Source organism: Cyphomyrmex costatus, unplaced genomic scaffold (assembly GCF_001594065.2).
Source record: "Cyphomyrmex costatus isolate MS0001 unplaced genomic scaffold, Ccosl1.0 scaffold189, whole genome shotgun sequence".
Taxonomy (NCBI): Eukaryota; Metazoa; Arthropoda; class Insecta; order Hymenoptera; family Formicidae; genus Cyphomyrmex; species Cyphomyrmex costatus.
In genome coordinates this window covers 405,296-477,384 of record NW_017275921.1, presented here as the reverse complement: position 1 = coordinate 477,384, position 72,089 = coordinate 405,296, and the positions used below count along the sequence as shown (strand labels likewise).

General features: G+C 29.3%; 3 protein-coding genes across 3 annotated transcripts; all 3 read left to right on the top strand.

The window, feature by feature from the left end:
• The first annotated feature begins 22,827 nt into the window (after window positions 1–22,827).
• On the top strand, window positions 22,828–24,642 carry LOC108772402 (ester hydrolase C11orf54 homolog). The gene is made up of 6 exons (XM_018537923.1): window positions 22,828–22,930; window positions 23,003–23,101; window positions 23,174–23,343; window positions 23,655–23,934; window positions 24,010–24,212; window positions 24,499–24,642. Exons 1-6 carry the CDS (start codon window positions 22,828–22,830, stop codon window positions 24,640–24,642), a joined length of 999 nt encoding a protein of 332 aa, XP_018393425.1.
• Window positions 24,643–29,747: 5,105 nt separating this feature from the next.
• Window positions 29,748–31,546, top strand: LOC108772401 (ester hydrolase C11orf54 homolog). The gene is made up of 6 exons (XM_018537922.1): window positions 29,748–29,850; window positions 29,910–30,008; window positions 30,080–30,252; window positions 30,559–30,838; window positions 30,914–31,119; window positions 31,409–31,546. The coding sequence occupies exons 1-6, from the start codon at window positions 29,748–29,750 to the stop codon at window positions 31,544–31,546; spliced, it is 999 nt and encodes a 332-aa protein (XP_018393424.1).
• A 3,685-nt stretch (window positions 31,547–35,231) lies between these two features.
• LOC108772400 (ester hydrolase C11orf54 homolog) lies at window positions 35,232–37,033 on the top strand. The gene is made up of 6 exons (XM_018537921.1): window positions 35,232–35,328; window positions 35,403–35,501; window positions 35,577–35,743; window positions 36,041–36,320; window positions 36,402–36,604; window positions 36,896–37,033. Exons 1-6 carry the CDS (start codon window positions 35,232–35,234, stop codon window positions 37,031–37,033), a joined length of 984 nt encoding a protein of 327 aa, XP_018393423.1.
• The last annotated feature ends 35,056 nt before the right edge of the window (window positions 37,034–72,089 follow it).

The following is a 72,089-nucleotide window of genomic DNA, read 5'->3' as shown; positions in this document are numbered from 1 at the left end:
GTGTGACAACCCGTTTCGCTTAAATCATGCTCGACGGAAACTTGACGTCGGATGTTCGTAGACCATCCAACAAAAAAAAAAAAAGAGGAGCAGCGAGAGAGAAAGAAAAAGAGGAAGGAAATGAAAGTCTAGTTATAGAAATCACAGCATGCGTAAGCAACCGAATCAAATATCTCTTTATTAAATCAAGTAAGGTCGTACCGAGCACTCGACATTTAATTCCTCTTCTCGGCCAGAATCTCTCTTGATAACATTGATTTTCCTACCGCAGAGAGACGAGAGCCACGTCGTTCTTCGATTACGTGTTCTTTTCAGCGAAAGAAATGCCCATTGCGAGAAGCTGTACGTTCGCATCTTACCCTAAGCGACGTGAAACCTCGAAACAGCTTCAGCAAAGACAAATGATTCCGTGAGAGTAACTGCTTCATGGCTTTACTTTTGTGGCAAAAGTGATGTCTTTTATGCATGGCACGTTATTAACAAGCAAGTAAGAAGAAAATAATCAAGGACATTAATTAAATAACATTATATTAAATGAATTTATATTTTGACTCTTACATCGCCCTTGTTATTTATTATTTATTATTAACAAGCAAATAATACTTTAATAATGTAGTAACTTAATTTTTACATCGGTTCCTCGTAATTAATAAAAAAACTTAATAAATTTAATAATTATATTATTATATATTAGAAGCAATTTATTATAGGACTCAGCAATAACATCATTTATTGCTTCTCTCTCTCTCTCTCTCTCTAGCTCTCTGTAGTAATTATCGTTCGCAATTATCTCAACAATTATCACGAAAACATAATAAATTAAATGTTCATTTGAGAGAGATGTTAAGCCGATTATTACTTCCTAATGTGAAAGTAATAATAAAGAAAACTCAATCTAAGTAATGTAGTATTTATTTTAAAAATGGAAAAATAAATCAATCCTGAGTATTTTATGATTTTTGCACAAAACATTGTTTCTCAAAAAAAGTTATATGTGTTAATACATTAAAAGAGACATTTGTAGTGTCAATAGCAAATAAATTTAGTAAAAGCATGTACATATATTTTTTTTAAAGTATATTTATGAGACACGTAAATTACTTTTTTAAAAAATGAAAAATGAAAAATTTGCTATGAAAAGAAGTTTCACCTTAAAGTGGTAATATTCCAACCTCCGTATCATTATTTTCCTACATCTTGTCAAATGGTCTTTCGTCCTTCGCGATCGATACTTTTTTCATGGTGTGAAAAAAAAATCAATGAATTCCAATGTGTCATCCTTTCGACAAAAAGTCGGGTACGTTACAAGCGTAATTGCGTTTTCCTTGCAACGATATATGTATATATAATATACGTACAAAGGAGATCACACCTTATTGAGCGAGATTAAACATTTCATTATAGCTTTTTCGAAAAAAAATACATTTTAAATAAATGATACACAAGCAAATATATTATTCTTCAATTAAAAAAATATGTTTTTATAGTTGAACTAGTACACATTTTTGAAATTTAAAATAAAATATGTATAGGTTTGATATTTGGTTAAAATGAGAAAAAATGTTCCACAGTGCAATGTAATGTAGGAATAAAAAAAGAGAGCCAATGATTTTCCTCGACATTTTGTTTCTAATAAATCTCATAAAGTGTATCTATATAAGTATAATCTATATCTGTGTAATTCATATACGAGTATGTCCTGCGAATTATTTTATATTGCCGTGTTACCGAATAATACGTTATTGATGTTTACTCCAATAAAATTATATTAATAGCTGCATTTGATCAAGTTAAAATACTGTAATATATGATAATTTCAAATATTCTAATACTTTAAATTGCTGTATATTAATATTATAACAGATGAGATATGAAAAGTAAAACGATAGTAACAGTGAAACATATTATAGGAATAAAATAATATAAATCGAAATACAATAATCATAGTAGTTTGTAGAAGTTCCACTTTAGGACCAAATTTTATGACTTTGGCTTTTGTTACATGGACGACCGCGTTCAATCTTCAATCTTCCAATCTTGCCCATCTTTATCCAAAACGATCGACACTTTTTCGTAAACCGTTATAAGAAAAGTATATGAGAAAGATAGCGAAAATCCATCCCTACAAAATTATTGTGGTTTTACATAGTTACATAAAGGATTATACTACATTACAGCAAAAATAAATATTTGAAATGAATATTAAAATCATTAAAACTATTAAATATTATAAAGTAATTAAATATAAGTAATTAAAGTTATATTATAATTTATCAAGATAATTTTTTCCTTTTTTATAAAAAATTATTTTTTATTCTATATCCAGGAATTCACTTTCTAAATAATTACCACAGCAAGCTTATTTATCAATTATTAATAGATGTCAAAATGACTACAAATAATGTCATCTTCATTCAGAGAAAAATTTCTTCAATTCAAAGAAACGTTTCTTTGTTATACGGTTAAAGAAAAATTTTTTTTTATTTGAATGTAATTTCTTTGATTTAAATATCATTTTTTTAAATCAAATAAATCTTTTATTTGATTTCAAAAAATGTTCAAGTCAAAGAAGTTTTTTCTTCAACATATAGCAAAGAAATATTTCTTTGAATCGAAGAAACTTTTCCCTGGATGTTGCTACTTTATAAGGATGTTCCTTTTCTAACTAAATAAATAAAATAATTAATAAATGTATAAAGTATTTACTATGTTACATATTTTTACGCGATTTTTAATTTGATATTTAATAAAGTTGCAATATTTATAAAACTTTAATAGCAAACGTCATGCAGTAATTTTCTCTATATTCCACTTTACGAGATAAAGGTATCTCATTTCTTGGAAAGGAATATTCAATTAGCGCTTTTGCATTTAATGAAGACGAATACTCAAGCAACGTCGAGAACCGCAAACGTTATCTAGTTACTTGCAAAATCGAATCTACCTGCAGCTGATACGCATAGGAAATTTCCTTTCATTCAAAGATATTTGGTTAAGCTGCATACATCCTAAACGATGTAATTTACTAGTAATTTATGAAAGTTTATCATAAATTCTTATTTATTTATTATCGAAGATACATTTTTGTGAATTGCAATTTGCTATATGTTGAGTTTATAATTGAAAGTAAATCCTCCCATTTCATATAACTATGTTAGAAGAACTTTCCGAAAAAGATGAAAGATGAGTGCAAGACGCGGATAATATCTATTTCATGCTCCTTATATTTTCATTTCGCGCAATATATTACCACGAAAATATGGTAAATTACATTTTCATTTGAGAGTCACGATGTTAAACGGATTATTTTTGTTTAATATAGAAGTAATAATGAAAAAAAGTCAGTCAAAATAATAAAGTAAACATGATCGATAGTGGATAAAAAATATTATAAAGCACACACACAAATTAAGAATTATGTAATATAAAAAATATTCTATAGAATAAGTCGCGACAACCGTAAGAACAGTATAAAATCATCTCCACACAATTTATCCAAAATCTTTTTAAACTAATTTTTAAAGATTCAATGAAAACGTAATAAAATAAGTACATATTTTCCAAAATTTTAAAATTTGTTTAACATATACTTTAATTATATAATAAGTGGTAAAAATAAAATACAAAATAATATAAAACCCACGCATAATATACCAACATGCACATACAATATTTTTCATAGTACTTTTACCTACACATGTGTTATACTTGAATCAATTGATGAATTATTCAGCTTCAATCACTCATCATGCTTTTATAAAAGAGAGAGAGAGAGAGAGAGAGAGAGAGAGAGAGAGAGAGAAAGAGAGAGAAGATGAACCTGATCTCTTATTCGTATCTTTGATCATTTAAGCGCCACTAATTTTAAAATTATAACAATATTAAATAAGTAAAATATATGTACGATACAAATCAATAAATGTGTATAGATGTATAAAATTGTATGGGGAATATATAAGATTATATAGAAAATTCTATTTGTAACAGAGAGAAATGGATAAAAAATAGTAATAATGACCAAACAATGTAATGTAATAATTAATATAAGAATAAAAAATTTCATCTATTGATTAAGTAATATATCTACTATTATATATTATAAAATTTAAGAAATTAAAAAAAAATTATTTTATTCGGAGCATATGATTGATATATTTTCTATCTAATATATTTGAAAAATTAATAAATGTTTGAATACAAATATTTAAAAAAAGTTAATGTGCAAAATATATAACATTACTCATTTTTAGCGAAACAAATTGAACAAATTATAGTGAAAAACTATAATAAAAGATTTTGGAGACATCTGTTTTACATATTTATAATATATTTCAATTACATATTATATTTTCCTTTTTTCTAATTCGTAATGTATGTATAATAAAAACCTACATGTAAATATACATATAAACAATGCTTGTATACTAAATAATCATTATTAAGTTAGAATAAGCTGTATTATATGATACACAAAATCTTTTTTAAATAGTTACCAACTAATACATATTGTACCTATTTTTCAATAAATTTTATCGAAAACTCGAGAGAGATAATTGTGTCTTGTTTTATTAAAAACCAATGCTAATTTTAATCGAGAATAAAGTAATCTAATCATTTATTTCTATGCAATATTAATTTGTTTCTTCCAAAACTCACCTTACACCGTAGACGATTACAGTCCTCGATCTCTTCTTGATTTTTTCAGGGCAACCTGCATCCGTCGCGTCCTACGAAATCTATGACTCTGGCATTGTCAACGCGAAAAATTCTCTGCCTCGTGCAATGTAAATTTATCATTTTAAATATTTTCATTACAGGCATGACATTGAGGTTTTAATTTCATCTCCGTTATGTACGACAGAGAATTAATAAACTAAATCGTCGAGTCGGAAAGTCACGTATTCAATATGCGAAATGAAAGATTACGTTGTTGTCGGTTCATTTCTTTCTCGATATCAGAAATTTCTGTTTCGCTGAGCCTCGTGGCATTCACCCGGTTGTGTTCTCGCTTATCCTCGTGGATATTGTGCTTTGCTTGACAGGGAATTCATTCGCTTCACGTCACAACGATGACACCAACAAATACTGTACAAACGCAAATCGTTCGCTCCGTCTTCTCTTTACGTGGCATCTCTGATAATTGTTATGATATTACAGATTAACAGTTATGAACATTTCATCGAACATTTATCTTCGAGATCTTCGACAGTGCGATAGTCTTCTCTATCCTCGAGTTATAACAGGTACGAATACTCCCAGCTGGATGTACTTACAAATTACTCCGTCCAAGACGCGTCAGAGGAATCTTCGCCCGGGAGAAACTCGCTCGTTGTTGGTTCCTCGAGTTATAACAGGTACGAATACTCCCAGCTGGATGTACTTACAAATTACTCCGTCCAAGCGCGTCAGAGGAATCTTCGCCCGGGAGAAACTCGCTCGTTGTTGACACGCGGTGCTAGATGTGAAGAATAGGGGATTACTTCTAGAGCACACGTGGAGCGAACGTGCGTACTACGTGCGTGGGTGGTAGAGTACTACTGAATTTCACGTTCGCGAAAAGCCAATCCCGACCCACCCCCACCGCATCGTATCCTAGGCACCCTTCCAGGTCCTCTAGCACCCCTTCGCCTCCCCATTTTACCACCCAGGACTCGCGCACGGGCACGGCTCTCTCTCTCTCTCTCTCTCTCTCTCTTTCTCTCTCTCCTTCTTTCTCCCTCTCTCTCTTTCTCTCTCGTTTTTCCTTCTTTTCCTTTCTCGGTCGAAAGCGAGTTTGCGCCTCTATTCGCTTCATCGCAACTACTACACGCCCTGCCGTTTCGCTTCTCTCCGCCAACAATAACGTTCGCGACAATTTCTTTCACTCATTGGGTTTACCTCGCTCGCAGACGGTTTCGCTCGACTGTCCTTTTAGAGAGAGGTAAAATGCCTGCCGGAGTAACGGCGGCTTGTCGTACACAGGGTGTCTCAGATCCACTGTGCTACTTTCCATTTATCTTTTGAAGTCAATTCTAAATTTTAGATTTCTCTTTATAACAAGAACATCGTGAAACTAAAAGTCTTGCAAACAACCCTTTCAAGAACTAATTTCACTAAATTCTTACAGAAATGAAATAGAATAAAATAAAATTAACCGATGAAAAAATTAATAGATAAGAAATCTGTAAATTTACAAAAAGTACTGTGCATTTACATACCTACTTCAAACATTTTTTAAATGTAGAATAATAGCAATTTCTTATATTTTTAGCAATTTCATCCATATAAGAAAAAGAGAGAAAATTTGAAAAAAATGTTTTGTAAGATATATACACTTGAATATAAAGATTGTAAGATGCACTCTCTGCAGAAATTATTTTATGAAGAAAGGATTTACTCTTGAAACGTTCTATATTTTTATAAAACATACAATCATTTTGATTTATTTTATTAACGTCATGTAAAATATATTAAAAAGAAATTTGTTTTTAAAATTTTATTCTAATCTTCAATGTTTGTAAATTGATTGCATCAGCATATTTTTTCAAATTCTTTTCATAAGCCACTTTAAAATATTTATGTTTGATTCCTCTGTTCAATCGTACTTATAATAGAAACGAATGATTGCTTCACGATCAACATCGTCTTATTGGAAAGAATAAAGGGCGTTTAAAAAATAAGTTCTCCTTTGTAATCTTTCTCCTAAGAAGCTTCTCTTTTATAGATAATATCGTAAATATTTAACTTTTTTCCTCGACAGTTGCATTGTTTCTATGTTTCTATCATTTGATGTTACATTTCTCTCGTACAAATGCAGTAAGATGTTCTGCTTTTCAACCTTTATAATGAGTCATCATCGGGAGAAAAGAGCAAAGAATAACTTGAGAAATCTCAAGGACACAGAATAAATGACTTAATTAAAAGCGTCGCTGTAAGTTAAATTTGAATTAGGCGTAATAGACGGAATGTCGTCATGCTACAAAAGCATGAAAGCCGGTATAATTATTTATAAATGTCGAAAGAAAAGAAAGACATTACTTTTTATGCGCAACATTGAAATATATTAAACTTATAGAAATTATATTAAGCAAGCAGCGAGCGTCATTTCTGTTACTAAAAGTGTTTCATTCTCTGTTACATTCTCTGAACATAATTGAGTAACGTTCATGTATTCTTAATGAGACTTAACAATGCACCAAGGGTAATCCTTCGCACTCTCGATTTAATTAACCGAGATAATATCAGCTGTAGTAGATAATATCATTAGAATAAGTCTATCAAGAAGATATCACGATATTTTCTTCCAAAAATTTCGAGGATCTCCAGCACTTCATTTATCTTTTTGTTACGCTCGAAATTCAATTGTCGCAAAATATATCTATGTGAACAATCGTTACTGATTCTTTATTGAAGGTCTCTGACGAGATAGGTCACTTACAAATGGCCGATGATAAGGGTCTATTAGGACTGAGAGTTTTTTACTTTCCTCGACAAGGTCGAGAGTCAACTGAAAACTCTGATAGTTATATGGAGCCTAATTTACAAATGCGAAGTAACTTAAGAGGTAACAACACTGTTTAATGATCACATAAATATAATCTTCTATTTTTTCATTCTAAGTCTTTCTCTCTCTCTCTAAAATGGCTCTGTCAAATATCACACGTTTTCTTGTGCAATGCTCTTTACTTTAACAGGTTTATTTTAACAGGCTACATATGTTCTAATATTATCACTCGTGTTAATGAAATAAATGTGTTCAAATTATAGAATTTCAATCGTAAACTTCAGACGTATCAACCGATTAATATCAGAGATGAACGTATCAATAGAATTCTACGAAGCTATTGGAATATAACGGAATCCTCGTATTTCGCGTGCACGATTTCCTAAGTTACGTAAACATTCGAAATTTCCTAACAATCCCGAATATTGGCTGCCAAACAAAGTGAATAACCATGCACAGCCTCCGTCGATTTGAGATGAAAAATATTAATATTGTTGTAGCGTGGTATGGAATATTGTAGAAACAAATCTAGGTCATTTCTGTACGACTAAAATTTCGCGTTCTATTAAGCTGTAGTCTATTACGTCCATATGGCTCTTGTAAATCACGAAGGCAACAGAACTTCTTGGAGTGTTTCTTTATTTTTCCGACCGACATTCGACTCGATCTTGGACACGCGGTGTATAAATGCGTTCTTTTCTCGACCAACTCTCCAGATGTAGCGAACTGATATATGTCATCGACAAGGTTGCCAGATATATATTGTATATCTGCAACACAAGTTAAAAATTAAAAATGTTACACTCTGCTCTCAAGAACTTGAATAGATATAATATTAGTAACAACGAAGTTGAGAAATTTCATGAAATTGAGATACATAAATTGTTATGTATACAGATATAATTACAAGTATAAAATATAAAAAATGATAGTGTATAAAATATAAAAATGTTAAATAACACATTTTGTGTAAAAATAGAAAATACACTTTCAACTTTTGACACATGAAAGAGACAGCCTATTACATCTTTGAAAATTGGCGTAACGCTCGAGATCGCTACTTCTATGTGAAAAATTAGCTTTCTCATAATTGGACACGGCTCGTGCCTAAAAGACAATCTCAGCATAGATGATTGATCGAGAGCGATAAATCTCGTTGTAGGACCGAGGGTTTCTTGGCTAAGAGAGTTGTCGAAAAGACGTCGGGATAAATAGATAAGGAGAGACGGTGGGATAAAATGAAGAGCGAGAGATCGGTGCAGAAAGCACCGTAGAAAGGATCGAAGACGGACGGCTCGCTCTTGAGTAAGATTTACAAAGCTGAGAGGGAGAAATAAATGTTCGTCGCGCGACAAATAGACCCGAAGCGGGGATATTGTCGCCGGGAGCTTCGGCGCATTTTAAAAGGCACATTATACAGACAACCTAGATTATGTATTACAACGTCGTTTTAATAATACCGGAGAAATTTCAAAGCGGAATTTTGAGGATCTTGTTAAATCTCTTCTTTTATTAAATACCTTACATACAAATACAAGCACGTATTTACAGATGACATGTTTTCAGATATAACACTTTTCCAACACTAATGTTAATAGACAAGCGTCTAATTGAGACGTGTTTAAAATTTTTTTTTTTTTTTCAGAAAAAGAAAGATTCTATCTATCAATGATAACAAGTTGAGACACATTAATTTGCTTTAAATTCATATAATAATAATCAAATGTTATTATTAACTAAAAAGAATTGTTGAAAATCATGTAAATCTTGAATATTTCTTCTTTTATAAAACATTTGATGTTTTAATCTATTATCCCTTCATACAAAATCGCGAATATCAGTTTTACTTTCAAGAATTTTATTTCAGATAGAAATATTTAAAAAATAAATATTAAAAAAATTAATTTTTTTTTTTTTTAAATATGTGTACATTTTTTCTTTATATAAAGACATAATTTTATTTTTAAGAATCTGAAATGCTTCAGATACTCAACTATTTTTGAGAAAAGATTTTCTAGACATTTCGAGTGCTTTAAGAGTTTCAAGAGACATTTAAAATTTTTTAAAATTGTTCACATTTTCTAGAACTTTCAGAGTTTCCTATAATATCCGTAATAATTCGAAGCTTCGCACAATTGTATTGTTTAACTTTCAAAAGAGAGATTCAAGCGCCCATTACTATATATACTTACTGGCGCTTTTTATAACTTTTATCTGACATCTTTTTGATCTCTTTCTCTCTCGCCAGTGCTTTTGCTTCTACAGTTTTCCAGCTTACTCATCGGTGTTGCGTGTGACTATTGTCGAGAGTGGACTGCAAATGCTGAAAGTACTCGATACAGAGGGCAAAATGTCGACATTGTAATAACATCGTCAGCAACCCCTGAGTAGTCTATCAGGTAAGCATCCGCTTACAATTCGGCAGGGGTTAGACGACTTCCAACTTTCATTTGACTAGACTAGCCGGCGCCCTGGCTCCGATAGTCTGGCTGTTACCGCAAAAGGGGGACAACGCAGACGAAGTGACGAAGCGGAGCAGGGATTGGGATTATCGGCGCACCGAGGCGGCTGGATGCGAGAGGGAGAGTAACGACCAGAGTGCCAGAGGGAGAGAGTCGAGTCGTAGAGATATCGATTCATCCAAATCCACGGTGCCGGCACAAATGGGTGCATGGACCGGCGGCCTCGCATCCATCGCGCGATACCAGATTACATAGCGTTATGTTGGGAGGGGGAGAAGTGGTTTCATTCCCCCGCTCGCACACCCTCCCTTCCTCCCCCGGATATAACCGATGTAAATTCCGTTATTGGCCGATTGATTCCGCCGCGTTAAACGCGGCAACGCGCGTATATCGGTTACTCAGTGCATTTATACGATCATCCAAACGATGCTATGAGTCTGTCGAATGTGGCTTGATCGTTTCTCTAACGGAACGGAACGGGATATTCTAAGCGTTGTATCGTGGAGAAAACCGTGAAACCATCGAGCAAAATTCGAAATTTCATTTTGTTCGAGTCCTTTTTCATGGGCGTATTCGCGCGTAAAAAAAAAAAAAAAGAGAAAAAGAGAGAATATTTAGTTTTGTGCATCTGAAAAAAGAATACACGAAGAGAGGGAGATACGCTCAGGAAATCGCTCGTTCTTCCATATCGCGGTCGTTTAAACGTTCCAGCCATAATTCAATAAAATTTGGAGAGCGTACTCTTTCCAATAAAAAATAAAAGTGGTGCACTATAAATGCAACTAGATAATTTAATATTTTTATACTCGTGTGTGTAGTGCATATGAAAAATTACTCTTACTACGTATATCGTTAGATATTAATATTGTCAGATATACCTACTTTTTTTTTCATGCATATTATTAAAGGATTAAATTTTCAAATTCTCTCAGCTCTTCATGTAAAAATGAATTAATTAAATCGAGTAATGAGAGATTAATTTTGAAATTTATTGAGATCTATGTAAAAATGAATAAAAATTAAAATTACTGTTAAGAAAACGATAGTAAGAGTTTTCATTTATATGACTACAATTAATAAGATTATATTATGAAATTTATTTATTATTGATTATTATGGAATTTTTTAAAGAGAAAAGAATGTTGCTTTATTTTAGTTATTCATTGATATCGCAATTGAACTATTACGATTATCTATAATTAGAGATGAAAAAAACATGTTTTTTTGACTTTGAAATAAAAACCCCAGTAAAAAACTGACTTTTTACAGTAGAAAACTATTTTTTATCAAAATCCCGGAAAAAAGATATAGAATTCATTTTGTCGTATTTATCGTTAAAACGTTTAATATCTACGTTATTTCGATATTTATTTTATATCTTTCGTCCTTTAAATCGTAACTTTAAATATCGAGACATAAAAATCTTTGCGTTGTAGTGTCTAATGCGTTGATAACATTAATTCAAAATCAGATTTAAATAGATCTAGTTTTTAAATAGATAGATATCCACAGTCATTGTTTCTTACAAGTTATTGTATTATATTTTGATTGTATTTTGATTGTTTTCAGCTATCTTTATACAGAAAATTTTTTGATAAACGCAAATACTGTATTCTAGAATAATAATATAGCATTAAATGTCCAAAGAAAATATATATTTAAAAAAACTTTCAGGACCGGAGTAGAAAACTGATTTTTATATCGAGCCTTTTATTTAAAGTTTTCAATTTTTTCGGTAATTTTTACCTCTATTTGCAACACGGTAACTCGCATATCGGCATCGAGAGAGCTTCCTTAATTCAATAAATTCGTTAGTTTTCGAATTTCCGGTCGTCGATTTGTTCTGCGCTGAAATATTATCCGCCTTTCTCGATTTTCCGATAACTTTAAAGCTTACACAGACAAAAAGAATAATTGAATTCCTCTCGAAGAAATAATCGTACTGTCAGCAAGCTGGTGCGGAATGAATTCTCATAGAGAATCGGTAAAATATTTGGGATGACCTCTCACTCACTCTCCATTTCTGTCTCTCATTTTCTCTCTTCGAGGACAGATTAAAACTCGAAGGGACCGAGGTCGGATGACGATTTTTCTCTCTAGATTGCATCAAGCTGCACTTTTTTTCATCTATAGGTATACTCGAGTACGTGCGTATATATCAGGAAGACTCGTCAACTCCGCGCTTCCGGCGCAGAGAGATATAATTCGCCTTCGCTTTTGTGTTCTGAATGGCTATAAATTCAGCTAAAACCTATCAGAAGAGCGAATTCTGCTTCCTCGTTTTGTTCATCGATCGTGCTCAAAGATATGACTACGAAAAGATCAATCTGTTCAATTTTCGTTATACATTTCCTACGCTTTATTAATGAACTCGAAGAAAATTGATGAGAAAATGTTGTAACTTCGATAACTTTACTTTCTCTTCATAAGGATGTTTTCATTGTTAATTAATGATGCAAATCTTATATTATGAATTTTAATTATAAAGTCATTGTAGTCGAAATAATAGCTTTATTCCGTACTTATAAATTATTTTATTTAAAAAAGGTAATATATATATATATACACTTATATATATAAAAATAAAAACAATTAATTAATTAACCCAAATATTTCTTAACAGAGAATACATATTTAATTATTAAATAATACTTTATCAATTTGTCTTTATTACGTATCATAACAAAACATAAAACTACACACACATACGTGCATATATATATATATACAGAAAGAGAGAGAGAGAGAAAGGCACCTGTTTTTCTTGTTAAAATTATATTAAACTCATTTCACATTCTTTCGTATATTTAAAAACTATATCACGTCAGTAACAATATATGTACATTAATTCTGCGGAAGTAAACTGTAGATGAATTCTTTCAACGTATTTTGTTATTATTAGCATAGAGACATGAAATTGCCATCGTAGCTTGAATAATATACTGGAATATCATATAAATTAAAAATTTAAATTAAAGAGTTTAAAAGAGTCACTTTTTTATTTAAAAACTCATGAATTTTGAAGAATTACAATTTAATGTTAGAATATATTAACACACACTTATACTTTCTCTCATTCTGTTCATTATATATTCTATCATTTTCTTTAAAAAAGCATGATTATTGTATACAAGATTGTTTAAAGTTAAGAATGATCATTAAAAAATATTTGTTACGTGATAAATGAGTTCTTATTAAATAATTAATTTAATTATCATTTTAGTGTTTTAAACATGAAAATTCATATTAATATTAGAATATCATTTTTCTTGTAATAATACCATCATCTTAATAATAATATGTAATTTTTTAATTGAACATTTTATGTGAAATAAAAAGAAAAAATTAACATATAAAAATTACTTCTACACATACTGGATATAATAATAAGTTATTATTTTTATATATATTTTTTTTTTATTTATATTATTTATATGTATGTATCTATATATATAGTAAGACAATGAAAATGTAGTAAACATTATTAAGATGTAGATTAAAAGTCTGTTACATTGAATTAACAACTGATGAAGTTGTTTTGTTAAATTGTGTCTAGAAAATTAAGTATGCCACAAATGAAGATTATTCGATCTAAGATAAGAGAGTACATGGAAGTAGTAGTAGTTTGCGTATACAATACAGATATATTTTCATGCAACAGGTGGCCATATCTATGAGGATTCAAATTAAACATCCAAATTTAATGTATTTTGCTGCGTATGTAACAACCTTGTTTTATTGATATTTTATTGCAGCGTTGTCAACAAATATATATTATCACAATTTTAATGTATTTTTGTGTCTACCGTTTTCTTTTGCTTAAAATAAAAAATAATTTAATATAATAAAATAATATATAGAGAACGTAACATTTTTATTCGTAAATTTATTATTAAAAAATGCGTAATGATCCTTTTCTTTTATTCTTCGATGCTATCAACTTTTATTGTATATCATTATCAATTAAATTCAATATAATCAACAAAATTAAAATAAATGTTGTATTATTTCTTATTAGTATAAGAAAGTTGTAGAAGGTCAGTACTAGTATAAATATATCTCGTCGACATTTAATATTAATATATTTAATATAAGCAATATTCAGTAATAAAAATATAAAATAAATAGAAAATGAGTAATATAGACAGAAATTATTGATAACAAGTCTTGATAAATATTAGTAGCATTTTAAAAAGATTAGGTACATCTGATATTAATTTTTAATCAATTTTCTTTATGTAGCTAATAATAATATGATCAACAATGTTAATATTTCTATAAAAAAAATTATTTATAAAATATTTTACATTCATTGCACATACATATGTGTATAATTATTATAAAAATTAAATTAATACTTTTATAAAATCTATCAAGTTTCTTAAATCGTACAACTACAAAATAAGATCGGTAATTAACAACGATAAAACTAATAATTTGTACAGATCTCATTTACAAAAATAAATTCAAGCCGGTTTTACTTCGATGTCTTTGTCTTTTTATTATTGTTATTTTTTGTTAAATCATTAAAATTAGATATTCGTTAATTATTATTATTAATGATTTTTCTTTTACGAATCTTATATTTTTAATTAATTTTATTCATAAATTCGATACTTCCAAAGAAAATATGATTTAAAACACCTATAAATACGATTTAAGCATCCAATTTTGCAGTATTTTACGAGACGACTTATAACAGATTAATTTATTACTAATAAAAATAAACATGTAATAATAAATATCCAAAATATCATTCATTTGTAAAGAAACCAGTACCAAATGGAAAATGTACCAAATAAAAAAATAGCTTAAGTGCATTCGATATTTTTTCCCTAATTCTTCGTATTAATATATCCAATGAGTAAAAATTCCATATTTATGCAAAATCTAAATTAACGAGATCATTACCTTTTTCCTTTTATTTATAATAAATCTTGATAAAAAATTATTTTTAATAAATCTTTTTGTCAAGCATTAGAGTATTTTATCAAATAATTTATCCCTTACAAATTTTCGCGCTTTTAATGCAATTAAATTATCTTCTACATAGATAAAATTGTAAAAATATATGATACATATGTTTTATTATGTTTAATGTATTTCTTTTGACACAATCTTTACTTGTAATAGTTGACATATGCATAGCTTGTATGATTATTTAATTCTAATTAATAGAAAAGTCTAATTCTTATAAAGTACATTATATTATTTGTACGTAGTTATATTTTTGGTCATTAAGGACATTCCTATTTATAAAATACATCGTTAAGAGTAACTGCATAAGATATGATCTTACTAATGACTCTTGCATTTAAGAATTTAGCATAATGACTTAAATTCTATCTTACCACGAAACACATATATTAAAATAATTCGTAAGAGCGTAATGTGAAATTCGAGAATTTTATTTCTTTACTTCTCAAAGGAAGAGAGAAAGAGGAAGAAAAAAGTAATTATTTAAATAAAGCTTTTTTAAGGTTTTGTCTATATCTGGTAAAAACTGTAGAAAAAAATTACTTTATCAAATTGATATGTATATATATTATCTTCCTGATAAATGTATGAACATGCAATTGCATAACTGTTATTTCTTGTAAACAGTTCTTTAAAATTTACAAAAAATTACATCACTTTTCATCCATCAAAAAAAGTATGTAATACCACAGTTCTTGAAAAATTGTTATAAAACATTACGTATATGAGTCCTTCTAGCAAAGTAATTTCGAGAATTGTTGAAAGGATGATACATTAAGAATCTAGGACGAATTCCAAAGATATATCGCGGATCATTGAATTTCAATTAAGAACAAGAACAAGATTTCAATTGATCGGTTTTCAATTAATTTGATCGATAATGTATATTCTACATAATTATTGTTTGCGCAGGCAGCGAAGTATAAAACGCAGAAATTATATATGTATTCGTTCGTTGCAAAATAAATCTGTCTGTTTTAATTAATGCGCGTCGCTTTGTGTCTGTTCCGCGGCAAATTGCACGATTCTCGTCCCCTAGCGCGCGAGTCGTGCCACGAATTCGTGAGTGGGATCGGTACGCAAGGTGACTATCGAGCGGTTTATTTCATCGAGCTGGCTGGCGGAAGGAAGAAGGGAACGGGGCAAGAGACTTGCGTCCCAAAATGCAAATTCAGTACGACTATACAGTACCGTTTACGAGATCAACGCACTACTTGGATTAGGGTAAGAGCTCAAGTCTGCAGAACGTGCAAAAGTGCGAACGTTGGAAATATTCGTCCTCCCCTATCGGCTATATTTTATCTTATATATGCAAACCTGAGATAGTAGAAATAAGAAAGAAACGTAACGTAGCGATATGATATAACAATTCAACTGTTCAATTCTTTTGTATACAGTAACATGTATAATACTAATAATGTTACATAAGATTGCATGCAAAGTGACAATGTGTAACTTTATTATCTAATAACGTGAATCTATATTATTTAATAACAATATAAGTAAGCGATAAAAAAGTAATAAAAATGTTACAGAATTCAATTATAGAAACATGCATTTTTCTATCGGTAAGTACCTTATAAAATTTAATGTAATAACAATGTCCTTCCAAATATTAATTATTCTACATTATCGTCTCGGCGTAATAAAGCTAGATGGAAATTTAAAGAGGCAAGAGGGGAACGGTAATGTATCCGCATGTGAAACAATGGACGCACGTGATTTTTCCAGTTCAACCGCAGGCAACTAGTAACTCGATATTCGTGTTAGCCATTGAGATATCGAAAAACAATCGGGGACTTGCTCGCATTGGCCTTCCTACGCACAATTTCATGCTGCGCCCTTAAAGGACAGACAAGACAGCGAACACGGAAGAGAGCAGCCCCGTGTGACCTCGAGTTAATTCTCACCGTATATTCTCCCCTTCGATATTTCCGGGATCTCTTTATCCACATATATCTCTCTCTTTCTCTCTCTCTCGTCCCCGCTTCTTATCTTCGCGCTCCACCTTCCCAACGCGTCTCCCATTCCAACCATTCGCCTTGCTGATCCGTACACGATGAGGAGGAAAGGCGTAAGAGTCAGGTGCCAGTTACCGACCAGACATAAAATATTGCTCCCCGTCCGTGAAGCAAGGTAAGGCGCGACCCCCCGGCCGGTCTCCCTTTCCTCGCAGATATCGAAATAACGTGTCTCGTTAACGCGTCGTCGTATATCTCCGGGATTTCTGATCTCTTCTGCCTCATCGTAACCCAAGCTCTATCGCATGAAATAACATTCAGCGCTTTCGTATCAAGGTGTTAAAATTTAAACCGACTGTGACCACGGTATAAGATAACATGACCAAAATATTCTGACCGATACTTCGGAACGAATAAGGAATGCACGATTCGCGTTTAGAAAGCGAGGCGAGACCACGAAAAGCAAGAAAACGCGAAATGGAATCTCAATTCGCCATTCAATTTAAAATGGACCGAGCAAACTAACGGAATCTCTTATTCGAGGCTTACCAACTTTTAGTTGACTTACTGAGATTTATTGATTTTAATTTCAGATTTAGTTTTACCAAGTGCTGAAATAAAGAAAGTTGTGACGGATGATGATACCGCGTGACGATTCCACTGAAGAAGAATACTGCAGATCTCAATGCCATCCATTTTCTGTCAATTTCGTGACAGCAGCAAAATCACCTCAGCTTACCTCGTGATTTATCAAGTACAGAAAGTATTAGAAATCGCACAGAGTTTCTAAGAAACTCCATCTTGAGACTGTGTCCAAGAAGAATTAATTGGAAGGATAATTGGATGGGAGATATCCTCGATATATAACCGAATGAGGAACACTTTTCCCTTAAATCCCTCTGATCGGCCACTACGTTCACTCTGCCGTTGGTGGTATTAAAGTAGAGTAAACACAGCATCTCATCCTGTCGGTTGAGCGAAAATGACCGTAGCAAGATATATAGGATGCCTGAAATTAAGAGGATTTCATGGAAATTTGCTTCACTAAATAATTTTCGAGATAAAAATTGACTTATATTTTGTTCCATTTCTTCTTACTTTTTAGATTTGTTACGAATTTTACAAGAAGCCATTCAGAATTAGTGAAATGCGAATTATTTATGCTATTTAATCAAACCTATTAATATTATTAATACACACACATTTACACACATCTGGAAATATATTTTGAATCTAATTCTTGATCTCTCGAAGCATCTCTGTGCATTTAATTCGATAAAGAAAACTTTTTCCAAAAAATTAAAAAAGTACTTTTTTGAGTTCTACAAACAATTTTGTTTAAAGTAGTTCTCAAGGAATTGTTAAGGAAATTAAAAACAATCAGGAACAAATCAAGGAATATTACAAAATTTTTTTAACAATTCACAATTAAAACATTGTCAATATCATTAATAATAATTTACGTAGCTATACTAAATTAATCTTTTAACAAAATATGTATTTAATGATTTCTAAATCAAGACGAAAATACAAATATTTCAAAATATTATTAAAAATCAAAGAAAATCGTGAAATTTTATCTGAAAGTCAGGGATAAGTTGTGGAATTTTATAACAAGGAATTTGTGACGACCCTGTTAAATAATTAAAGCTATATGTTACTGTTCGCATAACAGTTTTGGACGTTTATTAATGCATTGCTTCGAAACAAAGTTGTTTAAATGATTAAAGCTATATGTTACTTTTTACGCAAAAGATATTATCGTCTTCATCAATGCAAACGATAATGTTCGGGGAAATGTTATTTATTGAAACTGCAAGTTCGAAGAGAGAGAGAGAGAGAGAGAGAGAGAGAGAGAGAGAGAGAAAAAGAGAAAAAGGAAGAAGAAAGATACGATCCGATTAAAACTCTGGAGCCGAAGGTGCTTGCCATCGTGTCCGCGCGTGAGTTTTAATTTCCATCCCAATATCTCCAGATTCCTCCAATTTCCGGTTCATCGATGGAGGTGGAGGCGCGCGGAAAAGACCACACGGCTGCGAAAGCGCACCTTGTTCACTGCGCCGCGACGAGATAATAATTCATAAGGCCGGAAAAAAAAAAAATAGGAACATCTCTCTTCGCGACACGTCAACCGTAAAGTCCATACCCGCTCGGCCAAAATTTCGAGGTGGATTTTCTCTCCCTTTTACCGCCGCGCACATGGACTCCTGCATGTAATGGTAGTCACAGTCGCCGCTGACCTACTATTTCGCGCACCCCTTCTCATCCTCACCCCGCTACCTTGACGTTTCGCGATATTTCATAACTCGCGGGCACGGGGCGCTCGTGACGTGCAATGCGTCGCGCGCAGACGAATTATAATAATGCAAAAACCGTCCGAGCATTTCTTTTATTTTATTTTTTTTTTTTAACGCAATAAGCAGTCCCGCTTCTCACGGGTACCTACTTTATGACATCGCGTACGTTTAGAATTCGGCGCAGAACAGCGTGAATGATGGCACAGGAATGGTCCGAAATTTTTAAAAAATATGAACACGCGACGTACTTTATAGGAATTACTTTTAGCGAATTACTTACGCTGGACTTACGCGAATACGTACGGCATGTTTCCGTAGTTTACAATAACAAATATCTAAAGTCACGTATATATTTTTCTCTGAGTAGAACATTTCAGAAATTATAAATGATGTTTGCGATGTACATTTCTTGTGATCTACAATTGTAGTTAGATATATAAAGAAACTGAACGATTTCAAAGAAGTCAGACAATTTTAATTATTTTATTATAGAGGCCATCGAATCTTTCTTCACATGTGTACGTATGAAAAAAAAACAACGAAGTTGTTTGTTAATCCTGACCGACGCTAAATGAGAGATAAGACGGGAGATCTCTTCACTCTGTGGGAAGAGTAAATTGAGGTATCAATTTATAAAATTACAGGGAACAGATGTGCGCAAAAGAGGTAACAGCGTCGATTAATACCGTTCGCGATAAAACGCAAGCAAAAGATATTGTAAGGAAATCTTAAAGCGTGCACGATCAAAGAAAACGGAAGATTGATTTGTGATTTTATTTTTTTCTCTTATTTGATAATAAAAAAAAAGACGAATGCACAAGGGAAACGTGTCCCTCTCGATACAATAAATATTCCGCTACCTCCGCCTGCATTGCTACTCGTTAGCTACTAGATGAAATGCAATTCAGCACGACTTACATTCGTTATAGAGTATTTACCTGCATTATTACATTTTTCCGTAACCGTCACATTTTTTGTAAAGAAAAATGATTCTCTCATCTGATCTCTCTTCAAAATCACCGCAGATTTTTTCGACAAATTACGTATGATAAGACAATGGTTCCTCAGAAAGTGTTTCCTCGAAAAAAAAATTTTTTTTTCGAAAAGCCTAATAAAAAGTACACCAAACATTATGGTGAGAAAAAATAAAGGTTTAGGATCGTATATTAATCCAAATACTCATCAACGCACATTGATAGTAAAAATTTCGGTTATTTAATGAAACAGACTTTTAGAGAAGTCTATAACGCTATTCACGCGCGAAGACGTCTACTCGGTCAGTTAATTATTTAAGTGTACATTTTCATATTGATGAAAAGATAGGGTACGAATTCTATTAGCATGTAGCTCTATTAGTTAAACGCTAACTTTTGCCTTGAATTTTTCGATTTAATATTATAATGATACTCTCTCAAAGAGTTGACGTTATCATAAAATGAGTTTGCTTTACGACTGTAATATCATTTTGTAATGATCTTTCGAGAAGAAGTAAACATGAACTACATGGTATATTAAATGCTCGGAACTTTTTAATATATATTATCAGAATATACGTATTATACGTAAGAGATAACCAAGCAATGGTTGGCGCACTTTAATACCTAATTTAAAACGGGTCTAATGTATTTACAGTATATAAATAAAATGATTATACTCAAAATTAAGATAGTTTCAGGGAGATGTTTTAATTAAATATCGCAGTTCACATTCTCTTGCAGTTAGGATTTAGCATTGATTTAATCGTTAAAAGCAATTGTGCGATGACAAGCATTATATTGATATTAAATATCAAATACTTTTAGAAAAAATGTTTCATCGAGTTGCAAAATGATGAATATACTTAATTTTGAAAAGTTGTTAACGATATCTCCAAATTATGTTTATCTATTACTGACTCTCATGACCGTGAGAATACTAAAGTATCTTAAATTGTTATGTTACATTTGCGAAGACGAAGCGCAAAAGTACGCCATACCATTATATACACGTATGACAGGAAAGACTTATCTATAACGATGAATTAATTAAGAAATTAAACAGTCTGCAATCATACAATACTTTTGCAACGTAATTAGTAAGTACACAACACATATTCTTGACATGCAAGCACATACAATATCAAAAGCATACATACGACATACTTGTATTATTCCAATTTAAATAACCGAGAAAGTAGCAAACTTAAGTAAGTATAACATTTAACGATTTAATAAAATAGTGACTACAATATAACAATGCATTAAAAATTTAAGCTCACAGGGATTTTAGCAACTCATAATTTAAAAAATTGAAAGAAAAGAATGTTATAAATTACAATTTTTAAGAAGGCTCTAAATAAAAAACAATTTAACTAGACAATTAAGGGCTAAAAGAACCAATTGAAACTAATGTGGTGATATATGACAAAATATCTTTTTCAAATTTTCCAAATGTTTTAATCATCGTACAATAATCTTCTATAGAGATGAACATAACTTTACATTTTGAATAAATATCATTAACAATTACTATTTCATTTTATCATTTTATATAACAACGTCAAATAATTCCTCGTCAAAAGCCCTGACTTTACGTGATCTTCTTATTAGCGTAATGGTTGATTAGGAACTTTTTCAGTGATTTATACTAATAAGAGCACATAACATTTATAACTTTAAGGAGGAATTACCTGACATCGTTATACAAAGTGATATAATAAAAATCTAATAATTGTGTAACTGCCATTTACTTAAATCGTTTAAGTATGCATAACACTAGAAGTACAACATAGTAAAGTGATCGAAGTTTACGGAATTTAAAAAGCAAGATTTGTTGAATATTATTATAATATCTAGAGATTATTATAAGTTAGTACTTTTATATGTTTAAGAATGAATTGATAAAGATTCTGTGATCCGAAATATTATGCGTAGTATTTTATCATATTTATTATTTTATTAGATTGTTAAATAATTTGGTTATTTACAAATTTCATTTGCTTCTCGTTAGTTTAAATTAGAATATATTTCTTATTTTGCAAACTTCCGAGGGATAACTGACTTTCTATTTATTTGTATGTAATATTTACTTAAAAATATTCGAAATAACTGCATGATTTGCGTTTTCTTCATAACGCTACTTTTATAGCATTGAAATCATTTTCAGATGTAAAAATTGAATGATGTATTGTTCCGATATTGGAACACGCACAATGCGACATACAGAGTATGTTTGAGTTACATTATTACATAGAAATTTACGAAAATCATAAATCGATTTTTGATTTAGAAATGTCAACTACAATAACAGAAATTACATTTCACTATTTAATCATTATCATATATAAGAAAAAAAAGTGTTATTTTGCTTTAAAAACATTAATGGAATAACCTATAATTAAAATATATAAATCTTAGTACATTTACAGCGTTAATTTCCAAATTTAGAGATATTCCACTATTATGAGAGGTGGCGTACACATTATGTATAGACACAATATCTAAGCAATTATCCCTCTAACTTTACTTTATTTTAAGTATACTATTATCAATTTTTTTCTCTAATTTTGCATTAAATTTACTTTAGTAAAATGAAAATTTGTAAATTACTTCACATTGCGTTCAATGAGAATTTAATAGCCTAGTGTGTTTCAGTTCTAATTTAACATTATGGCAGAGGTGTTAAATGGCAATTCGTACACTAGATCCCATAAAAACCGCTGTTATAAAGTTCATTCAATGAAGACACACACGCTCTCAGAAATTGCAGAAGGTATGTATACAACACAAATTATTACTCCAACAAACACATTATATTTTACACATGCGTTATATATGATAACAGTTCTACAAAATGGAATGCAACCTTTGTTCCACCGATTGAAAGTGGACGTAACTAGTTGCCCTTGTTTAACAAAAGAACCGTACAATCTTGCCGGTGTAGGTAAGAAACTGCAATAAAGCGCATAATTTTTCTTTAAATGGAGTATATTTAATAGGTGAATAATTCCAACAGGATTGTGTGGCAACACAGCGATAATTTATGATCAGGATCCCCCTGAAAACGACCGCGAATGGCAAAATAAAAAACGTGATATTAAATCTGTGTTAAAAACTATTTGCAGTGATTCCTTTGTCATTGGAAGTAGTTACGCTACAAAACCGAACATGCCTTATTACGGACATGTATGTTGTGTATATTACCAATATTTTTAAAACATAATCGCAAGAGAGACTTGTAATATTATAATACTACAACAATATGTTAAGATAATGTATCACGGATAAATAACTTGCAAAGTAGTACATAGCAAACTGCGATTATCTATTAATCATATCAACATTTTACAGTTAATTTATCGTTGTGTGTTTTGTAATTCTAATCAAATGATTTAGTACTTTTCAATTTATTCTATTGAGTTTTAATTATGTTTTCATCATATAATCATCTTCTGACATATTTTCTTTATTCATCATAAACGTGAATAACGTTACAGCTCATTGTGAATGCCACGTACAAAGCACCTGAGAATTTTACAAACGCAAGTCGCATTGTTTTCACAGAAAAAGGTAACGAACAAAGAAGGATAGAAACAGTAACTGATCCTAATCAATTGAAATGCACCAACCAAGGCTGTTTATTTATCAGCGAGGGTAGACCAGGCAATGTTGTGAGAGTGCGTGCTAGGGGTCGCAAAAAGGTTGACACAGACATCATAACTTCAATGCAAAACGTCCTTTATGATAATTATGGAAAAAACACGGATGATCTTTTTGGTAATTAATAGTTTGGGGTATTCAATTAAAGAAATAAGTATAAATATAACTAGATAATTTTTTATTGTCTTGAAGCTTTAGGGGGTGTTCTAAGGATGACATACGGACAAGTGGCGTGTAATGTTATGTATGACGAATATCCGGAGATGTTACCATTTTATGATTTTTTTCTTCAACAGCAATGTTCCGAGATAAATCTAGAATCAGATATGATAGCCGTTGGGGTAATATTTAACAGTTTCCCAGTACGAATGACTGAGCAGCCACGTTACGGTGTTGTAAGCTATTTGTACTGATTATACAGATATCAAAAATTATTGATATTGAGGATAATGCATTATATTTTTACCATAGATAAATATCGTTGGAAATTTATTTCTTTCTTTGTTACTTAATGCAATTATTTTTGTCAAATCGCTTTTATATTTTAATTCGTCATTATTAAATTATATTACAATGGTAGAATGTTTTTCAATCATTTAATCACTAACACAACAGTTATTACTAAATATCAAAATTTAAAAATGACGAAGTGTTGATGTTCTCTATTTCTTTATATTTCAGAGTATTTACAATAGAAATGAGTTTCATTGTTTCTCTGATTTTGGAGCAGGCGGACAATTTATTAACGATATTTCTCCGGATACGACAGAATATGAAGGTTACTTCAATGTAGCAGAAAAGCTTATTATCCCTGAAATGAAATAGATATATTGCATCTAAATATCATTTTAATATTAAACTAAGTATCCTTGTATACTCACATATATAAATCAATTTATATAATATTATCTAGCACACATTGTGACGAAAATGTTGTATGGAATCGTAATAGTTTATTTTTTCTTTTTACTTTCTTAAAAATTAGTAAATCTTTAGATATCTTACGCAGAAAAAAACGTTACTTTTGCAACAATAACGTTTATTTTTACTAATCAATTCATTTAGTTGTAATAATGATGGATAATCTTAACGGCCAAAAACCTTCTAAGCCAATAATACGATTAACACAATCATATTGTATGACTTAATACTAAAAATATAAAATAGATGACTTTAAGTGGCAACTATAGCTATTTTCTACTGTTTAAGAAACATCCTAACGATTAATCCTTTAGGATACAAAAATATAAAATCTTATTGTTTTCTTGAAATAAAAATTTATAAAATAGCTAAACTCATAATTTATGTAATATAAATTTATAATTTAGTAACCATTTCGTGAAAAACACAATTTGAATTGTAATATTTTTTTTATAAAATTCGTGACACAAATTCTTGTTATAAACTAATTGGAATTTTAAAACAGATAACATAATAATAGAAAAATAAAAATAAAGAGAAACTAATATAAAGATCTTAGAACAGTTTTCCATACGACGTTTTATACATGAATTTCGTAGTCTTAGATATGAAAGGTTCATTTTTATTAAAAAGGTCTCATGTTCATATTTTCAATTCTACAGATTTTTTTATTTCGATATTACTGTATTTTTCTGAAATGACAGTAAATTTTTAATCATTTAACAGTTGTCTTTTATTCTCAAAACTAAATTCAAAATCGATCAAATTTTTTATTACTACTAAATTGGATTTTTCTGTTTGACATTTGTATAGAAGATACTAGTTGTAGAAATTTATATATTTTCATAATTTATTTAATTTAACTAAATCTTTTCTAAAAAAATATTATAAATTGGAAATACTCATGTAGAAGATTGAGAAAAACATAAAAAGATATAAAATATTGTTGTAAAATATTTTTACGCACTTTTAAAATAATAAAACGGTTCCTTTCAGTGTTACTATCACCGTTAATTTTTGACGGTATGATTATTAACGTTTTCATGACTGTGTAATTGATAACATTATGACCATATGTATGATAACATTAATAAATAAAGACTAATATAGATATATATTGGCCGTACAAAAGTTATTAAAATTATTTTAAAAAGTAGTTTATTCCGTTACACGTCGTAGTTATTGAAGAACATAAAAAATAACTAAAAAGATTCAATAAAAAATTTTTTTTTTTTATTACAACTAACAAAGAAACTATAAGTAGAAAATTAACATAGACAAATGTAAACGTAGATAAAATATTCAAATGCAGATACAAAGGCTCTATCGTTAGGCTTAAAAACCTCCCTGAAATCTTTTGTCGCCAGGACATTACATTGTTGTAAAATCCGACAAAATTGTTAGTGTCTAATACTTTTGCAAAAGACTATAATCATATACACAGAATGTAAAACATACTCTTATAACAAAGTTTTTATTCAAACAGGCATTATTTTTTTTTTTACAGAAGATGAATAATCATTTAATGTTTTTTACAGGAAATACATTCTGTTCTAATATACGTAAGTAAATGAAATTCGTGAATATCCCTGATTTACGGAACTAAATTTCTCGACTGTATGAACATCTTTCTCAGACATCCATATATAATGACGTACTTAATTTTCATACATTTTACAGATAAAGAACTTTATTCAGTTATTACACACCTTTGGAGTAAAATAATTTTAAGAAATATATACCAAGATTACTTTTTTTTTTATAAGTACTATAAATAAACATCCAAAATTTCCTTAATTTTATTAAGAATAAATATTAATTTGAATAAAGGATAGTTTTATATTAAATATTTGAGATAATTCTTACTTTCAGACTATGCAATAAGGAGTATATACGTGTTTTAGTATGTGTACTCATATAGAACATATTCAACGTAAACTGATGACACATTAATAGCGTTTTCAAGTGTAGTGAGTTTTAACTTAACCCTCATCAGATTAATAAAGTTGTCACCGTATTAACAGAAATGATAGCGCTGTCAGCACCGCAAACAACACGATGGCAAGATTTTAAATCAGCTACCAATCGAGCAAGATAAGAAACGTTGGACGCGTTCAGCGGGCTCAACAATTGAGTTATCACTCGTTGTTATTAGTGTATTTTTTTATATTAAGCAATCAGAGTTTTAGATCTATAAGTATCACCAACAACTACGAGCGCTTACTCAACTATCTCTTCCGCTGAATGCGCCCACTGTGTGCCACTGACATTAAATATATTATGCATTATCCAGTGAATGTGAAATAAGAACTAAATTAATATAGTCAAATAAAATGTCCTCTTCCAGTTTGAAAATCTATATATACCTAAATGTATCAATTAGCTCCATCTTTGCTATATTAAATGTTGAGTATAAACAAAATATAAATGACAATATTGAATAATAAAGCATAAGTTAATAGTGAAACATATAACTACATGAAATCAATTTAATAATATTAAAGAATAATGAAAAAAAACATAGCTATATGCCAAAAAATGCGTTAAAATATACAAATGATTGTAAATAAAAATGGTCATTTGGTTAAAATTACGTAGCTTAATTAGAAAAACAGATAACAGACAATTCGGCCTCTATCAGGTCATTATCAATGCTACAAAAATCGCAAGCAGTTAATAAATGATCGAAAATTATAGAATTATAAAATTACATAAAAAAATATTAAAAAATATAAAAAATATATAAGTATATAAATGTGTGTGCAATTTCACTCCCATAGTTAGAAGTCGTATACATTTCGGCAAACTAGTAAAAATCTAAAATTAATGTAATCCGTTTAGTTTTAAATGTAGTTTGTGAAAGCTTGTAATAACCGTATCTTATAAAATTATATCGATGTACGAATTATAAAATTGTCCGTACCTACTTACAATTAGAACAATGCGATGAGAGCCAAGTTTAAGATGTTAATAATATTAAATTTCACGTTGAATGGGAAAATCACAATTTACAAATTTATCGACTTTACAATATAAATAAATAATAAATTTTAAATTTCCATTAATTGTGTATTTCAAAAGCCGTTAACGATATCACAAAATTATGTTTATCTATTTCTGCTGCCTCTTACTGCCGCTAGGATTCTAAACTTATTGTTCTCTGGTTTGCGAAGAAGCAGCGCCAAAGTTCATTATATCGTTATTTGTATAAATATGACAGAAAAGACGTACCAAAGACGGTGATTTAACTAAAAAAATTAGACAATCGGATATCAGACAAAGTATAATACTTTTATACTGCAACGTAAGTAGTCAAATCACATACATGATGTAAGCGTACATATGACACAATATCTGTATTATTCTTATTTAAGCGACCGAGAGACGAATGAGTAAGATGTTTAAATAAGCACAACATTTAACGATTTAATAAAATAATCACTACAATACAACATGCATTAAACATTTGAGCTTACAGAGTGTTTATCAATTCGTGATTTAAAAAATAAGGCAAAGAGAATATTACAATAAATTATAATTTCAAATGAACCTTTAAAAAAAAAACGATGCAACTAGATAATTAAGGGCTAAAAGAGCCAACTGAAATGAATATGCTGACATTTAATAACAAAACTTCCTCTTCAAATTTTCGAAACGTTTCAATTATCGTATGATGATCATTTCCAGGGATGTACATATAACTTTATAATTTGAATAAATAGCATTAACAATAATTAGTTTTCCATTTTATATAACAATGTCAAGTAATTCCTCTTCAAAATCCTGGACTTTACGTGACCATATTAGAGTAATGGTTGATTAAAAACTACTTCGAGTAATTTATACTAAAAAGATTACATGTCTATAACTTTAACGGAGGAATTACCTGACAACGTTGCACGAAGTGATATAATAAAAATCTAATAATTGTACCTGCTATTTATTCAAATCGTATAAGTATATATAACACTAGAAGATCATGGTAAAGTGATCGAAACATACTGAATTTAAAAAGGAAGATTTATTGAATATTACAATGGACACAGCTCTTTTAACAACTAATAGTTTAGTTAAACAATATTATAACTTATTAGCCAAACATTATCATTTTTATCATTAAATTTAATACTTAGAAATTATTTTAATTTATTTCCTTTATATGTTTAAGAATGAACTGGTAAAGAGAGAGATTCTGTGATCCGAAATCTTTTGCGCATTATTTCATCATATTCATTATTTTCTTGAATTATTTAATATTTTGATTATTTACACATTCTATTTGCTTCTTGTTTGTATAAATTAGAATATTTTTCGTTTTGCAAACTTCCGAACAGACTTTTTGTTTAACTGCTGTAATATTTACTTAAAAATATTTAAACTTATATACTTAAATCTAGGCACGACTTGCGTTTTCGTAGTTTTTTATACCAAATCACTACTTTCAAATGTAAAATTTAAATGATTAATTCTCCCGATATTATTACATGCACAATGCAATATACAAAGTATTTTTGAGGTTCATTATTGTACAGAAATTTACGAAAATCATAAATCGATTAAAATTTGTTCAGAAATGTCATTTACAAGTATTATAGTAGCAATAACATTTCGCACTATTTAATGATTATCATAAATAAGAAAAAAAAATTATTTATATTTTTCAACGTACAATATTAGAATAATATTCAATTAAGATAATACATATTCTACTACTTACAATGTTAATAAATAAGTTAGAATTTATTTCCAAATTTAGAGATATTCTATCACTTTGAGCGGCGTCGTACACATTACATTGGCACAATAGCTTAGCAATTATCCCTCTATCTCAACATTATTTCAAAAAATTAACTAATATCAAACTTTCTCAAATCAAAATTAACTAATATCAAGCTTTTATCATACTTAGGATTAAATTTATTTTAGTATGATGAAAATTTGTAAATTATAACACATTGCGTTCAATGAGAATTTAATAGCCTAGTGTGTTCCAGTTCTAATTTAACATTATGGCAAGGATGTTAAATGGCAATTCGTACACTATCCCCCGTAAAGAACGCTGTTATAAAGAACGTTCAATGAAGACACCAACGCTCTCAGAAATTGCAGAAGGTATGTATACAACACAAATTATTACTCCAACAAACACATTATATTTTTATGATATACAGTTCTACAAAATGGAATGCAACCTTTGTTCCACCGATTGAAAGTGGACGTAACTAGCTGCCCTTGTCTAACAAAAGAACCATACAATCTTGCCGGTGTAGGTAAGAAACTAAGCAAAGCACATAATTTTTATTTAAATAAAGTATATTTAATAGATGAATAACTCCAACAGGATTATGTGGTAACACGGCGATAATAGAACTCGGTGAGAAACCCACAGAAAACGTATCGGATTGGAAAGATAGAACATGTGATATTAAGTCTGTGTTGAAAACCAATTGCAGTGATTCCTTTGTCATTGGAAGTAGTTACGCTACAAAACCACACATGCCTTATTACGGACATGTATGTATTATCAATATTTTAAAAACATATCCGCAAAAGACTTATAATAAAATGCTATAACAATATGTTATATATAACGATAATGTATCACGGATACATAACTCGCAAAGTAGTACATAGCAAACTGCGATTGTCTGTGAATTATATCAACATTTTACCGTTAACTTACCGTTGTGCGTTTTGTAATTCTAATCAATTGATTTAGTACTATTAAATTTATTCCATTGAGTTTTAATTATGCTTTCATCATATACTCATCTTCTATCATATCGTCTCTATTTATCATAAACGTGAATAATGTTACAGCTCATTATGAATGCAACGTACAGAGCACCTGAGAGTTTTACGAATGCGAGTCGCATTGTTTTCATAGAGACAGGTAACGGACAAAGAAGGATAGAAACGGTAACTGATCCTAATCAATTAACATGCACCCACAACGGCTGTTTTTTTGTTAGCGAGGGTAGGCCAGGCAATGTTGTGAGAGTGCGTGCTAAAGGTCGCAAGATGATTAACACAGACATCATAACTTCAATGCAAACCGTTCTTTATGAAAGTTTTGGAAAAGATTCGACTGAAACTGTTGGTAATTAGTAGTTTGTGGTATTTAGTTAAAGAAATGGATACAAAAATGGTTTGATAATTCTTTATTGTCTTGAAGCTTTAGGTGGTGTTCTAAGAATGAGATACGGACAAGTAGCGTGTAATGTTATGTTGGACGAATATCCGGATGAGAAGTTACAATTTGTAAATTTTTATTTTCAACAGCAATATTCCAAGATAAACCTAGAATCAGATATGATAGCCGTTGGTGTAATATTTGACGATCTGCCAATACTAATCTCTGACGAGGAGCATTACGGAATTGTAAGTTATTTGTACTGATTATGCAGGTAGCAAAAATCATTAATACTAAAGAAAGTGCATTATATTTTTACCACAGATAAATATCATTAAAAATTTAATTTTTTGTTTAATAACTAATGGAATTATTTTTATCAAATCGCTTCTGTCAAATTTGAATTTTTCATTATTGAATTATATAACAATGGTGAAATGTTTTTCATCCATCTAATCACTAACAAAACAGTTATATTTAAATCTAAAAATTTAAACATGACAAAGTATTGATGTTTTTTAGTTTTTTATATTTCAGAGCATATACAATAGAAGTGAGTTCCATTGTTTTTCTGATCATGGAACAGGCGGACAATTTATTAGCGATATTTCTCCGGATACGACGGAATACGAAGGTTACTTCAACGTAGTAAAGAAGTACATTGTACTTAAATAGATGTGTAGAATTTAAATACCATGTAAATATTAAACAGTATCCTTATATAAACTCTTATGTAAACTCTAATTTATATAATGTTATCTAGAACATGTGTGACGAAAATGTCGTATCGAATTACAATAGTTTATTATATCTTCTTAACTTTCTTAAAAATTAGTAAAGATTTAGATTTCTTAGAAAAAAACATTACTGTTTCAACAATCTTCAAATAATGATTATTTTCGATAATCACTACATTTAGTTGTGATAATGATGGATAATCTTAATTGCCAACAATTCGTTAAGCTTATCATACAATTAACACAATCATATTAAATGACTTATTAATGAAAATGTAAGATAGGCGATTTTTAGTCGTAGCAATCGTAGCCGCTCCTTCCGTTTAATATTCAAGAAACGTTCTAACACAATTAATCCTTTTGGATATAAAGATATAAAATCTAAAAAAAAGTTAATATATTCTAAATAAAAGTCTTATAAGTTCTTTATAAAGATTTCATCAAAATTCATATAAAGAATTTATAAAGTCTTTTGTATAACCTTACAAATAAATGCATATTGTATATATTTTTAATATAGTTTATATTATCAACTTATTTAAGTTTAATAAGTCCTTATTAAATTTTATTAAAGTCTAATTTATATAATTTAATTAAATCTTAATAAGTTTTAAATAAGACGAATTAATATGTTTTAATATGGTCTTAACAAGTTTTAATAAGTTGAATTAATAACTTAATATGGATCATTATATGGTCTAAATTAAATCTCTATATAAAAATTGTTCTAATAAAACAACATTTATTGGAATCGTTATTAAGTATTATATTAAATTTTAATAAAATTTATGTTTAATTATATTAAATCTATACATATATTTTTTTCGCGGGGGTAAAAAATGATAGAGTAGCCAAATTTATAATTTATGTAATATAAATTTATAATTTGGTAACTCTTTAGTCGAAAACACAATTCGAATTGTAATATTTTTCTATAAGACATGATAAAAATTCTTGTATAACTAACTAGTATTCTGAAATAGATAACATAATGACATAAAAAATACTGAAATAAAAAGAAACAAATATAAAGATTTAGAAAAATTCCATACGACATTTTACCAATTAATTTTGTTATTTTAAGAATGTAAAATTCATTTTTATTAAAAAGATCTCATGTTGATATATTCAACTCTGTAGAATTAACGTGCTTTTTAATCTTTTTTTATTTCCATATTTTTGTATCTGTTCGAAATGACAGTAAATTTTTTATATATGTCCTTTCTCAAGACTAAATTCAAAGTAGACCAAATTTTTTATTACTAATGAATCATAGTTTTCTGTTTGACATTTGTATAGAAGATATTAGTTGTAAAAATTTTAATCATCAGAATTTATTTAGTATTAGCTAAATCTTACCTAAAAAATATTATAAATTGAAAATACTCATGCACAAGGTAAAGAAAATTATTTAAAAAATACAAAATATTGTTATAAAACATTTTTATGCACTTTTAGGAAAATGAATGTGTTCCTATGCGTTACTCTGATCATTATTTTTATATTATTAACGATATGATAGTATCGTTGCATTTTTTATGGCTATATAATTGATAACTTAATTAAAACTATACGTATTAAACCTATACGTATGATAAGATTAATAACTGAACGCTAATGTATAACAACTAAAGTTTAACAACTTTAGTACGGACAATATATATAGAACTGCCTAATTGCAAAATGCATAACCAAAATAAATTTTGGTTTTCGGTAATGGTTATTTATAACTAAAATACAGAGGAATTATTATTCTATAAAATTATATTTTTTGAACAATTTCTATAAAGTTTAATAATGATTGTATTTATTAGGAATGAATATCAATTTGAATCAACGATAGTGTTAGATTAAATTTTTGAGATAATTCTTACTTTCGGACTATGCAGTAAGGAATGTACGTGTTTTTTAGTATGTATATTCATGTAGAACATATTCAACATAAGCTGGCGATGCAATAATAGCGTTTTCCAGTATAGTAAGTTTTAACTTAACTCTCATCGGATTGATAACACCGCCACTATATTAATTGCAATAATAGCGCTATCATCACCGCCAACAACGTGGTCGCAAGATTTTAATTCTAGCTACCAATCCAGCAAAATAAGAAATGTTGGGCGCGTTCAACGCACTCAACAGTTGAGTAAGCGCTCGCTGTTATGATCATGCTATTAGAATTTTAAATATTTTTATAAATATCACCAATAGCTGCGAGCGTTTACTCATCTATCGAGTTCGCTGAATGCGCCCACTGTGTGCCGCTGACTTTAAATACATTATACATTGTCCAGTGAGAATGTGAAATAAAAACTAAATTAATATAGTCAAATAAAATGTTCTCTTCCAGTTTAAAAATCTACATATAAATAAATGCATCAATCAGCTCCATCTTTACATTAAATTTTGAAAATAAACAAAATATAAACGGCAATTTTGAATAATAAAACATGGATTAATCGTGAAACACATAATTACATTGGATCAATTCAATAATATCACATTTCACATTGATTTAAAAAACTATTTACAAATTTGTCGACATTAATCAATTTTTCAATATAAATAAATAATGAATTCTAAATTTCCATTAATCTGTAAATTTCAAAAACAGTTAACGGCTTTACAAGATTATGTTTATTTGTTATAGCTGGCTCTTACGACCGCTAGGATTCTAAAATTTCTAAACGTATTTTCTCTGGTCACATTTGCGAAGAAGCAGTGTCAAAGTGCGTTGTATCGCTATTTGTATAGATATGACAGAAAGGACGTGCCAATGATGGTGATTTAACTAAAAAATTAAATAATCCGATATCATACAATGATATAAATTTTGCAATGTAAGTAGTCAACACACAACTCCTATATTTAATATAAATGTACACATGACAAAATATCTGTATTATTCTAATTTAAACGACCAAGAATCAAACTGACAAAATGTATAAATAATCATAACGTTTAACGATTTAATTAAATAATAAATATAATTTAAGGATGTACAAAACATTGTGGCGAACAGAATCTTCATTAATTTGTTATTGAATGTATAAAAAAATGAATATATATATTATACATGTACATTAAATATAATTTCAACTCCTTATAAAAGCATTTATAAGGGATATGTCTAAAAATAATCAATATATAACTCACATAATATATTTTGGAAGATAATAAATAAGTTACAACAGATTTTTGCAAGTAAACGCATGATACTGTCGCTAAAACGTTTGGAGAATAATTTATAATTTTTAAATAAATTTCTGTACTTTACCAATTGTCTTACTCAAAATGACATTATGTAATCTCATTTTAAACAGAAATTATTAGAATAATTTATGATTGAGATAATATAAACGTTAGAGCATTTAAAATGTTAGTAGATAATACAGTTGAATTTTCTTATCAAGTTTAGAAATGCATCAAATATCTGATTGTGACGTACATATTGTATAATGCATAGCAATTATCATTGTATCTCTATTATATTTTAAATAACTTATTAGTACCAACCTTTTTTTTAAATATAACATTAAATTTAGTCTTACAATATAACAATTTGTAAATAATTACGCATAGCCTAAAAATTGAAAAGCCTTGTGTCCGAGTTCTAATTCAGCATTATGGCGGAAATGTTAAATGGCGATTCTTTTACGACTGACGAACTTCCATATGAAATGTACGAACTAGAGCCACCTACACTTTCAGAAATCGCAGCAGGTATATACTATATAATGTTTATTATTTAATTTATCAGACACATCATAATTAATGCACGTATTGTACGGTAATAGTTTTGCAAAATGGAATGGAACCCTTGTTTGACTTCTTGAAAGTTGACGTAGCTAGCTGCCCTTGTTTAACTAGAGAACCATATAATCTTGTTGGAGTAGGTAAGAAATCATCCCAAAAGCGTCTAATTTTTCATTAAATAGAGTATATCTTTAAAAAGTAAATAATTCATACAGGATTATGTGGCAACACAGCAATAGTAGAATTTCCTGGTTCCACAGAAAACATACCGTGGAATGAAAGAACACGTGATATTAAATCTGTGCTAAGTGCCAGCTGCCAAGATTCCTTTATCATTGGAAGTTCGTACGCTACAAAACCACAAATGCCTTATTTTGGACACGTATGTATTATCAATATTTTCACATTTTTATGCGCTCAAAGATGATAATACTATTATGACAATATTTTAAAATAATGAATTATTGCTACATAACTGGCAAGGTAGCGCTAGATGGTAAACTATGATAAATTTGGAATTATACGAACAACTTATCGTTATCTTATCGTTGTTTTGTAATTTCATTCAATTGATTTAGCAGTAATCAATTTATTCTCTTGAGTTTTATTTGAGCTTTCGTTATATACTCATCCTCTATCACGTTGTGTCTGTTTCTCATAAACGCGAATACTGTTACAGCTCATTATGAATGCAAAGTACAGAGCACCTGAGAATTTTACGAATGCGAGTCGCATTATTTTCACAAGAACAGACAACGGACAGAGAAGGATAGAAACGTTAATTCATCCTAATCAAATGACATACGCCAACCACGGCAGTTTTTTTCTCAGCGAGGGCAGAACGGGGAATGTTATCAGAATGCGTGCCAGGGGTCGTAGAATGACTAACATGGACATCATAACTTTAATGCAAAAGATCCTTTCTGAATATACTGGAAGAAATACGACTGAATTTTTTGGTAATTAATAGTTTAGGATATTTTGTTGAAGAAATAGATATAAAAACAATTAGTTAATATTTTATGGTTTCAAAGCTTTAGGTGGTGTTCTAAGAATGAGATACGGACAAGTGGCATGTAATGTTATGTGTGACGAATATCCGGGGCGGATATTATCATTTAACAATTTTTTTTTACAACAGCAATGTATCGAGATAACTCTAGAATCAGATTTGATAGCAGTTGGTGTGATATTTAACAATATTCCACTACCATTAGCTGATCAGGAACAGCGTTACGGAATTGTAAGTTATTTGTATCGATTATACAGATACAAAAATTCATGCATCTTAAAGTTATTACATTATATTTCTTTGCCAAATAAAAATTTAAAAAATTTAACTTTTTATTTATTAATTTCTTCAATCATTTTTGTCAAATCGCTTCTATCAGATTTAAATTTGTGATTATCATATTAAATTACAATAGTAGAATCTCTTTCTCAATGATTGAATCACTAAACGCTGCAGTTGTTTCTAAATTTCAAAATTTAAATATGGCAAAGAGTTGATCATTTTTAGTTCCTTATATTTCAGAATCTGTACAATAGAAGTGAGTTCCATTGTTTTTCTAATTATGGAGCAGGCGGACAATTTATTAGCGATACTACTCCGAATACGACGGAATATGAAGGTTACTTCAATGTAGCGAAAAAGTTGATTGACGTTAAATAGGTGTATTGCATCTAAATGTCATTTTAATATTAAATTATATCCTTATACATATAATCTCATATATAAATTCAAATTTATATAATTTTATCTAACACATTACTGTGACGAAGATCTCATATCGGATTAAAATACTTTATCAGCTTTTTCGTTTAATTTCTGAAAAATTAATAAGGATTTATATTTTCTACACCAAAAATAATGTTACCGTTGCAACAACCAAAGATAATAAGTATTTTCGCTAATCAATACATTTAGTTGTAATAAAGGTGGTTGTTCTTTTCTTATCAAGTTTAGAAATGCATCAAATATCTGATTGTGACGTACATATTGTATAATGCATAGCAATTATCATTGTATCTCTATTATATTTTAAATAACTTATTAGTACCAACCTTTTTTTTAAATATAACATTAAATTTAGTCTTACAATATAACAATTTGTAAATAATTACGCATAGCCTAAAAATTGAAAAGCCTTGTGTCCGAGTTCTAATTCAGCATTATGGCGGAAATGTTAAATGGCGATTCTTTTACGACTGACGAACTTCCATATGAAATGTACGAACTAGAGCCACCTACACTTTCAGAAATCGCAGCAGGTATATACTATATAATGTTTATTATTTAATTTATCAGACACATCATAATTAATGCACGTATTGTACGGTAATAGTTTTGCAAAATGGAATGGAACCCTTGTTTGACTTCTTGAAAGTTGACGTAGCTAGCTGCCCTTGTTTAACTAGAGAACCATATAATCTTGTTGGAGTAGGTAAGAAATCATCCCAAAAGCGTCTAATTTTTCATTAAATAGAGTATATCTTTAAAAAGTAAATAATTCATACAGGATTATGTGGCAACACAGCAATAGTAGAATTTCCTGGTTCCACAGAAAACATACCGTGGAATGAAAGAACACGTGATATTAAATCTGTGCTAAGTGCCAGCTGCCAAGATTCCTTTATCATTGGAAGTTCGTACGCTACAAAACCACAAATGCCTTATTTTGGACACGTATGTATTATCAATATTTTCACATTTTTATGCGCTCAAAGATGATAATACTATTATGACAATATTTTAAAATAATGAATTATTGCTACATAACTGGCAAGGTAGCGCTAGATGGTAAACTATGATAAATTTGGAATTATACGAACAACTTATCGTTATCTTATCGTTGTTTTGTAATTTCATTCAATTGATTTAGCAGTAATCAATTTATTCTCTTGAGTTTTATTTGAGCTTTCGTTATATACTCATCCTCTATCACGTTGTGTCTGTTTCTCATAAACGCGAATACTGTTACAGCTCATTATGAATGCAAAGTACAGAGCACCTGAGAATTTTACGAATGCGAGTCGCATTATTTTCACAAGAACAGACAACGGACAGAGAAGGATAGAAACGTTAATTCATCCTAATCAAATGACATACGCCAACCACGGCAGTTTTTTTCTCAGCGAGGGCAGAACGGGGAATGTTATCAGAATGCGTGCCAGGGGTCGTAGAATGACTAACATGGACATCATAACTTTAATGCAAAAGATCCTTTCTGAATATACTGGAAGAAATACGACTGAATTTTTTGGTAATTAATAGTTTAGGATATTTTGTTGAAGAAATAGATATAAAAACAATTAGTTAATATTTTATGGTTTCAAAGCTTTAGGTGGTGTTCTAAGAATGAGATACGGACAAGTGGCATGTAATGTTATGTGTGACGAATATCCGGGGCGGATATTATCATTTAACAATTTTTTTTTACAACAGCAATGTATCGAGATAACTCTAGAATCAGATTTGATAGCAGTTGGTGTGATATTTAACAATATTCCACTACCATTAGCTGATCAGGAACAGCGTTACGGAATTGTAAGTTATTTGTATCGATTATACAGATACAAAAATTCATGCATCTTAAAGTTATTACATTATATTTCTTTGCCAAATAAAAATTTAAAAAATTTAACTTTTTATTTATTAATTTCTTCAATCATTTTTGTCAAATCGCTTCTATCAGATTTAAATTTGTGATTATCATATTAAATTACAATAGTAGAATCTCTTTCTCAATGATTGAATCACTAAACGCTGCAGTTGTTTCTAAATTTCAAAATTTAAATATGGCAAAGAGTTGATCATTTTTAGTTCCTTATATTTCAGAATCTGTACAATAGAAGTGAGTTCCATTGTTTTTCTAATTATGGAGCAGGCGGACAATTTATTAGCGATACTACTCCGAATACGACGGAATATGAAGGTTACTTCAATGTAGCGAAAAAGTTGATTGACGTTAAATAGGTGTATTGCATCTAAATGTCATTTTAATATTAAATTATATCCTTATACATATAATCTCATATATAAATTCAAATTTATATAATTTTATCTAACACATTACTGTGACGAAGATCTCATATCGGATTAAAATACTTTATCAGCTTTTTCGTTTAATTTCTGAAAAATTAATAAGGATTTATATTTTCTACACCAAAAATAATGTTACCGTTGCAACAACCAAAGATAATAAGTATTTTCGCTAATCAATACATTTAGTTGTAATAAAGGTGGTTGTTCTTAACCAGGGTCGACAAAGACTAACGTTTCTTTTTTTAAAGAATAAAACATTATGTTTTTTTTAAACATGTTTTTAATGCTTCAAATACGTTTTAAACCATATTATAAAAAAAACATATTTAAAACATTAGAAACATCGATTAAGCATGTTTTAAAGTATTTATAACATATTTAAAACATGTTTTTTACCAACCCTGTTCTTAACGGCCAACAACTGCTAAGATATCTTTTGATTATTACAATCATAGATACTTGGTTATAAAACTTATAACCAAGAAACGTGAAGGTAGGCGATTTTAGGTTGTGGTAACTTATTTCGTTTCTTCGATGTAATATTCGAAAAACGTCCTAATAATTAATCTTTTTGGATTTATAAAGATATAAAATCTTATTATGTTTCCTTTAATAAAAATTGATAAAGTAGCTAAATTCATAATTTATCTTATAATAAAATTATAAACTTATAATTTGGTAACTTTAGTTAAAAACACAGAGAGGACCCCGTTTGCCTACAAATCGATTGCCTATAGCACCCTTTGCCTACATCTCATTTGCCTACAGATCGATTGCCTACAAGTATTATTATCTACAACTCGATTGCCTACATGTATTCTTGCCTACATCCCATTTGCTTACAGTTCGATCTACATAATCTATTGCCCGATTGCCTACTTTATTTTTATTTATAGAATAGAAGCACTCATGCAGAAGATTAGCGAAAAACAAAAAATATATAAAATATTGTTATGAAGTATTGTTACGCACTTTTTTTAAGAGAATAAAAGAGTTTCTATGCATTATTTTCACCGTTAATTTTTATTTTAACAATACGAAAATATCGTTGAAATTTTTATGACTATAATAATGATAAGATTACGATTATACCTATATCAGAACATTAATAACTAAACGCTAATATTATATGTACTAAAGTTAAGAAAGTTACTTTAAAAAATCACTTGTTTTCGATACGCGTTATGGCTATTGAAAAAGATAAAAAATAACTTAAAAAATTCATAAAAAAGATATTTTTTCTGTTACAACTGATAAATAAAAGTAATTGATAACTAAACGTAGACAAAATATTCAAACGCATATTCAAATTTTTACCTTTACGATTTAAAATGCGTGGTCGAAAATCTTTCTGAGACCTTTTTTCGTCATATTTAATTTTTCCTAAAATACAAGAAAATTGTTAATACCTAATATACTTTGCACAAAATTTACTTACAGAATTCAGAAAGTACCCTTATAACAAAATTTTTATTCAAAAAGTCATTATTTTTTTGTAAAAAATAAATAATAATTTGCTGTTTTATACAAGAAATGCATTCTGTCCTAATATAGGGAAGTAAATAAAATTCGTGTGTATTCCTGATTTACAAAGCTTTTCTCGACTGTACAAATACTTTTCTCGTGTGTACAAATAACGACGTACTTAATTTTTACGTATTTTAAAGATAAGGTACTTTATACAATTATTACACATCTTTTCGTAAAATAATTTTAAGGAATGCCAAAGTTATTTTATTCATTATAAATAAATAATTATCTAAAATTTCCCAGTAAGAAATGATCGTCAACTCAACATCAAAAAACCAACTAATAAAATACTGCATTATATTTATATCAGTACATAAACATCGATAGACATTTAATTTTTTTAAAATAATTATTACAATCTTTTTATTAATCCGCTTCTGTCAAATTTTCTTTTGTAAAAATTAATCGAATTACTGAAGCATACAAGAAGATACTGAAAAATTAATTGCCTAAAAATACACAACCGATATAAAATTCTGGTAATCGGTAATGAAGTACGTGCTTTAATATGTGTACAATATAAGCTGATGGAACACTAATAGCGTTTTTAAGTGAGTTTTAACTTAACTCTCATCGGATCGATAACGTTGCCACTGTATTAGCTGCAATAATAGTGCTGTCAGCATCGCAATCTGCACGGTGGCGAGATTTTAAACCAGCTACCAATCTAGTAAAATAAGAAGTATTATGTGCCGCTGACTTTAAATACATTATATATTGTTCAGTAAATGTGTGTGTGTGTGTGTGTGAAATAAAGACTAAGTTAATATATTAATAAAATAAATAAATATAGTCAAATATATATATAAAATGTCAAAACAAATGGTCTCTTTCACTTTGAAAATTTCTATATATACACTTATTCTATATATATATCTTTACGACATTAAATGAAAACAAACAAAATAAACGACAATCTTGAATAATAAAGCATGTGTATTAATAGTAAAACATAATTACATGGAATCATGACTAATATCGCGTTTGATTTTGAATAGAAAAAACTTTTTACAGTCACTTTAATCAACATTTCAATATAAATAAATTAATAATGCATTTTAAATTTCCATTAATTTGTGGATTTCAAAAGCCGTTAACGATTTCATGAAATTATGTTTATCTATTACAGCTGCCTCTTACGGCCGCTAGGATTTCTAAACTTATTGTTCTCTGGTTTGCGAAGAAGCAGCGCCAAAGTGCGTCATATCGTTATACGTATAGATATGACAGAAAAGACGTGCCGCAGACGGTGAATTAACTAAAAAATTAGATAATATCTAATATCATATAATATATAATACTTTTGTATTGTAAGTAGACAACACACAACTCATATACTTGATGATAAATGATCTATCGCTAAAACGTTTGGAATAATTTAGAACTTTCAAATAAATCACTGTAACTTAATAATATTTCTCTCTCAAATAACTTACTAATATTTAACAATATCAAGTCTTATTGAACTGTGAAATTCAAACCGCTATAAACATACCGGAACTGGCAGCTGAATCTCGGGTGTTCTATATAATTGCATGGGAATTTATATTTCACGTATGCAGATTGCTAATCGCATGCCGAATTATTTCCAAACTTACAACGCAACTCTACTAAACTACCGCAGTAAATCACGAATTAAATTTCAATTTAACAATTTTTTATGCTCTTTACGCATCTTTAAATCGATCTTAATTATTGAATGACATCAAAATCAGTAAATAATTAATTTTTCATTGCGACAAATATCACCTCAGCCGGGACAACCTGGATCTCTGGCATTCCGTGCGACATTACTAATATCAATCTTTTTTTTTAGATATAACATCGAGTATAACATTAAATTTAAACTTATAATATTATAACAATTTGTAAATAATTTCGCGTAGCCTAGGAATTTAATTATTATGGCGGAAATGTTAAATGGTGATTCTTGTACGTCTGACGAATTTCCATATGATATGTACCGACTAAATCCACCTACCATTTCAGAAATCGCAGAAGGTATATATACAATGTTAATTATTTAATTTATCAGACACATCATAATTAATGCACGTGTTGTACGATAATAGTTTTGCATAATGGAATGGAACCCTTGTTTCACTTGTCGAACGTTGACGTAGCTAGCTGCCCTTGTTTAACCAGAGAACCATATAATCTTGTTGGAGTAGGTAAGAAATCATAACAAAAACGTCTAATTTTTCATTAAATAGAGTATATCTTTAAAAAATTAATAACATTCATACACAACACAAGGATTATGTGGCAACACAACAATGGTAGAATTTGCTTCTACCACAGAAGATATAGCGTGGAATCATAGAATATATGATATTAAATCAGTGCTAAGTGCCAGCTGCCATGATTCCTTTATCATTGGAAGTTCTTACGCTACAAAACCACACATGCCTTATTTTGGACACGTATGTATTATCAATATTTTCACATTTTTATGCGCTCAAGGATGATAATGCTATTATGACAATATGTTAAAATAATGAATAACTGCTACATAACTGGCAAAGTAGTAGTAGATAGCAAACTGTGATAAACTAGGAATCATACAAACAATTTATTAATATCTTATCGTTGTTTTATAATTCCATTCGATTGATTTAGTAGTATTTATTCTGTTAAGTTTTATTTAAGCTTTCATTATATACCAATCTTCTATCATACTATGTTTGTTTCTCATAAACGCGAATACTGTTACAGCTTATCATGAATGCAAAGTACAGTGCACCTGACAATTTTACGAATGCGAGTCGCATTGTTTTTGCAGAGAGAGGTAACAGACAAAACAGGATAGAAACGTTAACTGATTCTAATCAAATGACATGCACCAACGTCGGCAATTTTTTTCTCAGCGAGGGTAGAGCGGGTAATGTTATCAGAATGCGTGCCAGGGGTCGTAAAATGATTGACACAGACATCATAACTTCAATGCAAGCTATCCTTTATGAAAATTTTATGAAAAATAAGGGAGAACTTTTTGGTAATTAATAGTTTGGGGTATTCAGTTAAAAAAATATATATAAATACAATTAAATAATTTTTTATGATCACAAAGCATTAGGTGGTGTTCTAAGAATGAGATATGGACAAGTGGCGTGTAATGTTATGTGGGACGAATATCCGAATGGAATGTTACAATTTGGAAATTTTTATTTTGAACAGCGATGTATCGAGATGACTCTAGAATCAGATCTGATAGCAGTTGGTGTAATAGTAAATAATGCTCCATATCCATTTTCTGCTCAGCGTTACGGGATTGTAAGTTATTTGTACCGGCTATGCAGATACTAAAAATCATTGATCTTGATGTTATTACATTGTATTTTTTTGCCATAGATAAATATTATTAGAAATTTAACTTTTTGTTTATTAATTATTTCAATTATTTTTCTCAAATCCCTTCTGTCAAATTTGAATTTGTGATTATTGAATTAAATTACAATAGTAGAATCTTTTTCGATTTTTAATCATTAAACACTGGAGTTGTTTAAATTTCAAAATTAAATTGTGATGAAGAGTCGATGTTCTTTAATTCTTCGTATTCCAGAATCTGTACAATAAATGTGAGTTCCATTGCTTCTCTAATTATGGATCAGGTGGACAATTTATCAGCGATACTACTCCGGATACAACGGAATATGAGGGTTATTTCAATGTTGTGGAAAACTTAATTCACGTTCCAAATGTAAATGAATTGCAAATGTAAATATTATTTTAATATTAAAATAGATCCTTTTGTACTCTCATACACGAACAGACAGTTACTATGTAATAATGTTATTTTATATTTTTGTAAATATTGTTACGAACTTTTAATGGACTGAAAGTGTTTTCCTAAGTATTATTTTACTGTTACTTTTTATATTAACAATTTTATAATATTATTACAATTTTAATGACTATAATGATAACTAACTAAACGCTAAAAAGTTGCATTTGATTACAATAATCGGAAGATAAGCATATTTTAACTGCTTTAATGCATCGACGAAATATTTTTTTTATTGTAAGTAAAGAAATAAAAGTAACTAATATTGTAAATAAAATGTTATTTTTTATAATGACACTTTCAACTCGTTAGAAGTAACTAATTTTTCTGGTATTATCATTACCGACAAAAAATTCATAATATTATTATCAAATTGTTATTATAAAAAAAGAACGATAAAAATTGAAGCATATTTCCATTTCCTGCTTTTAAGTTTTCATATTTTTGTTTACCATTCCTCAATATTATACAACTGTATAATTCAAATTTCACATTCATATTGAACGTGACTCCAATTTGTATACATTTATATATGATCTAAAATATGTATATTAAATTAAATGTTTTTCTTATCGTCAACATCTTATATAAGAATATGAAATGTTCACACAGTACATATAACCAGGGATGGAATGTTATCATTAGTTTGCTGTTACTTTTTAAAACGATTTGGCAATAATAAAAAATATTAGCGAAAGTAAAGGTAAACGTAACCTTCGCCCATCCATAAAAAATAGTAATCGCGAAATAAAAGTTGTTGAATAGAGTGACATTATTTGATTACTGCTTTCGTGTACTTAATAAATAATTACAACTCATAACTATATTTTAATTGAAAATATTTTTATCCCACCACAATATTTGCGAAGTCTTTTGCAATTTTCCTTTTCGTACTTTTAATTTTTTATACGACTTTGTTAGAAAGTACAAAATGAATTTATCTGAAAAACTGCTATCACGACCTCCTCCTCTCACTCTCATAAATTTAATTAAAAAGATTTAAATATTATATATATGTATATATATATTACGTGCACAGAAATTGAAGCAGGAAATGAAAATGTTCTGAAGTTTTCTATATCGCGACGAAGTCAGATTTTTATTAATTGTAATTGAACTTAAGAGTACCTTAATTATAAATTTAAAAGATTATATTTTTAAAAATCGAACTTGTTTTGCCGCATCTCTTATTATTACAAAAAAGTTTTCTAATTCTCTTACAGTAGTATAGAAGTAGATTGTTTCGCAGTACGTGTCGAAATAAATGTTATCATGAATTCTGGCTTTTCGATGTAATGTGATAAAACTACGATAACTTTTAGAATAAGTTATACGCAGCATGAAATTACTTCAGTTCTAGGATACAAATTAGTAGTTTATAAACTAGCCCAAAGTTTCGTGCTTGCCGTGAGCTATAAATATCACAAAACGAAGAAGCAAGAAGCACGACTGGTATACAATGTAGAATAAAAAATGAATCAAAGAATTATTTAGTTATTGTAAAATTTTAATTAAGTCTGAGGGATAATACAAATAATGGATAAAAATAAAATTTTAATTATTATTATTAAATCCATTTAGTTCGATTTACACAGTTTAATTATTTAATAAATTAAAAGTCTAAAGACACACAAAAGATCATTTTAAACGCGTTCTTAAGACTTTTATAATAATTAAATATATTATCTGTAATATACCTTATGAACATATACACACGTTTTTGTACAATAAACGTAATAAAAATTTATTTGTTTTAGCGAGACACACAGTAGTTTCTCACAATAAATGCAATTCCTCTTATATCTGTTCTATTTCTATTTGTCGAATCATTTTTCTATTTCTAACTCCCGAATCCCTATCTAATGAACTCGTGTACGTGACAAGATTACTAAACGATATCGTCCTTCATGACAAAATATCTCTCATTTCTTAACATATGTAGAAACTACTTCTGAAAATCATTCTGTATATTAGACTTTAATAATTAAATATATATTATAATATTTAGCCTATTTTCTTTTCAAGCTTGAAAATACAATTTTATTGAATTGAGGAATAAACAAATAATATATCTCGTTGTATAATGTTTGTTTATAAAATTCAATTATTAGAAGACAACCCCAGAAATCATGAGCACCTCAATATTTTCACTGACAATAGTCAACAGCAAATTTCACGAGAAAACTGCACTACGTATCCACTTGCTCGCCAATTCTGGCACGTTCGGTATACGAGGTTACGTAAAAAGACAGTCGCGTCCGGCTGGGAAAAGAAATCACCATTCGTCCGGCATAACCGAGGTAGAGGTAGGTAGGTATATTTGCTGTAGTATACGGATTCCAGTTTGAATTTCACGTGGCTGCTATGCAACACGCGTGACCGTAAAACATCTGCGAAGGGAACTCGCACGTGTATACGAGAATCGCACGTACTAGGGATCTCAAGCGCGCGGAGCACGTTTTTCCATTCCTATTTCTTTTGGTGTTCGCACCAACATCTGTGGTGTGTATTTGTGTATCCGCTTAAGTGGTACGTATCGACGTACCAATCCCTTTTGACGCGATCTAAAGAGAGTTCGAAAATTCTAGAGGCCAGACCGAAGAAATATTGCGTACTTGCACGTGGCGAGACTTACAAGTTCTCTCTCTATGGCGATCTCTATTTTCTTTTCATTCTGACATTAAATTGATTATAAATAACGACACCCTGCCACTCAAATATCGTGGCCATAATACCCAATAAATAAAGCATAATTTTTTGACATAAATAAAAATTATAGCTGAAATTAAATAATTTAGAGCAACTTCTCGAAATGTCTTTTGAATATTTTTACGTTTATATTTTCCCGATGTCAAAAGAAACAATATTTTTTTTTCGTCTCGAAAAGTAATATGCAAAAATGTGTTATAAAGAAGTAGAATATTACAGGAATAGAATTTATGTTCGCATGATCGACACTTCAAAACTTTTCAAGTTCTTGGCATTCCCCATTGCAGTTTCACTCGCCTGTTGGCACCCGCGGAATTTATCACCTTCCTTTCACCCATCTATCCTCTGAACTTCTTGAACCTCAATCCGGTACGAATGAGAAAATAGGAATCTCTTCGAAAGAAAAAATCAAAAGAATAAAGAAACTTCTTAAGTTTTATTTTCCTTTAATTAATTAAATGAAATCCCGAGTATATGTTATCTGTCATAATCGTTTCATTATCTAATGAGCAGTCATACAATAGCAAGCTCTGCTATTAAACTAATTAGATTAATACCATTATCAAATTACTAAATAATTTAAAATTAAATTAGAAATTAATATCTAGCTTTTCGTCTCTTTTACTAAATGGGACATTGACTAATAATTATCTGCTATGTTTTCTCAAATCCAACATGGACTTCTAAATCGTCCTTTTGACGACTTACACATAAATCACTTACTAAAGAATTCTCTCTGTAATAAAATATTATCGTGACAGTAAAACGCTCCAATATTGGAGCAGATTAAAACGCGTTTGAATAAATAAAAAATATTTTAGTGTCTTTTTCAAAGAATTAAAAATATTTTAGTGAGTTATAAATGTAATTTTAATTAATGTATTAAAATAGAAAATATACAATTTAAAAATATACATATACATACATTTTTTTTTATTGTATATTTTCTAGATATGCATACCAACATTCTAAAACTACTGTTAATTAAAATACATCTGGCTAGCACACACACATAACTTAATTATTATAAATAGGTAGTTTATCTTGGCAATTCTTGCCTAAATATCATCTTTTACTTCTTTGATTTAAGATCGCATCTCTTTAAATATATTTTTATGATAATATCCAACGATAAATTCTTACTTTAACAGCTATTATAGTGGATACCAGGACGCAAACGCGCAATACCTAAATCATACTGGTGCATTAGGCAGATACTTAATTATTAAAATATCGTGTAGAGTTGCAGGTGCGGTAAACGGCATTAATACAATTGATTCACGTAATGCGCGTTCGTAGAATACATAAGTAGAAATCTGTACAAGTAAAAATATGCTCCGCTAAAATCTCGAATATCGTTTTTTTTTTTAAAGAAAAACGGACAAGCCGTTACCAATGAAAAGCATTAAGAAAATCCTCGAGAGAGGAGACAAATATTTTTTTTTTTTAAAAAAGGGAAATAAGATAGGTATCATTTCACTCGCGTCGATAAAATTCCGTCTCGGAGCAAAGAAGTACGCGGAACTTCTCACCAAGTCGGTCCCAGCGACGACGACTTCAATTTAAGACGACCGTATTTCCGCGGGACCAAACGCGGTTCCGATGGTGATAAATCGATCGGAACCGCTGATCCGCGCGTTCGGCACATATGTGCTATAACGGGGTAAGGAGGTAATCTGTTATCGGCGCAAAATTAGGAGTGCGATCGCGAATTCAGCGGAAGATTGTAACTCTTTCGTGGAATCGCTAACCCCGTTAATTATACCAATGTATTCGACAGGCAAATAAAGGATTAAGAAACGGTTGACTTACATATTACGTAGGTACGCAATATACTTTATCATAACGCGTACAGTACAGATCACTTTGGCAATATTGCAGTAACATTGCGACATTCCAGTAAAATTGCAATGCAAAGTTGCAACAATGTGCAAGCTTCTGTGCTGTACGAAACAATGCTGCATAAAATTGCAAAACCTAGCACTTTTATATATAATATTATGCGCTTTATATATATAATTATTATGTTCGACGTATATTTCATGATATAATAATTTTAATAAAATATACCTATTACAAATTTTAGAAAGAAACATTACTTAAAACTTTTTAGATACTTAAAACAATTAAGAATGTATTTTTTTTTTTTAATATTTTATAACATTAATCGAAAGAATAATTTTACATGATAAGCAACTGAAACTTGTTTTAGTTTAACATCTTGATTGAAGTATTAAACTTATTAGGATTCAGAACATATTTTTAAATAAATTTGCTTGTAATGAGTTTACGATAGATTTGCAAATATATGAACTTTTAAAATATTTGAAACAGGTAGTTATACTTGCATACAGTATGTACTTTGCTGAAATATCTAAAAATTTAGTAAGGTAGTGATCTGAAAATAACTTTGTTAAACCATCAAAATAACTACGCAGGAAACTCAGCACGATGAGCAATGCTGCAAAAACTTTTGATATTTCAGCATCTTACAGTTTAAGTGTCTTACACAATTATTTTGATAGTCCAACAAAATCATTTTCAGATCTGTACCCAACTAAATATGTGTGTAAAGAAATATTAAACATGCATATTTTTTTTATGTATGTTCATACGTATACGTATATTATTTCTACGTATATAACAAAAACACAAAACAGATGTGTCATACATATCAAGCGTAGATAAGCGTAAAATAGCGTTTCAAGGAGAAAATACAGGTAAGTGTACATGGAGCTTCAAAGAGAATCGAAATTGACGTCATAATGCAGAACGTCGTAATATCGGATCGAGAGATGTCCGCCTCGTACATTTAACTATGTAAGAGCAAATATGTTCAGTCGTGATTATTGATCATTCGTAACACATTTCCTTTACGCTAGGATTTTATCAACGGAGTTTCTACTATATCCCGATGCTCGCCGCGCGCGACGTATTCTTTCGGTGATACTCAATATCCATGTAAATACTGTCCTCGAGTATCTATCGGCTTGTCTGCGCGGATAAGGAAAATAGATCGAACGACAGAAACGAATTTTACAGCGATTCTATGCGAAACGATACGTTGCATTATTTGATTTTACATTACTTTCCAAGTGCAATCTAAATAATACTCAAAATATCTAGTGAAATAGCGTTTTAAACGTAATGCTAAAACATATTTTTTATCCATTCAAACGTATTTTAATCAGTTTCAATATTGCTACCAATGACATAATTAAAAAATTGTCATATTTTAGTGTAAACAAATATACTTATATAAAAATATATACCTTTCTTTATTTTTCTACAATCAGTTATTAAAACAAAATTGCATTTCAAAATTAAATATAAAATTTTAATAATTCAAAATGTATCTCGTTTTTTTTTTTTAGTTATGTCGTTGTAGCAAATGAGTTATAAGATCTACTACTTCCCTTACAAAAATATAATACTGGCCAATATTAAAAGACAGTAATTAATTATTATTATTACTTATTCTAAGTATCAAAAGCACTGTTGTTTAGTACTTTTTTTAATACTTTAAATAAGTAATTAATTACTGTCTTTTAGTAATAAATTGATCAATATATTAGATTTCTGTAACGTTTATTACCAAAAATATATCTCAAAGCATCTAAGGAACTCTCCAAATAAACTTAATTTAAATTTGCTTAAAACAACATTTGATCTAATCTTTCATTTTCGATATTTCGCAGACATATCGCATATACATAATTATGTTTAGCATAATCGCTTATGGAGAGAAACCTCTATTTCGCGTAACAGACAAGCCGCGACGTGGCCGCAACGTGTGCCAGTCCGATATCGACATTAGCAAACGCGCGAATGCACTTTGCATGGTTAATATCCCGTGATTATGATTTACGTCCATAACACTATATGGATCCTCCCGGATTTTCCGCGGCTTGTCGTTTATACTCTTTTGCTGCATGCATAAACAAAAATTAACTTGGAAAGAAAAGGGCACTAGGAGTTAAGCGTAGATAACTTCACGCAACGAGAGAATATATCTAGCAAATCTATCTATTATAAAAAATTATTAAATAATTAAGCTTACATGTTTCGACTCATTTTTGAGCTTTCTTCAATAATTGTCTCTGAAGAAGGCTCAAAAATGAGTCGGAACTAGTAAGCATAATTATTTAATAATTTTTTATAATAGATAGATTTGCTAGATATATGTATGTCGACTCATTTTTGAGCTTTCTTCAATAATTGTCTCTGAAGAAGGCTCAAAAATGAGTCGGAACTTGTAAGCATAATTATTTAATAATTTTTTATAATAGATAGATTTGCTAGATATGTGTATGTCGGCGTTGCGTGAAGTTATCTACGCTTAACTTCTAGTGCCCTTTTCTTTCCAAGTTAATTTTTGATTTATACAGGAGTTTGTCATTTATGAATTAATATATTTTTATGCATAAACAAATCAATTCTTTGTCGTTACTTATGGACAATAAAATAGATTTGTTAATACTTTCGATACCCTTCTCTTCAATTCAGAAAAAGAAATCGCTTTAAATTTTAATCGCTTAATACCACGTTATTTATACCTGCGCCTTCCCAACCTTGATCCGCGAAGAAATGCTTCTAACAAGATGTATTAAGGGATTTAAGTTCCTTTTGCTAAGAAAATATATTGACTTGATTTAAAGATTATACTTAAGATATTATAATATCTATATCATCCGATGTCACTACTTAAAATGCAAGTACCACTATATAAAATGAAATATAAAAAGATGGACGGGGAAGAAGATGGAAATAAAGAAAAAAACGTGTGGTTTTGAAATATTAGATACGTCGAATCACTATTGTTCGCGATTTAAATATATCCGCGATCGATCTCTCTCTTATATGTAGTTAATAGATGGAAAACATCGAAGAGAATTTCTTCGGTAACGCACTTCTGCCGAGTGTGCAATTATCTGTGCACGTACGTATTATCGCCCCCGTTCGACTTACACCGCTCCTAAGATGGTCTATACGTTCGCCTCCTTCGAGAACTTCTGGATTTCTGAATAATTTCAACTGCCGCGTGGCTTCGCCATGCTAATGAGACAAACGGTACCCGGAAAATTTAATTGGAATCCGGCAATTATTAAGAGACTCCACACAGTGGCAATGGAACTCTTAAAATGAAGTACCATTTCATTGCGCCGCCGTAATTTCGGCGTCATCCTCGAAATCGGATAATCCTCTTTCAAAGGAACTGGGGGCTCCGTGTTAAGCACAATTCGCGCAAGTAGACGAGTAATAATATCGTCTTCCAAAATTTTCTTAGAAATTTAAGCACTTATCATCGGGAGTAGCAAAAAATGTAAAATTTATTTGTACGTATTTATTTAATGCAATTATTAATAAACTAACATAATGAAATAATTTATAATATCTTCTTGAAAAGAAACAATATTGATATCTAAACTACGTAATTTAACGTAACTACGTAAAAAAAAGATGAAAACGACTAAGCAAACTCAGACAAGGATTAATCATGTGCATATAAATTTTACTTCGTCAATATGCAAAATGAAACGAGAAATTTTTTTAAAAAATACGTATATATATTTTCTTAGAAACAGAAAATTACTTGCTTGTAGAAGGTAAATTAAAGTTTGTTTTATCTATTACCGTAAAAATAAATTTGAAATCCAGAAAATTAAAATCTAGATTAAATATTGTTAAGTATTCATTAATTATTATTAAGTATTAACTAATTATCAGTAAATATCATTTTATCGTATACAGTACCAATAGAAATTCAAAAGTTGACAAATACCAATATTAACTCGATTATTACTAAATTCAACGATTTCATCGATTCCCTATAATTCTCTAACCATAGTAAGAAGAACACGTGTTTTATTTGAGATAGAATAGACACGAGAAGAATTAAATAAGGGATAAATACAAACGCTTTTATCGATATATCGATTATCCTTAACAAAGCAATTAATATAAAGCTAAAAAAGTATATCGTTTATTCTTAAAAAAATAAACTCCAGAAGTTTTTTGTTAAATATTTAAAATATAAATCCGTTTTTCAAACATTTTGTATGTACAAAAAATCCATAAATATAAGAAAAAACTAAATTTATGTACAAATATCATTAAGATTTCTCTCCCTTTTATACAATAAAGACGAAAATAATTTAATTTTTTACATTCAAGCTTATCATTTTTGTGCATTCTGTTAAATATTTTTTAATAATAATAAATATTTAATTTCTTTGATTTAAACATCACTTTTTTAAATCCAATAGATCTTTTTATTTGATTTTAAAAAATGATGTCCAAATCATAAAAATTTATTCTTTAACAGTATAGCAAAGAAACATTTCTTTGAATCGAAAAAAAAACCTTTCTTTACATGTCCACCAAAAAAACTGTTTCATCAAATTGTTGATTAATAGAAGTACAAAAAAAAGTACTTACTCCATTATTTTCCAGCATCAGTATGTTTTTATCATTTTAGAAAAATTATAAACAATCCTGTATAGTGTGCAAACCAAATTTCTTCAATAAATCATAAGCACGTTTTTTAATGTAAAAGTTTGTGGATACACCATCCGTCACGATCACCGTTTACATGCCACGCGTCTAAAGATATTTTCAATTACATTTTAACATTTTCGCACGTGTCATTTAATTTCCGGTTGTCGCACAATACACGATCGACAGCAGTGACGTTTACAAGCGGTATGTTATCTTCATCTTCATGATCCGTGTTTGGAAATATGTATGACAAGGTTTGATTTTTCTGAGCAGAAAAGCGTAAAGAATTGTATAAAGTATCTTATTCAAATTTTGTTACACATTCTACTTGTTGTAGAAATAAAATGTCGAATCTGCTACAATACTAAAGTCCAGAATATTTAAATATCCAAGATTTCTCAAACTTAAACGTTCAAAAATGTTAGGAACTTTACAGATCCACGAATTCCAAAAATAATTATAATAATTTTTATCTTATCAGATCGAATATGTTATTGTAACGTCGAGATTTTAAAAAAGAAAAAAGTCTCTGATGTTATAACGATCTAACGCTTTCGTCGACGTCGAACAATGGACGCAAGATAGTCCTTGTGAGGCACACGGGCTTACCACGGACTTCCTCTACGTGATCGTTGAGACTGACGAGCTAGCAGCCGACTCTCCCTTCGGCGACTGAAGTATTCCGACATTCTCCCGGAACCAATGTTCGGCATAGGCTGTCGCCCACGCATCTACCGGGGTTGCAATTCAACTGAGCATTACACGTGCTTCGCAACCCTGGTCCAACGGAAATTCTCGTGAGAATGACGATGCAGATTGAACGCACGCCTGCATCCGGGCGTTTGTCATGTCGCGCTTGCATATGAAGTAATTAATCATTTCAACGCGGGGAGACCTTTCATCGCGAAAATGCCTGAATATTTCCTATAAGCTCTATGAGCAGATTGCATTGTTAATCATATCAAAAGCTCTTTGTTCATCATCCACGAAAGAAACAGAAAACCACGTTTACTTTATTTTTTTCCCTTTTTCCAAATAGGAGGAAAAAGCTGAAAACTAAAAGCATTAAGGAGCTTTGAGAAGAATATTTGCAATCTTTTCTCTTCACGCTCATACCACGCTATTATTCTGCATAAATTACACGAATAACATATACCTATATATACTTTAAATTTACATTTACGTCAGAAGATAAATAATGTTCTATTATCATAATGAAAAATATTTATTAGCAATAAATATTTAGAAAAATTAAACTTCCCATTATATTCTACTTCATTTCATTTCTGTCCTCAAAATCAGGATATGATATTCATCTTATCAAAGAGAAGCCTGAGAATAGACTTGCCCTCGTTTTAAATAAACATTACCGATTACTGACACTTCTATGCACACAAAACGTGCATATTGAATTATACAGTCATAGATATATCCGATAGGTAACACATTCAATTTCCTTCCGTATTACAAACATTACATTATTTGGTCGTATTTCATGTTTTACACAAAATAGTATTGTGTAACAACGCATTATAAAAATAATAATTAAAAATGAAATTAGTTAAAAAATAAAAATCGTACATGTTATTTTAAAAGCTTAATATTGAAAATTTTTGTCATTTTTTCCAATAATTGGGTTATGTCCACTAAAAATATATTTTACCTTAAAGTCCTCCATCATATCCGTTGATTAAAATCAGTAATTCTATATTATGTAATTTTTTAAATATCGTATTACTTATTCTTATTTCATACGATTAAATATTTAAAACATTTTATAAATGTAAGATTACACTTGATAACAAAACCACTTGATAATAAAAATATACATACACCAGAAATAATGACAAATTACGCGAATAACAAAAACCTATATAAAAAGTTATTAAATAATATTACTAAAATCATAAAAATTCAGAAACTGATATGATCGTTGTCTTTGTATCAAGTTTTCATGGTTTATAGTTAATAAATCTTTATGTTAATAAAATTGATTATAATTCCGAATAATATATCATTACAATTTAAAATTAAAAAACATTTACGATTTTTCTTATTTAAATTAAAAGTTTCGATAAAGTTTTCAAATATTTTATACATTAATTTTTTAATAACAAATATTTATCAAAATACTTATTTATTAAAATATTCGTATTATTAAAATACGTAATATTTAATACTTCTAATTACAACAGTTTCCCTACAATCTCGAAATATGATAGCATCTTACCTACCAGAATTATAATAGTATCCTACTTATGCGAATTATGATAATATTCTGCCTATACGAATTATAATAGTATTTTATCTGTTCGTATATATCCTACCTAATCGTAATACTAATACTAATAATAATCGAAATAAGATGGATATCCATCATCTCAAATAATTACCGATAGCGAATCCGCTTGATTTTGATCGGTATGCCTTACATGTTGGTAACCCAATAAGAACACTTATATACCTATTCGTACAGCTACCTACTTATATCGAGCCACGGTAATAGAATGACTGCTCGGTTTATCTTTATAAGGTAATTTATATTTTTGTATGTAGTACAGTCTACAATTATATATATACATACTTAAAAATTATTATATGAATCTACGTAATACAACCACATATAAAAGATCAAACATCAATAGTTGGATAAAAGAATTACTAATAAACAACAATTCAGTAATTGCGTAGTTATGGATATTAATTAGCGAAAATTTAATAATGTATCTAATTTTAAATGTTTTAAATTCAACAATCGGGATATTTTTTATGAACTTTTGTAATTAATTTGTAGATTGCTTTATTAAAATGATCATTAGATACTCGTTACGATGTACCTTTTAAACTGATATATTCCAGAGACTTATATGATAAATTTTGAAATTTTACTATAGAATTGGACGTCGAACTATTTCAATTGTATCTGGTATTGGTATATCGATCTCTTTGGACACTTCTTAGCAGTTTACCTGCAATTTTTTGAAGACATTGGTGTTGCAACTATTCTCATTGTTTGCTTCTCTATGTGGTACGAAAATGATGTTTTCATAAATATCCGTGTTTTAATAGTTACGATTTTTATTAAGAAAGTAGTTATTACAATGACTTTAGCACAAGTCTAACGTAGATTAGCTTTAGACGTTATTTTTTCTTTTCTAAAGATTTTCTATATTAAAAAATAAATTGTAAATATTTATAATTGGTTATAAAAGAATTAATCTCTAAATCGCAGGGTTTTGGATCATTTGGATTTTTTTCGATTCCTTAGTCCATAATATCGGAACTGTATCCTACCAAGTATGTAAACGTTCTCGGACAGCTTACTACTTTCATTTCTTTTGTGGGCAACTATATCGTCGTACAATTGTATCCAATAATGGTAACATATGATAGAGATGCTACCATTTATTTTTACTGCATAATGTCTATCATTGCTACTTTTTTTCTAACGGTTACGTTACCGGAGACACTATGAAGGACGAAAACACAGATGGAAGAAGCCTTTAGGGACATGTTGCAGATAGATAAAACCATTAAAAAAATTGAAGTTACATAATAAACGAATCAATGAATAGTTTAATGTTGCTGAAGCAATTTATGCAAATTAATGTAAGGTGGTATAAGTTTGCAAGGAATGTAAACGATTATATAATTATTATTATATTATTATTATTATATTGTTATATATAATTATTATTCTTTTACGGCAACATAATGAGAATTAATTACATAATTGGATATAATTGTAATAATAGTACTTTTTACCTTTTATCTCCGATATTTTAATTTTCAGGTAAGTAAAATTTGTCATAAGTTCAACAAAAGTCATAATAATTTACGAATATTATAAAATAAAAGTTATACTCGATTATTTTTCTCTTAATAAAGCGTCGCCTTAATTAAAAATCGTTCAGTGTTGTACGTTGTATATTTTCGCTTTTTCTTATCGGCTGCTATTATACAATCATTTTTAAACTCTTTTTATCATTAAATTTTTCCAAAAAGAATACTCTGCATCAAAGTATATATATATATATAGTATTATTATAATATTGTTTATGAATCGTCTTGCATATTTAAATGTTAGATGAACTCGGCGGGGGATTTTTATTTTATATTTTGATAATAAATATGTTTTACTGTATTATATGAACGACTACATGCATTCTATACGTTACATACTGGATGATTTGTTTGCGACTTTACTTTCTAATATGATAAAATTTTGTAAATTTATTACTTATATACTAATTCCCTATATAAATTCAAATTAGAATTGTAAGATTTGTAATATATATTCTTGTGTAAACCTTATAAGTACTTATATCTTTATACAAATATCTTTACAGACAGTTTCTTACGAGATTTACATAAGATTTACAAGAAATCGTAGGTATTTAGTAACATTCGTACGTTTTACGTACGATATTAGATTCTGTCACAAAGTAGTCTTCCTTGATGATTCAACTTCAGAGCAGCATTTTAACATTTTTGAGGTGGTCGTTATTACCTGCGATAGCATTATCGGCCATTTCAGGGGATTTGGTGAGACAAGGTAAAAATGTATAATTTTACCTTGTCCTTACCTTGTTTAATTTATACATTACAAAAATGTATAAATAGGTATACTCTCTGACAATGAAATTGTAAATATTCTAGTAAATTCGTTGATTTTTTTATTTTTACCTTATTTTAAGATATAAAATCGATCCCCTAATGAGTACAATAAAACGGAAAATTGAAATCCGTGACGTCAACATGATAAATGTGTTGATGCATTGCATAAAAGAATTACTAATTTTATCTATATGTTAATAAAATAATATTTTAATTTACCTCTGCTCTTTGCTTTAGCCACATATTTATTGGCTTAAATATTTTTATTTATAGTAAATTATTTATAAATTTGATTTTTATATGTTGTTTTCCTTAGTATGACTTTTACAACAGTTTTATTTATTCTTCTGCCTTCGAGAATTTAAGAGTTAATTGTGTTAAATTTGAATCGATTTGATGATATTGTGAATTATCATTGTAGTTGATTTATGTAACTACTTTTATATAATTTACAGATTGCTAACATCCATTGGTTCTTACTCTCTGCCCTTGTTATCTCGTCCTTAGCGTAATGCACATTTTTTTCCTCGCTCAAATGATACTTAAATGGTTGTGTTTTAATACGATGAAGTGTGTACACTCTTATCTTGATACAACAAATAACACGTTTTACGTTTTATACATATACCTCATTCGTTATTGCTGGTATAAATCGTGTATTCCGAGTGAAAGTAAATAAAGCTTGTAAATCCTCGACTGTGAGTAGAAGGAATTTCGTGATAACTCGATATAGCGCGTTTACCGACAAAAGTACGAAAAATATTTTGCGAAAAATTCAATTATTTGAAGACAAATTTAATTTTGTAAAACAAAGATGTTAAATTCTCTAGAAAGATATCAAGTGGGACATTATATAATATTTTCAAATACATAATATATATATATATATATATATATATATATACATATAGAGTCCTAAGGCCGATTAAGTATTTATTGGCGATCGAAATTACTGGAGTCATAAGCGTATAGTCTTAGCACCTATAGGTGTAGGAGTGAAGGATCCCAACTTTGGATTCTGGTCTCTGTTTTATTATTTTTTCTATTGCCTACAATTTTACAAGCGGAAATAGAAAATTCGCTTACTCTCGAATAATAGAATTGATGTTTTTAGTAAATGCACAAAATGATGTACATTAACGTATATTCGAAAAAGAATGTCAAGTTTCAGCCGGAGAAGTTGTAAGGTTTAGGATGGACAAAGGAAAACCATCAATAACATTCGAGAATGTTTTATCAGGCTGGCCTATAGCAACACCGTAAGACCGATTAGATATATGAACGCGAGGTGGTATATATTAGGAATAGGGAAGCAAACGTGAACATACAGTTTTAGTAGTACCCAAGTGTGAGAACAAAGAGAGGATCTTGATTTCGAATCCCGGCTCCGTAAGTGTTGTCTGGGTCTAGATTTATAGAGAAGAAGATAAACCTTCACTGGATCTTACTTTAAAACCTATTACAAAATCAATAGACATTTCTTGAACAAAATTTTTAACTTTAATATTGAACGAATAGTTTCTAGATTCGTACATGTACAATAAGGAAGGAAAGAAAGCTTTTAACGATCTAGCTAAATTGCTTAAATAATTCTATGCGTATTTATATATTATACTATCTGCGTAGCCATTTAAAATTTTGTTTTTTTTTCATCTAAATATTTGAAATTTTCAAAAGTCAAAATCTGGAAGATGCGTGTATTTCCTTGTAAGACTATCATTGCATTTGTCGTAGGACAAATATAATACCAATCTAAAAAAGCAGAGCATCTCGAAGTGAGATACAACAAGTCAAGAAGCATTTCTATCATTTGGAAAACATGTTCGAGGGTCGAATAAAGGTGCGTAATCATCTACGTTATTTCCTAATAAAATGTCAGGAAAATTATTACAATAGAAAATAAATAATTATATTCTACCATAAGATATTCTTCGACTTGTAAATAAACCTCAATAAACCACGGTTGGCGAATCAGAGGCAATCCCGATCAAAGGCTCCACAATGGAAACCGTCGTAGAACTGTGATAGAATAGAAATGATAGAGCTATATGTACCAATGTAGATGTAACGGCGTGAACATCGTCAGCGTTATTTTCTCCTCGAGCACGCACTTCTACGCTAATCACGTACCTAATTAAATTTCGCCAGACCGGAGGACCTAACGAGTCATAATTGCTACTGAAGTGTTTGTGTGTAATCGTACATACTTTGTTACAGTTCCAAGGACTTACGAGCGGAATAAAGCGAGATCTAGACGCGGAAGTAGTAGCTGCCGTTTGCTATTCCTTGCGAATTTGTTCGCGTACTCGCGTAACGTAATCGTGCAATTGTAATCGAAATGAACGCGGCTATCTAGATAGATATCAATTGCGTCAATAGAATCCCTTTTCTTCTATTAATACACATAAAAAATTTTGATTCCACGCTTATGTAAGTCAAGACAAATCATACGACGTACCCCTTTTCAATACAAAAAAAATTAGAAATGAGCTGCGACCTTTCGCGTGGCTTTCAGTTTGAAGAGGAGATTTATTCATACGATTTTGCCGATAATTGTCAAATAATTGGAGATAGATATCTTTGTTACATAAAGTAAACTTTAATATCAACTTTGCAATTAAAATTCGTGGTAAATAAAAAGAATTTAAAGAAAAAACAATTTTTCAATGTCATATAAAGGTTTTGATTATTCCACAACAGAGTATGTTTTATTTTACACATATAATATGTCTTTTTACATAATTTTTTTTTTAATTGGTCTATACATAAAAAATATTAAAGTAGAATTATATAAAGGTATCAATAGTTTTTTACGAGATATTTTATAATTCGTCATTAAATTAATTTTTTTCTATTGTTCATTTCTAATGTAGATTAATTTTAAACTCTTATGTCCAATGTAGATTGTCATAAATAATGGCTTAGCTTACTCTTTATCTTTTTTCTGGCTCTTATTTTTGTACGCGGACGGTCAACTCTTATAATCCGTCTCTGGGTAACATAATAAGTAGTTCACAAATATTCGAAAATATTACAAGTTGCAAAAATGAAATGTCTAAAATGTATTAAATCGGCAATAAAAGCAGTCTTAAAAAAATTTATTATATTTTTTTAGAGCGTGCAATTACTGGTCTTATATTGTATCGTTGTACAAAGCTACGTTATACCTGAAGATGAATTGACAGAGACCAAGTTATACGCAGAATTAAAGGTATTCGAACAAACTACGACGAGCGCTAATAATAATATTTTTCGGATAAAGTTGAGTTTCAAGACCGATGATTGTTCGGCGTGCATGTTGGGAAGGGTGGTGTAATACTAATGACAAATATTGCGAAGAATATTACTACGTCGTCGACCCGCCATCAGAGGTCTATCGATATTCGCAAATTCTCGCAAGTGCTTTAATACGCGTATATCTCTTTATATAAAATCTCAATTGAATAACCTTTGCCGGTGTATAAGATAGACTTCCACTACAATGCCTTACTGTTGAGTCCAGTAGTGGAAGCTAGGACGAAATTATGTAATATACTTCGCAATATATTAAAAATTAATTTAATAGGATTTCTAACGTAAGTTGTTGGCTCATTGCCCTCTTTCTCTATATTATTATTTGTTTTAATAATATTATAATATTAATGACAAAAATTCCAACAAATTCTTCTTTAAGCCTGATCAAGAGAAAAATACAGATTTTCTATCGTTGTATATGAATGAAAATTACAATGAAACGACAGGTAAGAAAAAGCTTCTTTTTTCTCCACAGAAAGTAATATCGTGCCAAAATAAAAAAGTATTATTTTACAAGAATTTCAATTTATTACACAGATATTATTGACAGAATCAAATTGATAAACATGCTAAAAGTAATCGCCATTACACATGGATTCAAAATTATGCATGTAGAGCCAGTCACAATAAGATCAACCAAAAAATCAATTATAGATATAGAACCAATCACAAGTTATGGCAGGAACATAGAAACGTCTAGTGAGATCTTTCAGTTTCCAATGCCTCCAAAAGAGGAAGACAACGTTCCGAAAGGTAAGACATTTGTTGTCGTACACGCAGAACAATATCATTCTATTTCTAAGTGATTATTTAATTTACTTTCTTCCTTTTAAATAACGGTTATCTTTAACAAAGAATATTTTTAATATACTTATAAAATTTATCGAAGAAAGGAATTTTTCATAATAAGCAAATCAAATTTGTTTTAGTAAACTTAATTGAAGTATTAAACTTACTAGAATTCAGAATACATATATATTTGTAAATCAATTTTTTTTGTGGTGACAATTTCTAGTTTAAGCAAATTGTGTTCAATTATTTATCGATTTAGAAACAGTAATATTTAATTGTTTGTCAATTTAGTTTGTGTTATTACCGTCACTCCAACTTCAGCTTAGGATTGTATTTTAAGATTGACAAATATAATCGGAGTTTTGCTTTAACTGGAAACTGTAGATTCACAAAAAATTTTATAGGACATGCAGATCTGCTTTCACTTATGGCGTTTTCCACTTATTTATGTTTAATATTTCATCGGTTAATTTTCATTTAATATTGACAAAATATTATTTTACAAAAGAATCTTTATCTCTTACGCAGATGAAAAGATAGACACGCCAGTCTTCTCGAAAGATGAACATCCAGAGAATGGTACAGGAACTAAATTTGTTTTTACATTGTTTGGCATCCCATTGATAAATTATCATCAAACGTCCCATACGCATAAGTCAAAGAGACCGCTTTTTTAAAAATACTGAAAAACTACAGAAAAATTTCGGTTTTTTCTGAAAAATTGGTTTTTTTGACAAAATTGTTGTTTTTGCTATCTAAATGACATACTATCTAATTTTTAGTGTTCTTCATCAAATTAATGTGATTTAAGAAATTATGTTATTAAAATTATTTTTATTAAAATTTTTACTTCTCCGATTTTTATAGAATAGAATAAATTTATTCACTTCAGTATACATAGCAAGAAGGGGACTTGGTTTACATTTATAATAATGTTAAACTTAAGAAAAAATTGATACATTAAAATAAAGTGAATAAAATCCTTATTAGCATCGTTATGGAATCACTGTCAGTTATGCCTCAATGATTTAGAAATTAATTTCAAATTGGATCAAATGCGAGTAACATTGCAGCACAAAACGTTAATTATATTATATTTCTCATTAAGTTATTTGTTATAAATTAATAATGTTATAAATTAATAATCTTAAGAAAAGTATAAAAACTTGAAAATTTGTAATATATATCAATTATTGCTCTCTAACTAATCCTCTTTACGAATCATTTTGTATGTTTAGATTCGATTTATATCCACTTATATCTAAAATACACACACACATACGAAGATATACAAATAAAACAATCCTCGAGTAGTCGAAAAACTTTTTAAAATTTCTTACCCTTCTTTATCCGCATAATCTCATAATCGTAATATTCATTTTGGCGTAGTACAATTATATAAAATCTAATAAAAATACAAAACATTTTAATTACATATAAATTACTGTAAATAAATAGATAACTTAAAAATTAATATTACACTAAATACTGTATAATAAAAATTTACTGTACGCTAACGCCCTCATAGAAAATATTGTGGCTAACACAAGAATTATTCGATCAAAAGAAGCACAGATGGTAAAAGCAGAAAGACACGTATATCATTCTATTACAAATATAAGAATAAAAAAATATAATAAAGATAATAATGTAATAAAGATAAAATAAAAATTGTAATTGATACAATAGTCTCATTACTATTATATATAAACATTTTTTCAAATCAAAATACATCGATAAATTTCATTATTAATTAATGTAAATTGTGATTGTAAATTTTTATGTAAAGATATAAAAATACAAATCATTAATATTGTCAAATTTACAAAATCTACTCATTGTCAGAAATAGTGAGAAGATGATTTTTAACTTATTTTTCTTGATATTAATGCGAATAAATAACGCAATTAATGAAAATTGTTTATATATCGTGAATCAATCATTTTTAGCTTTTTTTTTAGTTTACTACAAATATTCATAAATATTTATAGTAAAATTTAAAAAAAGCTACAATTTTATTCAAAAAAATATAAACAATTTTAATTAATTGCGTTGTTCATTTAAATTTATTTATTATTAATCGATGTTAAGTAACATCTGCATATGTAAGTAAAATCTGCATATGTGTGTGAGTGTGTGTGTGTGTGTGTGTGTGTGTGTAGTAAATAATATTATTCAATTTTTAACTCATTTTTATATTATTTGAGATTTAATTTTAATATACAACCTCTATAATTTTCTACAAAACGAAACATTGTGAAGTGGATTAAAATACAGTGTGCGTTGCTGTAAAATCATCAGCTAGAGAAAAGGCTGCATTACGTGGCAACTTGAGAAAGAAGATTGTTAGCGTGACATCTTCGCTAATTAGAAACTTTATACTTGATGAAATCACAGATGGTACAACGCCGACATTTAATTATGCGAATCGAGCTTGTCGCTGATCTACGCGTTTCTCACCGAATCTCTAACATTCGTAATAAGTGTTTCGTAATATTGTTACATTAAAAGAATGTAAGTCAAGATGTAATAGTTTCTCCTTATATTACATTTGTACTCAGGCTACTTGCATTTTAAATTATCATTTTAACGGAAAATGAATAGAAATAATCGTTTCTTACACAGTTTATTAAATTGTGTGTGTGTGTGTGTGTGTGTGTGTGTGTGTGTGTGTGTGTGTGTGTGTGTGTGTGTGTGTGTGTGTGTGTGTGTGTGTGTGTGTGTGTGTGTGTGTGGCATTAAATATCTTACAATTAGTATTCTTTAAATTAAACTTTTTTCCTAAAGAAAAGTTTATAGACTTAAGATAAATAAATAAAAAAAAGAAAAAAAGTTTAAATTTCGAGTTGCCTTTTATATTGTTCAATATTAAATAATTTTGTAACTAAATTCACGAAAAATATTTGATTTCAGACACATTTACATAACAAAAACACTTTTGCTGAAATGTCTAAAAATTTAAACAAAAAATAATTTGTTAAGTCGTAAAAATAATTGTATGGCTCTTGCAAAAAATTTTGACTTTTTAGCTAGCTTGAGTGTTGTATAATTATTTTGATAAAAGTATTTCTGCCACATATTAACATTAAAACGTAGATTCCACATATCTATTAGAAAAAAAGCGTGCTTTAGTCTTTAAAATTTGATTGGTGAAATATCACTTAAAACAAATCAAATATATAAGTGCAAAATAAAGTAAAAATTGAGCTTGTACTTTTAGTGTTTTACTATTCTAATTAAAAGTTAAATTCTATAGTTTTACTGTAAGATCGTATCACTTCAAGTATCAATAAACTGATTCACGCTTCACAGAATTAAATTCTTATTTATATATTTGTAATTTAACGGATAATCCGATGTGAAAGGTACGAAGTTGTCATACATCGATTACTGGTTGAAGGACAAGTAAAAGCAAGAGAAAGAATAAAATATAAGTTAAATATATACAAGGTATTCTAATAGAGAATTCTTTAATTTCAATATAACAAGAGAGAATATTTTAAATAATTTAATATATATTTTTGTAAATAATTAGATGAATGCGTAACAATGCTCAACACAAACTCACAGGGAAAAAAGACTGTAGTCATTTCCCGTACATTTTTGTATGCTGAATATGAGCCGCGCGCGCGCAGTTTCTATATTGTTTTATCACGTTGCAATTTTGAGAAATGTGCAGTTAAAGAAAAAGGATTATTTCCATGTATTTTTGTTATATTATAGTTACTACATGTAACGTAGGTATTAGAAAAGTTTTATTGAAAATTAATTGTTTTACTAAAATTAAAAAGTTAAAATATATTTTATGTTAGAACTTCTAGCCCAAAAGAATTTTTTAGTTTTGTTTATGATTAATAAGATATTTATAGTTAAATATCGTAGTTAAAATATTACAAAATATATAATCAGAAAAAATTTGTACGGCACAAAATTCCGTACAATACATAAAAGAATAATTTATTTTATATTATACATATTATGTAGTATATAATATGTAGACATCTAATGAAAAAGAATAATTCTTGAAGAAACTAAATATGCACTCAATCCTAGATAGATACGAACTAAAAGATTATACTTGCTCGTAAAACGCTATAGAAATGGAACGTCGCGTTGCTAGTACAGATATTTCTACATCCGACATCGCCGTGTGAAACTGCAAGCAAAGGGACCGGTGCAACGAGAACCTGGGAGTGCCTTTTTAATGTCACGGAAGAAGTTACCTTTAAGTATCGATGTCGAATCACATGAATCGTTAGATTGGGAGAGAGTCCGATAATAAGAGAGTCAGAGACAAAGATGCGGCATTCCGCGATTTTTGTACTGAGGACCTAACGCGAAATGGACCTGATGATCTTCGGGAAGCTAAAGAATGCTGCTTCACTATTGGCAACTACTATTCTTCTCTCGTTCATAAATGATTAAATTATGATCTGTGTAATCGTAATTACATGTTTCAACCTAACATAATTCATAAACGCTAACATTAATGCGCTACGTGATACCCAGTAATCATAGTCGTAATTTTTTTATAGAAAATTTTATTACAATTCTAATTTTTTTTTCTTAAATGTTGTTAAATATCTTTTTTTTTTAAACAGAATGTATTTCTGCTTAAAAAAAAAGATAATATTTTCCTAAATAATATTTAACACCAAGTTATAATACTATCACATTTGGAATACAAAAGAAAAGGCAACTAAATGAAGAAGATAAAAAAGAAATTTAGGAAAAGGCATAATAATAAAGGAAGAAAAATGTACGAATCGGCAAGGAAAGAAGTAAAGAATAAAATAAAAGAAAAGAAGAATAAAAAAGAGAAACGTGGAAATAAAGAATGAGAGCTACGAAGAAGTCGAAAGATCGTCTGTTGCATCATTGAATTATACTGACTGCACCTCTTATAAGGTATACGTTATAAGATATACATTATGTTCAATGAAATGTATACCTGTAGTCTCATATTATTATCAAGATTATCACGAATCCCGGCGAAGAGCGAAGCGCATAATGATCGAGACATATCGAGGGTTACGAAGTACTTCGACTTCTTTCACGAGAAGATGGCTCACCTGAACATTAATTACAGCCGCACTGTTGCAGTCGAAAGGGTTGCCCGTGCATCTTCTGCACCATTATCCGGGATTGTATCGGCATCGCCGGCAATCGTTGGCGAAAGGGGGGTTGAGTCGGTGTTTGTTTTAACCTTCCTCCTCGGTGACCTTACCCAGCCGCTCATCAGTTCACTACAGCGTGCCGCGCATTGCCCGGACGATTTGCATAAGATCGGAGTACCCAGCGGGAATGTGAGGTTGAATCGCGCGTGTAGATAGAGATACACGTATATGGTTCTTCGACAACGAAGTAAGGTCTCGCATCACGGAGACGACCTGGCTAATGCATGCATCCTTTACTCACCGACGGGACACACCGTGAATCTTTCCTATCCACGTCTTACAAAGATCAAATTAGCGTAAGATACTCTTCTTGCACATTTATGTTTTTGCTTGATTGTAAAGATGGTTGCTATAGTGTTGGAGTAATCCTCCGGATAAAAGATCTAAGATAAACGAGGATAAATAATGAGTGTTAGAAAAGAGAGTCGGGATCGAGCGCAAATGCTGCGCATTTCGTTTAGCAATCTTCGTTGTCGAATAGAAGGAAATAAATAGATAATTTTATCTGTACAGAGAAATCGTGATTACAATATTTTTATTTTCTATGTCGTATCTGTAATTATTTTAACAATATTTCTATTTATACAGAGAAAATATGTGTAGGATCATAATTTTGTATTCTTTAGTTTCCATTTTGTTTCTGGAATATTTATAATTATTTTATTGCTAATATTTTATTTAATCCTAGAAGGTATTCTGTCCGGATACGAAACCATGATTTTAAAAAAAAATGTAATAATTGTGGCATCATATTAACATCAAAAAGTTCAAATACAATAATGAAACTCATTAGTATCGTAAATAATATTTTGTATCTGATAGAAATTCTTCTCAAGATGACTATATTGAAACATATCAATATCGATGATTAATAAATCACTAATTCATGCACGAATGTGTTACCTAATAATATTATTTGTTTTAAGTATCTCTATAATTAAGAAATCTATTTTTATCTTACACACAAAATTATTTTAAAATCGTTTTCCATCGCTAATATAAATAGTGATTTTGTAAATAAAATACAAAATGAAAACAGAATACTTTAATTATATCATATTTTTTATAGTCTTATTAAAATTACGTATTTTTAATAATAAAAATTATCTTTTAAAAATGTTTTTATTCGAGTTTTTCAAAACTATTTCAATTATAAATCATAGTCTTGAAATATTATTTAGAAAATATATTATTCGTAACACTTTAAATTCGTCACTGATAATAAATATCAAGTATATTGAGAAGTTTGCTACTTAAGACCTATTTGATTACATCTCGCCTCATTGATCAACTCTGAACAGCGTTCTTACATCTGGGTTTTCCAGCGTTTCAAACACAATAGTCTTTTGACAGGGAGGCCCAATCGTTAACTGGGCCCTTTTCTTCACAAGTGTTTCTCCATACACAGTGCTATTGAGAAAGATGATTGCTTCGATAGATGGATTGCACCAAAGATCTATTACAATCCATGATATCTCTATAACAAGTCGATTTTACAATTAGCTGGATGTTGCAACGAAGCTCTTCAAATTTAGATTACAGTCGTGATTAATCTTTCAATTCATGCTTATAAGCATTAATTACAATCAGTCCAAAATGTTTGAAGTCAGCTATTATATGAGATGATGTGTATTAAGTTGTTCGCGTTAAATAAAATTTTTTTGTTATATAAAAAATTTATAGAAATATGTATTTTCTGTTGATCTCTTTAACTTGGATTAGAAAAATACGTAATCCGTATCTGTGAATATATATTTGCTGTTTTTTTAATTCAGTTAATTCAATTAATTTCAATTACTGCTAATGTCACATAATGCAATTTTATATATTAGTAATTTTTTTTAACAATTTCTGTAAATATATATATACATTATTAAATACAGATTATTTCGTCTGTAGTATATGGTGTACGCACATTATTAGCAAATTTTTAGATAAATTACATGTTTACAGAAGCATTTCAGTTATTCAATTTACATAATTGCAATTTAATTAAATTATTGTACTTTTTAAATACATAGGTATAAAGATAATAAAAATAATCATATGGTTAAATAAGTATTCAGAGCTATTTTAGATGAAGTGATATAGCATAAAACATATACACACATACATATACTCGTTAGACGAAGCTAAAAATAGAAGGTTGCTAACATTGCAATTTCAGTAATACTAAATATAATTTATTAATTGAGAGAGAGAAAATTAAATCACACATATATATCAATACTTGTATTAGCTTTGGCTAAATCCATCTTAAGCTATCTTAATATAATAGCTAAGGATATTTATAATCTGCAAGAATCATAAATATAAGCGAAGTGTGTGGAGTAGCAAATTATTATGCAAGTACTTCAACGAATTGGCCATTAGAATAACATGTGATGCCAGAGAAAGCTAATTAAGATTGAATTGACTCAACCAAATTGACTTGATTGACAAATCAATTGACTTTGATTAAATTGACCTCAACCAAAATTTTATTAGATTTACATCATTATACAAATAAAAACATTAGCTTAATATATAAGTTAATGTATGTATATACGTTAATACTTTTACAACATGTAAAATTAACACAATGATCGTTAAAACAATGCAATAATAAATGTAATCAAGAATAAAAACTACAACGTAGTAAATATGATACTATTATGAAATATTATACATGAATAGTTACATATAATACATATAATTGCAAAATGTGATATTTATTACAACAATGATAATAAAAAATTACTACAATAACAAAAATTTTATATAAATTCAAGAATTATATAATAAATCTCTTGAGCAAACTTTGTTATTATTATTTACTTTCAAATCTATTTTACTTTAACGGAAAATTCAATATTTTTACTAAATCTGACCCTGTACACATAGATTTTATTAATTTCTATTAGAAGTACCAATTTACTCAAGACAGATATCCATCATAATTAATTCGCCTATCGTAATGTTAATAACCGTTTCCAATAATCTTTTTCGCTCGTTGACATTTCCGATTGTATCATAAATCAGAAATTAGATGCGATTTCGTGGCGTAACGTCGTACATATACGTGTAGCAACGTTACAACGAGTTAATTACAGCCCAAGTCAAATCCGTCGGTTTATTAGCGCGTACGTACGTGATGAAATAATGTCGGTCGACCTCTCGCGTGAACATTCAACGTCTTCCGCGGCTCGTAAAATTTTCTTCTCACCTCTACAGTCTGGCGCCGTGAATATCGGCTGCAGTTGACATACCATCGTTGAGTTATATTCCAGTATTAATCCTCATGTACATTTATGAAAAGCATGATGATTCGAAACACATTTGCCATACTTACTGGCGAAGAAAGGTCGCGGATACTTGCGATTGTCCAACTCAGGCGCGCGAATACATTGTAACTTCAATATTATTAATGAGAAATATCCCTCATTAGACAAACGTCACGTTGCAATCTGTCTCTGTTTAATTTCGAGTCACGCAAACGTATTCTCGCTACTCTAATCCGAGCTGAACATTGAAAGTGACATATTGAAAGTGCATTATGTATATATATGTACATACCACCGTTTAAATGAAATTCAAAGGCATAACATGTGATTCTTAAAATGCACTTATATAAGAAGATTAGATCTTAATGTTTCCACTTTCCTTGTTACATGATTTCTATTATATATCTATTATATATATAGAATTATAATTTTATTTTTTTTAAATTATACTTCTTTTTTTTTCAAATTATATTCCACTATAAATCATTTTGTACGGACTAAACGTTATAAATGTCGTAATATTAAAACGATTTTATAAGTAGTAGATACTTTTTAATTTCATTTTTTTATTCATGTTATGTTCACATTTTTTAGTTGTTCTTCAAGAAAGAATAATTCGACTTCTTTGTGTCTATCTGAGTTAAATTTATAAATTAAACTTTATTAATATATAGATCTACTAGTGCTCTATCAGCATTCATTTTTAAATATAAAATGCAACAAAGGGCAATCATGAAGCTCTAAACAGGGAAAATGACCAAGCAATTCTAATTCTCGACTTTACATTTATGGTCGAGGCCTAAACAATAAGGCTTACCCGATAAATTCTAATCAGGCGTCATGTTTATTAGATCCTTATCAGAGCCTCTAAAATTTCTGCTCGGAATTTATTTGGTGTGTACGTATTTATACAATATTATTTTTGCTTTTTAAAATATTTCTCTTGAAGATTAAATTTTTCAAAGCATACTTTGTGCTTAAACAGGAATAATATTTTATAGATGTAGAGATTAGAATTG

What these genes read in the sequence shown, in the direction of transcription:
- LOC108772400 (XM_018537921.1), top strand. Translation starts at nt 35,232, where the DNA reads ATGGCGGAAATGTTAAATGGCGATTCTTTTACGACTGACGAACTTCCA. An exon ending in ACTTTCAGAAATCGCAGCAG is followed by an intron (nt 35,329 to 35,402) that starts GTATATACTATA and finishes GTACGGTAATAG; the next exon opens with TTTTGCAAAATGGAATGGAA. An exon ending in AAATACGACTGAATTTTTTG is followed by an intron (nt 36,321 to 36,401) that starts GTAATTAATAGT and finishes TCAAAGCTTTAG; the next exon opens with GTGGTGTTCTAAGAATGAGA.
- LOC108772401 (XM_018537922.1), top strand. Translation starts at nt 29,748, where the DNA reads ATGGCAAGGATGTTAAATGGCAATTCGTACACTATCCCCCGTAAAGAA. An exon ending in ACATGCCTTATTACGGACAT is followed by an intron (nt 30,253 to 30,558) that starts GTATGTATTATC and finishes ATAATGTTACAG; the next exon opens with CTCATTATGAATGCAACGTA. An exon ending in ACGAGGAGCATTACGGAATT is followed by an intron (nt 31,120 to 31,408) that starts GTAAGTTATTTG and finishes TTTATATTTCAG; the next exon opens with AGCATATACAATAGAAGTGA.
- LOC108772402 (XM_018537923.1), top strand. Translation starts at nt 22,828, where the DNA reads ATGGCAGAGGTGTTAAATGGCAATTCGTACACTAGATCCCATAAAAAC. An exon ending in GTACAATCTTGCCGGTGTAG is followed by an intron (nt 23,102 to 23,173) that starts GTAAGAAACTGC and finishes TAATTCCAACAG; the next exon opens with GATTGTGTGGCAACACAGCG. An exon ending in AGCAGCCACGTTACGGTGTT is followed by an intron (nt 24,213 to 24,498) that starts GTAAGCTATTTG and finishes TTTATATTTCAG; the next exon opens with AGTATTTACAATAGAAATGA.